This window comes from Oryctolagus cuniculus, chromosome X (assembly GCF_051225735.1).
Source record: "Oryctolagus cuniculus isolate XC-2025 breed Fujian yellow rabbit chromosome X, ASM5122573v1, whole genome shotgun sequence".
Lineage (NCBI taxonomy): Eukaryota > Metazoa > Chordata > Mammalia > Lagomorpha > Leporidae > Oryctolagus > Oryctolagus cuniculus.
The window spans coordinates 16252805-16324675 of record NC_142888.1 but is presented as its reverse complement, the minus strand read 5'-3'; the positions used below and the strand labels follow the sequence as shown (position 1 = coordinate 16324675).

General features: G+C 42.6%; 3 protein-coding genes, 1 long non-coding RNA gene and 1 pseudogene across 4 annotated transcripts; 1 reads left to right on the top strand and 4 right to left on the bottom strand.

Annotated features, from left to right (window-relative positions):
- Positions 1-11735: 11735 nt before the first annotated feature.
- On the bottom strand, positions 11736-11970 carry LOC127484949 (cytochrome c oxidase subunit 7B, mitochondrial pseudogene; annotated as a pseudogene).
- A 9973-nt stretch (positions 11971-21943) lies between these two features.
- LOC100353811 (melanoma-associated antigen B4) lies at positions 21944-30044 on the bottom strand. The gene is made up of 2 exons (XM_051827655.3): positions 29813-30044; positions 21944-23411 (listed from the first exon to the last, which is right to left on the bottom strand). Exon 2 carries the CDS (start codon positions 23348-23350, stop codon positions 22316-22318), a length of 1035 nt encoding a protein of 344 aa, XP_051683615.3. The 5' UTR covers positions 23351-23411; positions 29813-30044; the 3' UTR covers positions 21944-22315.
- A 6871-nt stretch (positions 30045-36915) lies between these two features.
- MAGEB3 (MAGE family member B3) lies at positions 36916-48937 on the bottom strand. Its single transcript, XM_017349638.4, has 3 exons — positions 48815-48937; positions 40513-40596; positions 36916-38469 (listed from the first exon to the last, which is right to left on the bottom strand). The coding sequence occupies exon 3, from the start codon at positions 38406-38408 to the stop codon at positions 37437-37439; it is 972 nt and encodes a 323-aa protein (XP_017205127.3). The 5' UTR covers positions 38409-38469; positions 40513-40596; positions 48815-48937; the 3' UTR covers positions 36916-37436.
- A 63-nt stretch (positions 48938-49000) lies between these two features.
- LOC149119562 (uncharacterized) lies at positions 49001-66762 on the top strand. The gene is made up of 3 exons (XR_016228322.1): positions 49001-49159; positions 54793-54863; positions 66573-66762. It is a non-coding gene; the product is annotated as an uncharacterized LOC149119562 (long non-coding RNA).
- On the bottom strand, positions 50950-54241 carry LOC100353306 (melanoma-associated antigen B2). Its single transcript, XM_017350025.4, has 3 exons — positions 53974-54241; positions 52921-52994; positions 50950-52448 (listed from the first exon to the last, which is right to left on the bottom strand). The coding sequence occupies exon 3, from the start codon at positions 52385-52387 to the stop codon at positions 51353-51355; it is 1035 nt and encodes a 344-aa protein (XP_017205514.1). The 5' UTR covers positions 52388-52448; positions 52921-52994; positions 53974-54241; the 3' UTR covers positions 50950-51352.
- Positions 66763-71871: the final 5109 nt, after the last annotated feature.

Genomic DNA, 71871 nt, shown 5'->3' with positions numbered 1-71871 from the left:
TCTATTTGACATCCATCTTTCCTTCATGACCTTGTGCCCTGTGACTCCAGGATCAGTGCCAAACACAGAAGAAACTGTGGAACTAAGCGTGACAGTTTTCTAAGTTCAAATCCCCATACTAAGTCATTTACCTCATTACCAGTGATTCTATTTCTTTGATTGCACTGTGGCTGACCCACCTCCCCTGTTCATGTTCTTAACTGGCCTGAGGAAAAGTGCAGGTGATATTAGACCCTGTAACTAGCGTCAGCACCGAACTTGGGAGCCTTGATATGAGGAACCCAAGGTGGGGACTCAAGAGGAAATGAGACTGAACAGGGATGAAAGCCTTGGATTTAAATCTGTCTTTTGAAGTAGTGGAGAGCTGTTTCCATCAGCACTTTTGTTGTAATGGCGACTTTCTTAATCCAGGTAGTCACTTTGGCTTTAATTTCTCATTTCATCATCGTGAACTGCTTCTTATTATAACTTCTTGACTATTGCTGCTAAATTGACACTAAAATGTGTGTAACTTAGCTGTTTCTTCATATTCACAGAAGTACTAGGACATTAGTATAACCACCCTTTCAGCTGGACTGATTAACTACATTGTCTTACACTGTGAACAAGGAAATCAAATTGGAGTACTACCACTGCCTTGTTAGTTAAAATGTCAAATTTTAGGTCTAATAATTCTATCATTCATTAAACAAAGATTTGCTGAGCACTCTGGATTAGGTAGTGTTTGTTGTTGTTGAATCCAGTAGTGAACATGGAAAACAGAGTCCCTGGCCATATGGAGGGAGATCTTAAACAAATGATTACACAGGTTGTTATTAAAATAAATATAAAACAACTGGAGAAGAAAGTGCTCCAGTGGAAAAGCATAGGGTATACTGAGTATCTATAATAGAGGAAATAAATTAGTGTCTATAAAAGGGGAAATAAATAAAGAGATGAAGAGAATGTAAGAAAAGTTTCCCCAAAGCCATGGCATTTCAGTTGAGGATTGAAGGCTGGAGCAGAATCAGGAAAAAGAAGGAAAAGAGCATCCCAGAGAGAGGCGAGAGTAAGTGTGGAGGCTTTGTGGAAGGGACTTGGATGGAAGAAAATATCTGGAGCACGGGTTGGAAAACCATTCCCCACTGGCCAAATTCCAATCTTTGTCTACTTCTGTAAATAAAGTTTATTGGAACACAAGCTCACTCTTCATTTCCTTATTCTCTATTGCTGTTTTTATGCTACAAAGTCAGAGTTCAATACTCTCAAAAGAAACCATATGGCCCACAAAGCTTAGAATATTTACTGTCTAACCTTTGGACTATCAGAGTACAGGATTTGTGTGACTCAGTCTACTTCTCCACATTCATGAATATATATATAAATATATATATAAATGTATGTATATGTATATACATTTATACATTTGTATATACATGTATATATTTATATATAATTGATGTATATTTATATATAATTATAAATATATATATATTTATACATTTGTATACATGTAATATGTATATATATAAATATGTATATATATTTCAACACTGGGGGAAAAGAGAGTCTCTGAAAGTTTTTGCATTTGGTCTAGCAGTAAATTTGGGATGCCTGTTGCCTCATATTGGAGTGCCTGGGTTCTGGTCTCAGCTCTGGCTCCTCTTTCCAGCTTCCTGCGAATGTACACACTAGAGGGAGGGTAGCAGTGACAGCTCAAGTAATTGGGTTGCTGACGCTCACATGAGAGACCTGGATTGACTACCAGGCTCCGGGTTATGGCCCTGGTAAAGTTTCAGCCATCATGGGCATTTGGGGAATAAATAGATGAGATTTTCTCTCCTCTCTCTCTCTTTCTCTCACTCACTCTTGCTCTCTCTCTTTCTAACTTGCTCTTGCTCTCTCTCTCTCCCTCCCTCTTTCCCTCACAAACAAACAAACAAATAATTGTAAAAATGAGGCTTTCTTAAGGTTTGGGGAAGAGAGGGTTTGAGGGACACATAGAAGCAAACAAAGGAATATCTGGGGCTTGACCTTCCAAACCTTCAGATTCAGCCTGGAGCAGAGTTGTGCAAAAACATCACAGACTATGAGTACAAATGTTATTGTTGGATGACACTGAGTTTTGGAGTAGTTTATTATGCAGTGTTTTTGCGGTGAAATATGATTGAGACATAGGTAGATACGCTAGATCTCAGTGCAAAACTGAATATCTGAGGGTGAAATAGGGGTTAATGTTGATTCCCAGGTTTCTGTAATGAGTAACTGAGAATATGGTGATGATGTACTCCTTGAGGGAGGGGAAAAAAGGAAGAGTAGGTTGGTGAGGAGAATATTTAAGTTTAGATTTGGGAGAGGTTTCATTTGAAGTTCCTGACAGATATCTTAGTGGATGTATATCCTAGGATTGCATTTGGACCTCACAGTAGAGGAGGAAATTAGGCAAGGCCTTTTTGCAACCAAGGTCTCTGTATCGAAGGATCTTTACTTACAAGATGCTGAGTTAAGAGACATCAACACTTAGGTAGGGGTTGAAAGCATAGAAGAGAATGAGGTCCTCGAGGGGAGTTTATATGATGGAAACAGAGGAGAGCCAAACACAGAATCTTTGAGGACATATGCTTCAGGATTGGACCCCAGAATGGAAGACCACTGGAAAATGAAAATAAGGAGCCAGAAATACTCAGCCAGGAAAACTGATGATGAATTGAATTTCATAAGCATCTTGAGAGACAATTTCAAGCACAAAAGGATAGCCAGCTATTTCAGAATCTCTGAAGTAGGATAAGGCTAACAAATATTTTCTGTCAAAAAGACTAACTAGCTTGTGAGTGTTTCTAAAATATGTAGGATTAACTTAAATCCACTCAAAATTCCAATAGAATTTCATTGTGATTTTGGTGAAGTAATCCTGAAAAACATCTGAAAGAATAAATACTACAAAGAGCTAAGAAATTGTGAAAAAGAAGAGCAGTGAGTGGGAACTTTACCTAAAACATTATTGTTTCACTAACTTATCACATTTTGAAATATATTTTAAATACATAATCAATAAAATATATTGTATTTTTAACAGACATATCAGTGAAACATTCTCATAGGCATAAAAATTTTGATTAAGGTAGAGAAATATTTGTTCTCATAATATTATATATACAATGCATAATTCAATGTATGGATGAATCATTTATATTAGAAGATATTTAATATATGATAATAAATTTACAAAGTATTTCATATATTTCAAAATTTTTATTTATGTATTCATTTTATTTATTTGAGAAGCAGAGATAGAGAGGCAGAGAAAGACAAAGACAAAGGGAGACAGAGAGGATCTTCCATCTACTGGTTAACCCTCAAATGTCTGCAATAGCCAGGGCTAGACTAGGCAAAAGCCAAGAGCCTGGAGTTTCACCCAGGTCTCCCACTTGGGTGTCAGGGATCCAATTCTTTGATCCATTACTGCTGCCTCCTGGGGTGCCCATTAGCAGGAAGGTGGAATCAGAAGCAGAGTTTCTGAAATGCATGTACTTCTATATGGAATCCTGGTGTCTCAACGAGCATTGTAACCACCAGGCCAAAGATTTGTGTCCCAGAGTATTATTATTTTTTAAAATATTTCTTTCTTTATTTGAAAAGCAGAGTTACAGAGAAAGAGGGAAAGACATAGAGAGGTCTTCCATCAGCCTATTCACTCCACAACAGCTGGGGGTGGGCTGGGCCAGGACAAAGCCAGGAGCCTGGAACTCCATCCTGCTCTCCTACATGGAGGCAGGGGCCCAGGGACTTCCAAGGCACATTAGCACGGAGCTAGATTTGAAATGAAGCTGCAAGGACTCGAACTGGTGCCCATATGGGATGCTGGGGTCACAGGGGGGTAGTTTAACCTGCTGAGCCACAGCACTGGCCACCAAAATATTATTTTAAAATGTTGAAAAACGATTATTTATTTATTTATTTATTGGAGAGAGAGAGAGATTGGCAAGTATGATATTGATAAGGCAAACTGACAGGCTGGAAACTCAGATGCCTTTTGATGTTACAGTTTCAAATGCCAAATCCTGGGGCCGGCTCTGTGGCGCAGCGGGTTAACATCTTGGCCTGAAGCACCGGCATCCCATGTAGGTGCCGGTTCTAGTCCCGGCTGCTCCACTTCCAATACAGCTCTCTGCTATGGCCTGGGAATGCAGTGGAAGACGGCCCAAGTCCTTGGGCCCCTGCACCTGAGTGGGAGACCGGAGGAGGCTCCTGGCTCCTGGCTTCGGATTGGCACAGCTCCGTCCGTTGTGGCCATCTGGGGAGTGAACCAGCGGATGGAAGGCCTCTCTCTCTGTCTGTACCTCTCTCTGTAACTCTGTCAAAAAAGAAAAAAAAAATGTCAAATCTTCAGGTTAGGGCAAGGCAGGCAAATAGGAATCAGGAAACCCAAACAGAGTTTGTATGTTGAGGTTTTGAAGCTGAATTTCTTCTTGGAGAAGCCTCTTTGTTCTTTAGGACCCTCAACTGATTGGATGAAGCCCACTCACATAATGGCTGATAATCTGCTCTACTTAAAAATCTAATGACTAGGGCCAGAGTTGTGGCTTAGCAGGTAAAGTCACTGCCTATGATAACAGCATCCCATATGGGCACCAGTTCAAGTCCCAGCTGCTCCACTTCTGATCCAGCTCCCTGCTAATGTGCCTGGGAAAGCAGCAGAGGATGGCTAAGTGCTTGGGACCCTGCACCCACTTGTGAGACCCAGAAGAAGCTCCTGGCTCCTGGCTTCAGCCTGGCCCAGCCCCGGCAGTTGTGGCCATTTGGGGAGTAAACCAGAGGATGGAAGACTCTCCCTCCCTCCCTATCTTTTTGTAACTCTGTCTTTCAAATAAATAAAATAAATTTTTAAAGAAATAATAATTTAAATGTTATTTTTATTTAAAACTTTTTCTTACATTTAACAGACACATAAAAATTGTACATATTTATGGAGTGTCATCACATCTAAGAAAGACAACATCTGATCAGTGTTTGACCAAACAACTTGGCACTAGAGCCTGGTCATACTGATATAACAGGTGGAAAATGACAAACAATATTCTAGACTTGCAAATATGATGCGGCAGATAACTGGACAAGGAACAAAAGAAGAGGAGAAAGTAGGTTTTGGAAAAAACTGTGAGTTTCTGCTTTATAATGCTGAATTTGAGATCGTGAACAATCATAGGTGGAATTATGTTTTAGCCTTAGTGAGTAGATCAAGGGTTGGGATAATAGATCTGGAAGTTAGTAGTGCATCATTACTTGTTAGAAATGTAGGAGTAGGTAAAGTTATCTGAGGTTAGTGGCAGAGAGAAAAGATTAGTGGAATGGAGTTGGTAATCTGAGAAACATCAGTGTGGATGGGATGAGATCAAGAAGGAGAAATCCATTGAAGAGATGGAGAAAAAAAGAGTCTGAGAAGTAATAGAACCAGTACAGGTAATGTCATGAAAATTATGGCAGAGACAGTGTTAGGTCACCAAATTCAGATTCACATTCCTCCTTCTTATCCAATGCAAAACTACACTTCTCAGATCTGCTTTTAACCAGGGCCATATGACTAATTCCAGCTGATGAAATGGAAAAGGAAGTGATAGGTTTAGCTTAGCCAGAGAAAAGCCCCTTAAGGACTGTCTGGCTCTCTCACCTGCCTAAAAAAGCAGTAAGTCCCAGATGGTGAAGCATCTATCACCTGCATTCTTGAGTCACAATGTGGAACAAACTCTTATTGCTCCTCTTTCCTCCACACTCAGTGAATATTTAGTGTCATAGAGGAATAAACCTATGTTACAGCAAAATGCTGAAACTTAAGAATTAATTTTTCATTCTAGCATAATGCAGTCTATTCTTGACCAATACAGAAGCTAAGGCAGTGGCATGTTTAGTAATGAAGGAGTAGTCAACACAGTATGATATGTATCACAGTTCCAGAAAACAGACTTTTCAATAGAATTCTCAGATGTGGACTTATTGAACCAACATATTGGTCCAAATGTTTTAAAGGGCCTTCAGTTATAACAGTCTGATAAAGAATCTGCATGATCTTTTGGCTTTAGTTCTGATTGTGCTGATGAACCCAATAAAATGAAAACTTGACTTGAACATCGACATCACAACATATATACACATTAAATTGTATTATGCTCATAGTTTGGTTTGAAATCTTGAGGTAAAGAAACAAAGACTGATTAAATTATCTTGACATAGTTTTCCATTTATGTTTTATGAGAAAAGGCTGATTTTAATGTTTTCCTCTTAGTACAAGCAGATTCCAAATTTATTAATAACATTTATTGTATACATTTGGTTATGAGGATAATTATTTAGAACCCTGAGTGCCATTTCCCAATTGGGAAGAAATGACAAAAGATGATCAGTTTCTCAGGCCTGTCCACACAAATACTTAATTCACAATGTGGCTGAACTAGAAAACATATTTTATCACAGTACACACTGAGATTTATGTTATTGATTATAACCAATGAGAAGCAAACTAAATATAATTTTACATAGAGCACAATAGTAGAGTCCAGCAGGAAAATGTGCCAGATATACATGTATATACTATATTTGAAAAAGTTTAATACTAAATCATAAAAACGACTAGCAGTAGTTTCCATAATTTAGCATTACACTGGCCCAAAGGCATACATATACTCATAAATACTAAATATTTGTATAAATAAAAGTGAAATATCTTCTAAGAGTAGTAATTATAATAAGAAAAATTCCAGCTTAGAAAAATTAAACTAAAAATCACTTAAATTATAAAATATACATGAAAATGCTTTGATTATGCAGTGTTTACAACATATCCTAGCCCTTCTTCCATGTCACTCTCAAAAGAGATTATCAGAACCTTGTCAGATTTATAAAATATGTATTAAGAGGTATCCTTGGATACCAAAATATCCTAAAATCTTATTTAGTTCAAAATGTGGCACAGGCTGTTTCTCAGTTCTTCATGGGTTAGCTAGTTACCAATGACAGAAAATAAAATGTCTCTCTACTGATGCATTTTATTTGTACTACATAAATAGGGAATGAAGAATAAAGGTTAATAAATTGTTGTGATATCTATGGTTGAACTTATTAAACTTTAAAACATTTTACTGGTTTAATTAATGCTCATGGGAACCTTCCAATAGTGTTTTAGGGACTATCCCCTGCTGAAGTTTACTAGTTTTATACTTAGCTTTATAAAGCTGGGAGCCTAGATCTCCATTCAGATCTCCCACATAGGTGGCAAGGGCCCAAGCACTTGAGCTGTCTTCCGTTGCTTTCCCAGGTGCATTAGTAAAGAGCTGAATGGTATAAGTGGAGCGGCCAGGACCCAACTGTCGCCCATATGGGATGCTGGCGTCTTAGGCAGCTTAACCCACTGTAGCACAACACTGGCCCAAGAAAAAAAATTTTTATAATAAAATCACAGTTAACAGGTACATAGTGCTTATGAATTCACAGACACTGTTTTGAATGCCTTATATTTAGATCTCAAAATAATTTGTAGTTAAGGCACTACTATGATCCCAATTTTACAAATGAGAAATAGAAAGGTTTAGCCAGTAACAGCTAGTAAATGGTAGAGCCTGGACTAATATCAGATATCTGGTTCCAGAATTTAAAGCTTTTAAGTATTGTATATTGCCTTTCTTGATAGTGTGAGACAAGCATGCTCTGTGAACTATTACAGATTTATCCTCTGATAGGTTTGCTTTTTGTTGTAGGTTATTTTGAGTGTGTGAGTTAATTCTTTACATGTTTTTTATGAAAATAATTTTATTTGAAAACTATTTTGATTAACATGCAGTATTTGTACATTGTTATGGGGGCACAGTGCAATATTTCAACATATATACACAGCATAAACCAATCAAGTCAGGCAATTAAATGTTTTTCCATTTCCTAATTTTTCTTTGTGTTCTGAGACTGTGAGTCCCTCTCTTCTAGTTCCTTATGTGGTAATACATTATTGTGAACTATAATCACCTAACTGTGTTATGAAACACCAGAGTTTGCTACTTATATCTGACTATGTTTTGCTACCTGCTATTGTTGAGTGTCATTTAAATATTCTTTGTAAACTATAACATTTTATCCATGTAATGGCTTCCTGAACATCTGTAATTGGAATTTCCCAAACATTAAATGTTTGTCTTTCTTAACCTTTAAAGGTATCCATAAAAACAACATGTACTCCCTGTGGAAAACAAAGAGCATAAAAATAAAATATGAATTTCTTATAACCACTACTAATCCTTAATGTACTTATCAGTTAACTTCTTTTGCCTAACAATCACAAAACTCAGCATCTTAATATAACAGCCATTTAATCTCATGATTTACTGGTTGACAAGATGGCTCCACTTCACATTAGTGGCTCACTGAGCCTTTTTCTAACAGGGATGACAGATGTGCAGAGAACATGCCCTAACATACAAGCGTATTCAAACCTCTTCTTGAAACATACTTGGCCAAAGCAAGTTATGCAGTGAACCCAAAGGCAATCAAGGAGGAAGTACAGTCTGCCCATCATGAGGCCATGACAAGAATAGAAATGTAGGAAGTGGTGAAACACTGGGGCCAATAATTGGATCTGCCACGGTGTGTTTCATTCATTTAAAAACAGCATCTATCAATTTGTTGATTTATGTGTTGGAGTAATGCGCCTGTTCACGAGTACATCTGAAATCCAAATTTCCCTGGCTGTCACCACCATATCATCTGAAAGTGGAGATACAGCTACACTTAAATCCAGACAGGAGCAACAGTTATCTTGCCTTCCAAAGCTGGAACCATAGCATTCTCAATATGTCTCCTAATTGTCCCTGTTACCAAAGGAGTGATTTACATAGTTCCATAGACTTGCCTGTCAGCAGCAGTCATGTCTGCTGTGATTATTATCTTGTCCTTAACTTGGGTTCATGCTTGACCAGATGAATACACTCATATACAAAGCACACTGTGTGTCTTTTATTATTACCTCAAGCTGAATTTCTGTAAGTGGAATTGTTGGAAAAAAGTTGAGGATGTTTTTAAGAACCCTTTATACAGATACATAATGACAGTTTCAGTCTATTCTTTCACTAGTATTAGATACTGTCATTTTAAAAATTATTTTTACTTTACATGAAATGAAATTCACTTAATTTGTTTCTAAGTGAAGTTGAGCTTTTAAAAATATTTTTGCCTTTTAAAAATATATTCATTTTTAATTTTTTTAATACAATCATATATAGGAAATTTCCCATGTCCTAAACATTTATAATTTGTGGGATTATTTAAATATTTAAATCACGTAGAATTAGGAGCAGAGAGGTTCTCAGCAATCATCAAATTCTCTTCTGTGCTGATAAGGCAGATCTAGAACAAAGAAGTCACTTCTCTACTGATTTACTATTTATTAGTGGTGAAATGTTATGATAATTACAAGGGTACTTCAAAAAACTAATTCAAAAATGAAATTAAAAGATGTTAATTTACTGCAAAAATATTTTGAAATTCATGTATGATTTTTTCATAATATGCATTTTCCATGAACTTTCTGAAGATTCCTCACGTAAGTAATACTGACAACATTACTGTTTCTTCATTCTTTGAGAAATATTGTCCTAAAATTTGCTGAACAAACAAGATTTAAACCAAAACTATTCAAAATAAATCAAATGTGAGCTACATGTATAATTTAAAACTTACTTTTAAAAAAAGATCGATTGGGGCTGGTGCTGTGGTGCAGTGGGCTAAGCCTCTGCCTGCAGCACCGGCATCCCAGATGGGCACCTGTTTGAATCCCAGCTGCTCCACTTCCAATCCAGCTTTCTGCTATGGCCAAAGAAGGCAGTAGAAGATGGTCCAAGTGCTTTTCCCCTGCACCCACATGGGAGACCCAGAAGAAGCTCCTGGCTCCTGGCTTCACATAAGTTCAGCTCTGGCTGTTGCAGCCATTTGGGGAGTGAACCAGTGGATGGAAGCCTTCTCTCTCTCTGCCTCTGCCTCTCTGTAACTCTGTCTTTAAAAAAAACTTAGGCAGAAATATTTAAAAATTGATTAATTATTTAAATTAATTTGAAAGGTAGAGTGACAGTCACACACACACACACACACATACACACACACACACACATCACCCAGGGTTCACTCCCAAAATGATCACAGTAACTGGTACTGGTTCAGGCTGAAGCCAGGAGCCCAGAAGTCCATCCAGGTGTGCCACATCGGTGGCAGGAGTCCAAGTAGTTGAGCCGTGTTTCCATGTTTATTTTCCCAGGTGTATGAACGGGAAGCAGAGCACCCAAGACTGGAACTGGCACTCTGATATAGGATGCCAGTGTCACAAATGGCACCTTAACCTGATGTGCCAATTACACCAGCCCCCTAATCTTAAACTTTCTGAGAGCCACAGTGAAAAAGAAGACACAAATAAAAAATTTAATAATGTATCTTACTTATGAGATCCTTTCTATATCTTTTGCATTCTTTTTTGTATCAAGTCTTTGAAGTATGAAGTGTATTTTTCACTTCCAGCACATCTCAGTTTGGAATAGTCACATTTCAAGTGTTTAATAACCACATGTGGAGTGGGCATTGTGGCACAGTGAACAAGCCACTGCTTAAGACACTCACATCCCATATTGGAGTGCCAATTTGAGTCTCAATTGCTCTATCCGGGTCCCTGCTAATGCTCCTGGGAAAGCAGAGCAAGATGGCCCAAGTGTTTGGACTCTTGCACTTGCGTGGGAGACCCAGAAGACACTTCTGGCTCCTGGCTTCAGATTGGCCCAGCTCTGGCTATTGTGGCCATTTGGGGAATAAACCAGCAGATTGAAGATCTCTTTTTCTCTTTCTACCAATGTCTCTCCCTTGTTGTCACTCTGCCTTTCAAACAAATAAATAAAATTAAATATTTTAAAAAAATAATCACATGCGACTTGTGGTCATAGACTGTATAGCAAAATCTAAAGGAAACTCTATAGGAAAAAACCAGACTAGGCATCAAGTAAGGTTTGCATTTTTATAAAATGAATATGTATGGAGTCACAAGGAAGGCATATCATGAGTAAGTTTCCAGAATGAACAATCTTCATGGTGAAATTAATTTGAGTAGAAAACTGCTTGACATCAATTTCTTTTTATATTACATTATAAGATGTGTCATTTGCTTACATATTTAAAAAATTGTTTAAAAAGAGCACCAGAAATTCCTAGCACAGATTATTCAAATTCCATTCCTCCCTCACATTTGAATAATATGGTAATCTTACAAGAATCTTTAGTAAGTAAGCAAGGACAAAAAATAACCAACTTTAAAAAGGAATGATATCCTAACTCCATAGGACAAAAACAATTTGCTGGTAGGTAGGACATTAATAAATGAGAGGAACAAAGATAAAGATGGCTGTGATGACACATTTCTCTTCAAAAACAATGTAAGCTGAAGATGGTGGTGTTAATGCCTCTAAAATATGGATAGAAAGAAAAAAAAAACCCTGGTACAGTTGCATTCTACATAGAGTGAATATTTCTTTCAGAAACAAGGTGACATGAAAGAGTGCTTCAAAAATACAAAACCTGAGTATTCATCACCAAGAAATGTCCCCTACAAGAAATTTTTGAAGCTTTCAAATGTACTTTCATTTCTTCAATAATGCCATATTTTAATGGGTACACGATACTTTTACATGGCATTAATTATGAGCTGATTTTTAAATAACCCAGCATGATACTAACTGGGATGATTAGTGGTTTCTCCATTCCTCTGGGGGTGACTATGCCAACAGGGAGCAGGTTCCACTCTATTCCAGCTTACACTGTCTATGTCCATCTGGTAATGCAGACAGTGGCTCCTGTAGCTAATACAGCATTACCATATTTGTCATGAAAATCAGGTGTATATTCCTAGTGGCTCTGTTTTGCCATTGTTTGCTAAATGCTATAAATTTAGAGACAATTTAGTGTATTTTTGGCCATAAGTAATATTGTGAAGTTGAAGATAGAACTGTGGTAAATTCAGCTGCTAGTTCGGTACAAATGCACCCCAGGTACCCTTGAAAAACAGCCCTTAAGGACAAAATGGCTTTCATTTGGGATCCTTAATGAGATTTTATGAAATTGCTACAAAAATGTTAAAAAATTCTTCTAAGAAGAAAAATGATATGAGATGGAAACCTGGATCTACACACATACAAAATGAAGAGCACTGGACATGGCAACTAGATGGTAACTAATTTTTAAAGGCTATATTATTTAAGTGTCTTTTAAAATAAACTTGACTTTTAAAAGTAAAAACAATAGCATTCTACGGTGGTATTAACAACACATGCTGAAGTATAATGCATGACTGTAGCCCAAAGCATGGGAGGAGAGAAATGGAAGAATACTCATTTTTGTGTCTGATTATTCTGGTTTCAATGCATAGGAGAAACTTTTTTCTCATAGAACCCAAAGCTTTTTCTCTCAGTAATCAAAACTTGGTGATCGGTGAGCCTACACATATGAGGCATTTAAAAAAAAAAAAACTTATCACTTAAAGTATTAACACAGTATGACTAGGGATGGTGCGAATTCCAGGCACAAATTATCCTTTATTCCTTGAAGAAAAAACTCATTTAAGAATCTCTTCAGTTTGTGAGGGCAGTCAAGCTACCCACTTTCAGTCGATTTAATTAAGATTGAACAATGTGAGTGTCAGTTAAGGGGATTGTGTGCTGCGTTGGGGAGCAGAGATGACAGCTTAAATTAAGGCAAGCCAATCCGCACCCCACTCTCTTGTTGAGGAATGACATACATGGCTGTGAACTGAGAAGGTCTTTAAAAGAAGAAAACATGGGTAAGAAGACAGAGGAAGCCCATCACATTCTTAGATGTTATAAAGCTTCCAGGTAAAAGGAGCGGGGGTGGGGGGTCAGTGTTGTGGCATGGAGGGTTAGGCTGCCTTCTGCAGCACCTGCATCCACTAAGGGCACTGATACCAGTCCCGGCTGCTCCACTTCCTATCCAGGTCCCTGCTAATGCACTTGGGAAAGCAGCAGAGGATGGCCCAAGTGCTTGGACTCCTGTACCAACATGGGAGACCCAGAAGATGCTCCTGGCTCCAGATTGGCCCAGCCCTGGCCATTGTAGCCATTTGGGGAGTGAACCAGCAGATGGAAGACTCCCTCTCTCTCTCTCTCTCTCTCTCTCTGACTCTGTGTTTCAAATAAAAATAAAACACATCTTAAAAAGAGGGAGCAATAAATGTCTCCTTCCCATAGAAGTCTGAAACAGAAATAGAAAGGGAACAGAGAGAGGAAGTAGAGTCAGCAGGAAGGAAAAACCAGTGCCAAAAATACTGATGAGGGTGACAGGTTGAAGAGAACGTGGTCAAGAGTGTGCTAAAAATAGAGAACAGATGAGTGACTAGGGGCATACTGTATGCCTATGTGTGTCTGGGTGTGAGTAGGTTGGGCACTGAGGCCTTGAAAACAAGATATGGGATGGTAAGGTATATTGAGGGTAAAGGGTGGTACCGCATTTCCACAGTGCTGGAAAAAAAAAAGCAGCAAAATTGGAATACAGATATATGCCTGAGTAGCTATATATCTGTGTATTTTCAAGACAGGAAATACCATCCGCTATGGTTTGGGCATAGTTTGAATATCTCCCAAACCTTGGTGTGTTCAAATTTAATACCCATTGTTGGCTATTAAGATGGTAAAAACTGGGGCCAGCGCTGTGGCACAGTGGGTTAACGCCTTGGTGTGAAGTGCCGGCATCCCATATGGGCGCTGGTTCGAGACCTGGCTGCTCCACTTCTGATCCAGCTCTCTGCTATGGCCTGAGAAAGCAGTAGAAGATGGCCCAAGCCCTTGGGCCCCTGCGCCCGCATGGGTGACCTGGAAGAAGCTCCTGGCTCCTGGCTTCGGATCTGCACAGCTCCGGCCGTTGCGGCCAATTTGGGGGTGACCTCTCTCTCTCTCTGCCTCTCCTCTTTCTGTGTAACTTTGACTTTCAAATAAATAAATATATTTTTTAAAAAAGATGGTAAAAACTTAATCCAACTATGATGTTTAGAGATGGGTTCTCTGAGTAGTAATTAGATTCAGATAAGATCATTAGTGTGGAGCACCCATGAATGAATCCTGGTTGCTTTATAAGAAAAGGAGGGGGTGGGGAGAGAGAGAACAAGAACATAAAGAAACACACATTCTCCCTGTCTCTTGCCATGTGAGTCTGCATTGCATTGAGACTCTGCCATCAAAAAGTTCACCACCACTTGAGATTTCTAGACCTTGTACCTCCAGAAACCCAAGTCAAAATATACCTTTATTCTTTATAAAGTTAGCCTATCTCAGGATTTTTTTATTGTAGAAATGAGAAATGAGGGCCAGTGCTGTGGTGTAGCAGACAAACTGCTTCCTATGATGTCGGCATCCCATATCGGTGCCAGTTCAAGTCCTGGCTGCTTCATTTCCCATACAGCTCCTTGATAATGCACCTAGGAAGGCAGTAGAATATGGGCCAAGTCCTTGGGCACCTGCCACCCATGTGGGAGACCTGGAGGAATGTTCTGGCTCCTGGCTTCAGGCTGGCCCAGCCCTGGTCACTGCAGCCATTTGGGGAGTAAACCAGCAGATGGAATCTCTCTCTCTCTGTCTGTCTTTTCCTCTCTCTCTGAAATCCTGCCTTTAAAATAAGTAAATAAGTCTTTAAAAAAGGAAATGAAAAATGGATTAATACATGATCCTAATGACACTTGATTTTACCCGTGGCTTCACATGCCCTCACATATCCTCTCTTGATGCAGCCAAACCTAAGCTCCAATCTGGTGTTTTTCCTGATAGCAAAATACACATTTATTTTTTTAAAGATTTATTTATTTATTTTTGAAAGGCAGAGTTACAAAGAGGCAGAGGCGTGGGGTGGGGTGGGGGTGGGGGGCTTCCATCCACTGGTTCATTCCCCAGATGGCCACAATGGCCTGAGCTGGGCCAATCCGAAGCCAGGAGCCAGGAGCTTCTTCCAGGTCTCTCACGTGGGTGCAGGAGCACAAGGATTTGGGCCATCTTCTACTGCTTTTCTGGGTCATAGCAGAGAGCAGTATTGGAAGTGGAGCAGCCAGGACTCAAACCGGTGCCCATATGGGATGCCGGCACTGCAGGGCAGCGGCTTTACCTGCTACGCCACAGCCCGGCCCCCAAAATCCACATTTTCTACTTCCCTTTGACCATCACCTGGGACAGCTGGCAGAATTTCACCACCTACATGGCCCACTTGACTTCATGCAACACCCTACTCATCTCTTCCCCTGGCTCAAATCCTACCAACTTGTCCTCCTCCTTTCTTCTCAATCTCAGCTAAGAGGAACAGCTTCTACCTGGTGAGCTAACCTTCAGAATTCAGAACCATGACAGACTCTCCCCGACCTTTTCTCATCATCCCTAACTTCCCTCCACGCAAATCTGTCTCTTTCTCACCGTCTGCAAACTCACAGTCCAAAGCAGTGCCTTGTCAATTTTTTTCTTTTGTTTACTGGGAGCTTTCCTATAAGAATATGTTCAGTAAATGTTTAAGAATTAGTCAATCAAAGTACTAAACTATGGAGCCTGTTCCTGGTGGGGTCTTCTGCCTCTGTCTGTGGAGGAATCGCAAAGTGCTATAAATGCTCACCTAACTTGAGAATTCTCATGGGAAAATATTACTGATAGTGTGGTCGCAAAAGTCTCCTTCCTGGGCCCTAGCTCCTCCACCTTGGATGTGGAGATGCTCATAACAGGATGATGTATGATGCTTCCTGTACTGTACACCACACAGCTCCATCACCCCCATCCATTTGACCAGGTGGCCTGCCATCTCCCTCAGTTCACCACGTACCCTGCAAATGTCTGCAGCTTGGGCCAGTGCTCTACCTCAAGCAGTATCTGGTGGTAATATAGGCCCGCAAATACAACCAGAGGGCACCCACTCTCTGGTGTGCTAAGAACTCATAGACTAGAGAGACAGTTAGAGCTGAAGACAGTATCTCAATTGTTTGAAAAGATGTGCCCACACCCAGGCTTTTTAAAAAAATTATTTATTTATTTATTTATTTGAGAGACATAAAGGTCTTCCATACGCTGGTTCACCTCCCAGATGGCCACAATGGCCAGGGCTGGGCCAGACCGAAGCCAGGAGCCAGGAGTTTCTTCTGGGTCTCCCATGTGGGTGCAGGGGCCCAAGCACTTCACCATCCTTTACTGCTTTCCCCAGGCCGTTAGCAAGGAGCTGGATAGGAAGTGGAGCAGCTGGGACATAAACCAGCACCCACATGGGATTGCCGTGATGTAGGCCATGGCTTTTACCCGCTACACTGCAAGCTAGCTCCTTTAATACCCAGGTTTTTATATGTAGAGTTCTTGAAGTAATCAGCATCAGCATATCCCCTCTCCAGTTTCCCCCTCCTTGCAGCTGTACACTTCCTTTCACAGCTCAGGGCTACCCTGGCCCACCTCAACTATTACCACATCATTAGTGAGTGTCTATCATCAGTTAGTAACATATCCACTGGCATAGCCCCATTTCAGAGGAGAGGTCCACTGTCCACAAGGGAAGAAGTAACTCTTTCAAACAGGTATCAAGATAGCTCTCAGCTGGTACCCTGGCAAGGGTGTATTGAACTCTCAGGTAACCCAGACACACAGCACTCTAACAGTCCATCAGTAATGTCAATGAGTGACACAGGAGAGTTAGCTAAACTCAGCCTGACGGTAGATTGGAGGGGGATATAAGAGTGGGTGAGGTGTCTAGCATGCCTTTGGTCCTTTCATCTAGTCGTCTGCTCCTCCTATCACCTTATAACTTCATTCTGGTAACAACCTTTCAGAGATTTACCAAACCTATTCACGTAAGTTGTCCAGGATCTCCACTACATTCCTTGCCCTCTCTCTGTTTCCTTCTCTGCCTGACGCTGCAGTGTAGACCCAGAACCCTGATTGTTAGTTTCTCTGGACTCTGTGGACTTGGTTTAGTACATGGTGTCTCTCATGGACTCTGGAAATTGCTCTCCCCCCAACCAGCCAGATGCTCCTCAATAACCAAGGTTATCTTGTCTGAAACCATTTCCTTTTATCTGACCAAATCCTCGCCTCCCAAAGGAAAGAGGAATGTTTTGTCAACCTTTTGGAATTTTAATCAATGCCTAGAGAAATTACGGAATGCAAGACTTCACTGCAAAAATTTGCTTAATTTGGGTGAGAGTTTAAGTTAATTTCTGTCACCAACTTGAGAATCTTTGACTCTCCCATAGTAGAAATTGACATGCTGCCAAACCTTAACACAGACAAGGTTTATTGGGGGCTTATGGTCAAGCACCAGGGGGCAGCACAATAGGAAGAGGTTCCACTGACTGGCTTTCTGAAGGAAGCTGAACAAGTTTTTATCAGGTTGAGGAGTATATGTACTTCAGTTTGCGCATTTATCCAACAATTCACATTCAAAGATGTTAGTCAGTGCTATTAATCATAACAACAAAAGGGAAACAAGGAAGATATTGCTTAATAATGATACATGCATACTTTAGAAACACAGAGGTGTCTTCCATCCACTGGTTCACTCCCCAGATGGCTGCAACAGCTGGAGTTGAGCCAATCTGAAGCCAGAAGCCAGGAGCTTCTTCTGGGTCTCCCACACGAGTGCAGGGGCCCAAGCACTTGGGCCATCTTCTACTGCTTTCCCAGGCCATAGCAGAGAGATGGATTGGAAGTGGAGCAGCCGGGACTCGAACCAGCCCCGATATGGGATGCCAGCACTGCAGGCGATGGCTTTACCCACTACGCCACAGTGCCGGCCCCAGCTGGCACCTCCACTTCTAATCAGGCTTCCTGCTAATGTCTCTGGGAATGCAGTAAATGATGGTCTAAGTACTTGGATCCCTGCCACCAAATTGTAGACCTAGATGGAGTTCCAAGCTCCTGGCTTTGTCCTGGCCCAGCTCTAGTTGTTGTAGGCATTTTGGGAATAAGACAGATGGTGGAAAATTCTCTCTCTCTCTGTGTGTGTGTGTGTGTGTGTGTGCGTGTGTGTCCCCATTTATCTTTGTCCCTCCACTTTTCAAATAAATCTTTTTTTTTTTAAATGACACACACAGATCATTATGGTTACCTTTGCAAAAGGCTTTATTTTGGAGGAATGTTGTAAAGGGAGAGACTGTAATTTATTTTTGTTACAAATTTTTACACTATTAGCTTTGCCACTAAAACAGGCAAATAGGCCTAGAAATAGTAGTTGTATATTACTTAAAGTAAATACTAAATGATTCAATGGAAAAATCCTGAAATCTAAATGATTTAACATAACAGAAATTTATTTTTTGTGCATGTAAACACCAATGTAGGTTGGAAGAAGCCGTTTGCTATCAGGTGACCCAGGGACCCAGGTTGCTTCCATTATATGGCTCCTCACTTCACCATGGGTTCTCCTTGTTTGTTGCTGAATGGAAGGAAAAGCATGGACATGTGCAACTGGCTCTCCAGTACTTTGGCCTGGAGATTGAAAGGATGCATAGCATATTTCAGAGGCAAGGGTTAATCACATGACCCTCCCTAAATGCAAGTAGACTGGCAGTGTAGTCTCCCCAGAAGTCTAGGAAGGATAGCAAGACACCATGTGCATAAGTATTTACAACCTGTTCCAGAAACATAGAAGGGTCACTACCTGATTTAACATGTCTGAGCACCTGGACAGATACAATTAAGCATGCGGAAAAAATAGCATTTTCCCTTGGGGCAAGTACACATAAGAGTAAATGGAAAGCTGGAAAATTATTTTTTTTTTCTTCTTATTCAAAGTCAGCATGTCTGCCAAGGAATCATTTTCCACTTCTGAGAAGGACTCTAATAAAGATTATAAGGGATTTAGCCTCAGTAGACTTTGCCTACACGGTGATTTCCTTGGTCTTTCCTCATCTACCACTTAGGAGAGAAACTGATTTTTTAAAGATTTTATTTATTTATTTAAAGGTCAGAGTTACACAGAGAGAGGAGAGGCAGAGAGAGAGAGAGAGAGAGAGAGAGAGAGAGGTCTTCCATCCGCTGATTCACCCCCAATTGGCTGCCATGGCCAGAGCTGCACCAATCCGAAGCCAGGAGCCAGGAGCTTCTTTTGGGTCTCCCACATGGGTGCAGGGACCCAAGCACTTGGGACATCTTCTACTGCCTTCCCAGGCCATAGCAGAGAGCTGGATAGGAAAAGGAGAAGCTGGGACTAGAACTGGCACCCATATGGGATGCCAGCACTTCAGGCCAGGGTTTTAACCCATTGCGCCACAGCTCCGGCCCCAAGAAACTGATTTTTAACCACGTAGGTAAACAGACTCATTGGCAGATGTGTTTTGTGGCCACTCCCAAATAAATGACTCCATCAAAATTAACCCCATTAAAAACTTAAAATATCAGGATGGTTTCCAAAACCTCCCCTCTAGCCTTGGGGTGTTATAAACTGAGAAGCAGCAGACTCAGTGCTGAATCAAACTCCCCTCTCTAGTAGGTCTGAGAATGCTTTGAAAGTGGGGTGGAGGCACCCAGAGGGATAAAAGGTCTCCAGGCTTCACTTCTGACACAAACAATTAGTGGAAGAGGCTTTTGCGGCCAGAGATGAGGGATGGCAATCCGGGAAGCTGGGATCCTCTATGGCGGGGTGAAAGCAGGTAAGTCTGGGCTGTTGGCTCTTCTGGGCATGGTACAGATTCCAGACCAGGGCACAGTGGTGAAGACCGAGGGGGAAGGGTGCTGAAAAGCAAGAAATTGCTGGGACTGGGACTGGGACTGGAGAAGTGTGTGCAGCATCAGCTCTGCTGGAACCCTAGGGCTAGGGACAGGAGCACTTCAGACACACAAGGCCCTCAGAAAGTTCCAGCTTGTGCTCGATTCTCTAGTGTGTCTTCCTTCTTTAGGCCTGTTTTAAATACTTGAGTATGGAATCTTTCTTTTCAATCCCTCAGAGATATCGTGGAGTGGAGAGAAGAGGAGAATTAAGAGAGAGAAGGTTGGCCTCAGGTTAGGGAGGAGTAGAACAGTGAAATTCAGTCCAAGGGTCTAGTCTCAGCTCTGTCACTTGCCAACCATGCAAACTTTGTGAATATAGTGAGTTCTTCATCTGCCAGGTGAGTTTGATAAGTTCCCTTTTGTAGGATTGTTGGAACATATGTGATATACGTAAAGCACCTGGCAAAGTAGCTGGCAGATATTGGATCTTTATTGCATGGTGGTTAAAGGTGTGAGTATATTCACACCAGAAGAGACTACTCTCATCTCCGGGAAGTTTCGGTTTATCCAGGAGATGTTAGAGAACATATAGTACTCTAGGACAAAGAAAGCCAAATCAGCCAAAATGTTGCTAACCCTAAGTAAATTTCCCCCGACTAGAAAATGTTATTTAATATGAGGATAACGATTTCACCAGAATTCCACTCTTATGGGTTTACATTAAGAACCAACAATTCCTTTGCCTCCTCCCCGCAAAACCCTATTTTCATTTATTTCACCACCAATTAAATCTAAACTTACCTTGGAGTTCAGCCAAATTGCATGCAAGATAAACCAGTTAACAGAATAGGCTCTGGCTCCCCCAGCTCAGCACAAAGAATGCCAGCCCCGTGGCTTCTTGGTATCTCACCTCAAAGGAGTATCACTCTTATTTGTCAGAAACTCCCTGCATACAACATGTATAAAACATCGGATTTGTGCAGTGTCCTGCTAGTACTGTGCTGCTTCCATTCCTATCCCTCTCTCTCTGTTTTTAAATTTTTATTTATGAGATCTGTGTTGTGGGTCAGTGGATTAAAGCCACAGCCTGCAGTGCTGGCATCCCACTGATGCTGAGTCCAGGTTGCTCCATTTCCAATATAGCCCCCTGCTAATGCGCTTGGGAAAACAGTGAAAAATGGCCCAAGTCTTTGGGCCTCTGCACCCACATGGGAGAACTGGAAGAAGCTCCTGGCTTCTGCCTGGCCCAGCCCTGGTCACTGAAGTCATTTGGGGAGTGAACCAGTGGATGGAAGATCTCTGTGTCCCTCCTTCTCTGTGTAACTCTGCATTTTAAATTAATCTTTAAAATTTTTTACTTATATAAAAAGGAGATTGTGTGTGCAGGAGAGATTCCTCCATCCCTGGTTCACTCAATAAATACCCTCATAGCTACAGTTGGGCCAGGCTGAAGCCAGGAGCCAGTAACTCAGTTTGGGTCTCCCACGTGGGTGGCAGATACCCAAGCACTTGAGCCATCACCAGCTGCCACACAGAATCTTCAATGGCAGGAAGCTACAATCAGTAGCAGAGCCAGGACTCAGACTCAGGCACTCTGATATGGACTGCAGGTTTCCCACACAGCATCTTAACCACTGTGCCAAACACCCACCCCAAGATTCCCTCTATTTTACCAGCAATTCCAATGTAACGGTTGCAGAAACTTTCCCATTCCAAGTTTAGTCTCTCAACTATTCAGCTCAGCATCTGAAGGCTGGCACCTGCTTGCGATTATCACAGCCTCATCCAGCCCACCATGCAGCAAATATAAAGTGACCTCCCACAGAGGAACCAGCTATGTTCCAAACCACAAAGTGCTTTGGCTCAGGGAATTTACACTTGACTGCTCACATCTGAACCTCTTCTCTGCCACTTGTTTTTTTATTTGTACATGTTGGCACACATCACACCATCTTCATTATGCAATAACTGATTTTAGTCTCTAAAAGTCTACAGGCAGGGGAAAGTTGTTTTGTTATCATATATCATCACTGTGAACACAGAACCTTCCAAAGAGCAGATATTCAATTAATGATGGAAGGAAGTCACTAAGGAAGGAATGTAATTTACTACCGTTTACTTTTATCTGCATTCTCGAGTTGGTTAATAGCAACCAGGTAAATATCTTTGGATTTAGCAAGAAGAAAGATAAAAGCTAATAAGACAAACTAAGAGTTGACTGTGTTTTGCTTTGCTTTATTTTAACACCTCAACTACATTTTGTAAGGTTCTTTCATACATTTCCAAGAAAACCCCCATTCCAAAGCCATGTTTTCTTTCTCTCAAATTGAAAAAAGACTGAAGGATTTTGAAAATGTATTACAGAATACCAAAATCATTACTATGAAGACTCATACAGCAAAAATTTTGTTACATGTCACTCATAAATGCACATTCTGAAACTACATAAGGATTATATTAAAAGAACATTTGAAAGGTACTAATGTATAACAGGAACACAAAAATCTTATTATGATATCTCTAGCCCCATTTCAGCCTCCCAATACTTAAGAAGGTGGGCAGCCTTCCCCCCAAACAAAGTGAAGAATCTACCTCAGACCTCACAGGTGGCGGCCAGAGGAGCTGGGGGTAGCCCTAGAACTTCCACTGGCTGTGGCCATATTGCCAGACCTGGCTGCAGCTCTAGCTTGGCCTCTCACTTCATCTCTCAAAGCCTCCTCATAATGGAGTGGGAAGGCAGTAGGGACGGTATCATTGACCTTGGCCAAAAACTCCAGAACTTTCATCTTGCTGGTTTCAATATAAGCTCTAGGGCCCCACAGAAATTGGTAGCAAGGGGGATCACTGTTGGGCACCTGCTGGTACTCCAGGTATTCTTCCTGCACCAGATTTTGGGTGATGAGCTTTCGGGGCTCTCCAAAGATCAAGTGCTTCCTCCCATCATACACCCCCAAAATATTCAGGAATTCCCAGATCTTCTCCTCTGGGGCGCAGTTGTTATTTAAGAAAATCACAGCCAGGAGGGGCATCAGAAGCCCGTTCCTGGGGAAGCCCCAGCAAGTGCTCTGGCTCCCATCATCGTTGAGCTCTAACTTACTGACAATGGCATAGGAATTATTGCTGGGGTTGACTTCCTTCAGATCAAGGCCAAAGACCAACTCCAGGCGCTCAGAGGCTTTCCTAAGGATCTCCGGGAAGTGCTCCTGGTACCTTCTGTTGACCACCTTGAGCATTTCTGCCTTCATAATGGGCTCCTTCTTTCTATACTTCTCCAGGAGGAACTGCATCAAAATGCCTGCCTTCCTATTTATGGGATCTTTACCTGAGCCCTCACTGGAGGCTGAGGCCCGGAGAGGATTTTCTCTTTCCTCACCTTGGCTCTTGGCACCTTTATCAGATCTTTTGAAGGAAACACCTGCCCCAGCAACAGTGGCGGGTGGGGCCCTCTGAGACTCCTGGGGGAAGCCAGAAGCAGGGGAACTTGGCGGAGTACCCCCCACAACAGAAGAGGACGAGGAAGATGACTCTGCTTCCTCTGCTGCGGTGGCCTGAGCGCCCTTGGGCTCCTGGGTTCCACTTCGGGCCTGGCGGCGTCTCTCACGGGCACGGAGCTTGCTCTTCTGGCCCCGAGGCATGATGGCTGTGGTCAGGGACAGCAGGCAGACGTATGAGCAGGAAAGCAGGTGATGCAGACACCTGGGGGAGGGAGGACCAGAGTCTGTAGGGACTTTCAGCAGGGAGAGACCGCTTTGGCATTTAGCAAACCGCCTCTGCAGGCTTTCTTGACAGCATGGCTCTAGGACCATTGGCCTCTTGTTCTGGGTCAGCCTGGCCCCTGAAAACCCAGTGGGGGAAGTTTTAGTATGTTTTGGGCTACAGCCTGCCAGTAGTGGCTGGGGCTGACAGTACGACTGGGTCCTTTCAGTTCATACACAGGCTTATCCTGTCTATTGTTTCCAGTGCTGCTGTGAAGCTGACAGCTCAAAACTCCCTGGAACCCATGGGAAGGAAATGAAGCTTGCCTCTGCTAACTACTTCTGCAGGTGGGACCCTCTCTGTCCTGTGCTCCTTGGCCTTCAAGCCTCTGCAAAGTCCTCATATTGTCTTTACACTTAAGACTCTGCCCCTCACACTTCTGCTGACAGTTGCTACATCTTCAGGCCAAGGTTCACACTTCCCTTAGACCTGATACAAAGAAATGAGAGAGAATCGTAGCTTCACATCTCTGCTTTGGGCCTTCAGGGGCTGAGTGGAGGTATATGACTAGTCTCTTTGTTATTCTATCTGGGTAGGGACCTGGAGGTTTGGGGGAGCAGTACCTTCAGTCTTCACTCATGGTCTGTACTCTGACCTCTAGGAGGGCCTAAGGCCTCCCCAACCCCACTTCTAGATTTGAGAACATCTCATAGTAAGGCCCGCACTCCACCTGATGGATAAAGTAATAACAGCTGTAACTGGCCACATCGCCCATATACTCCAGAGACTGAAAGTGTGGCTGGCAGGTTGAGGCCCTATGTGTGACCCCACTCAAGGTCTTTTAGTTTGACTCCTGGGAGGGCTTAAATTTTTCCCCTTGCTGACTCATCAGACTAAGACCCTCAGTTCGTGGTTATTACTGAAGAGGGACATTTCTAGTTCACTTCTATGCCTGGGGCCTCCCATGGCTGACACACAGCAACTCTCTGGGACTCATGATGAAATGGGGTGAGAATTCCCCCAATTCCCCAGGATTCTTTCTGTGAGTCCTAGCACAACCCAGAAATCCTCCCTCTACTGACTTGAGGGCTGTTGTATCAGAATAAGATTCTCACTTTCCTCAAGCTGATAGCCCAAAGATGAAGAAAGCCTGAGTCACATCCAGTCACCTCTGCCCTTTATAGGATGCCACTGTTCTGCACTTGTTGGTCTCTTCAGTGCTTTACTAAGGCAAGGTCTCAGCTTCTTCCTCAGTCTACCTTAGTCTTCTAGTCTCAAACTGTGGGGAGCAACTGGGAGCAACTCGGACTAGACTAAGTTACTGGAATTAAGACTTATTCTATGCATCTGCTCTCCCACAATATGGCGCTGGGAGAGGAGGAAACAGCTTCTACACAGCTGCCTCCAGTTCAACCAACAAGCTGCAGGACCTGCTCCTGATTGGAGGAGAGCAGCGTACTCGGCGTGAGGGTAGCAGAGTTGGGATTGGTGGAAGAGGACTATAAAGGAGGAGAGAGACAACATGCACCAGGAACATCTGAGGGAACACCTGAGCAGCCCCCGAGAGAGCCGGCCGGTGGTGTGCCGCTCCCCTGCGGAAGTGGGGAAGGTGGCAGGGGGAACCGCCCTTCCACGGAGGTGGAAGGGTCGGTAGCCAACCCGGGAAGAACCAGCAGCAAACCCGGGGAGGGCCGAGCAGACTAAAGAACAGCGCAGGGTCCTGTGTCGTTCCTCCACGAAGACGGGGAGCGACATAATGGTGCCGTGACTCGGATATGAAGCCTAGGCAGGGTTTAGTGTCGTTCCTCCATGAAGAGGGGGAGCGACATAATGGTGCCGTGACTCGGATAGGAAACCTAGGAGGGAAGAAACGGGAAGAAGAGGGAAAATACCGGAGAGAGAGACTAGCAAAGAGCCTAGGGAAAAGCTGGACGGAAAAGGTGCCGGAAGAAGCTATCAAAAGCCTAGGCATAGACTCGGATACGGACTACGGGGGGAAGCTGGAAGAAATCTCTAAGGTTGAAAGCGAAAGTGAAACCTAGAAGAAACTTAGACTTGGATACGGACTGTGGGGAGAGGCCAGGAGAAATGAGAGGGGAATATTGTTGGAAGAAAAGTTAGGAAACATACCGGGTAGAGAAAAATGTTAGGGAAATTGAAGCCGCGGGGGCAGGCTGAGGCAGAGACGTAAGCCAGCTTGGGATTCTTCAAGTCAGCCCGGGGAGCAAAAGGCGAAAAGCTAAAACTAGAGGCGGACGCGTAAGCCAGGTTGGAATCCGTCAGATTAGCCTGGGGAGCAAAAGACGGGAAGCCAAACCGAAAGGCGCAGACGTGAGCTAGGTTGAATTCGCCAGGTTAGCCCCGGGGAACTTAGACTGAATACCGGTGGTGGAAACCTGAGCTAGGCTGTGTGATTCGCGGAAGCTGCCGCGCGCAGAGAGAGTGTGCGGGGCATGAACAGGGAGAGCGCACGGGGCGCGAATAGAAGCTGGTAAGCCGCGCAGAGCCAGGAAGCCGCCGCAGGGCGGGCGCTGGGAAGCCGCGGAGATAAGAGAAACAGAAGTTTAGAAGTAAAATGAGAGAAATAGGAATGCTGGCAGATAGAAGTAAAATAGGAGAAATAGGAATGCCCGGAGATAGAGAAATAGAGAAAAATAAGGCCTCCCCACAACACGGCAATGAGAGAGCTTGGATTCGGTCTGCCTGATTAGTAAGACGATAAGCACCTGCGGGCGGCTAGCAGCTTATGCGCTGCAGGTCACCGAAGACAGGCACGAATTAACATCAATAAGTCTCCCCACAAGACGGCAATGAGAGGGCTTGGATTCAGTTTGCCTGATTGCTAGGGCTTGTAAGCACCTGCAGGCAGTTCTAGCAGAGCAGAGCATGCGCTGCAGGGCACCGAACACAGGCATGCATCAGCACCTAAAAACCTCCTCACAACATGGCGGAGAGAGGACCTGGATTCGGTTTGCCTGATTGGTAGGGCTTGTAAGCACCTGTGGGCAACTCTAGCAAGCAGAGCAGAGTGTGCGCCACGGGGCACCGAAGACAGGCACGTATCAACGCCAAAAATAAAAAGAAAGGGGGATCTGTGGGGAGCAACTGGGAGCAACTCGGACTAGACTAAGTTACTGGAATTAAGACTTATTCTATGCATCTGCTCTCCCACAATATGGCGCTGGGAGAGGAGGAAACAGCTTCTACACAGCTGCCTCCAGTTCAACCAACAAGCTGCAGGACCTGCTCCTGATTGGAGGAGAGCAGCGTACTCGGCATGTGGGTAGCAGAGTTGGGATTGGTGGAAGAGGACTATAAAGGAGGAGAGAGACAACATGCACCAGGAACATCTGAGGGAACACCTGAGCAGCCCCCGAGAGAGCCGGCCAGTGGTGTGCCACTCCCCTGCGGAAGTGGGGAAGGTGGCAGGGGGAACCGCCCTTCCACGGAGGTGGAAGGGTCGGTAGCCAACCCGGGAAGAACCAGCAGCAAACCCAGGGAGGGCCGAGCAGACTAAAGAACAGCGCAGGGTCCTGTGTCATTCCTCCACGAAGACGGGGAGCGACATAATGGTGCCGTGACTCGGATATGAAGCCTAGGCAGGGTTTAGTGTCGTTCCTCCATGAAGAGGGGGAGCGACACAAACCAAGGCCCTCACATCTTTGAGACCCCAGGGCTGGGCATGAGAGGGTGACACAACTGGCTACCTCTGCCTGGAGTTTCCCAGGGCTAAAAGGAAATAGGACTTGGTGGACACCAATGGGTATATGTTCATTTCAATTTTCCCTCAGTGTCCTCCCTGTCTTGATCTAGATAATGCCTGTTCACTCACACTAAGGTCCCTAACTCCCTACAAGTCCTTAAGAAGAAGTGAAATTTTCTCATCTAGCCACAGGTGCCTGTGATCTCCCAAGGTTGACAATCAGGAAGGGATTCTGTGTTACCCTCACAGTTATAGCATGGGTGGTTTCCTAAGTTCTCAGGGTCCTCTCCTTGACTCCTAGAACCACCTGGGAATCCTCCTGAGGTTGCCCCCTTGATGACGTTCCTCAGCTGTCTTAGACTCTGTAGGAATAAATGAATGAGACTAGTAAGAATACCATGCCCAGACCTTCCAGGTCGCAGGGTAGGATAAGATGTGTCACTACTTTCTGTGAGGAGCCCCTTCATACTCAATATCACTACCTTGACTCCTGTTGGTAACTGGGCCTCCACCATATGCTGAATGTGGGCTCTCCCATTAAACCAAAGTCCTTGTGTCCCTGAGAAAACCTTGGAGGAAGTGAGGGGGCACACCTTAGCCTGAGAACTCTAACCTTGGCATCTCAGGGCTGAACACACAGAAGAAAGACCTTGTGTGTTTCCCTTGTTCTGGAACAAATCCTCACATAGGATTTGTACTCTGACATCTGTCATGGCTAGGAGGGACTTTTCTCTCTGCTGGACTTAGGGCAGATATCCCTTAAACCAAGGCCCTCATCTGCCGAAGACCATGAAGGCAGAAGTCAGGGGGCACCTGAGCCTGCTAGCACTGATGTGGGTCTCCCAGGGGTGGTATCAGGTGCAGCTCTCTTTATTGTGTAGTGAGTAACCTCCATTTCCTCATTCAGACTCTTTATTTATCTTGACTCTGGACCCTTTTGGGGACTCTATCCTCTGTTTCCCAGAGATCGACAAATGTCCTCATACTCCTTGAACCCAAGTTAACAGTAAGCTGCATCTGGGGTGGACTCCTAAACTACACTGTTCTGGAGTCCGTAATTCCTCCACTTCCTTGGAGGTTTTAGGACCCCTTCCTCTGCTGACCTGAGCCCACAAATCTCAGGCTAAAGCCCTCTTCTTCCTGAGTAACTACAGGTTAAGTCAGAGTGCTTGAAATCTGGCTACTCTGTCTGGGGTCTCCCAGATCTGAAAGAGTAGCACTGCCCCATGTGGCTGCCTATTTAGAGGAAAGGTCTGTTCATTAACCTTTACTCCTTTTAGGGTAAAGACTCCTCCCTCTGTTAATAGGGTTTTTTTCCTTGAAATGATGGTCCTCCCCTCCTGAGACCCTCCAAGTGGAAATGCCAGACTCCTCAGTCAGAACTCCCAGAGATGACCACAGGGGTGGGACTTTGTGATGCCTCTTCTGTTATGGGTATGGGATAGTCCCATCGACACACATTCAGGGACATGTCCTTGACTCCAGAGAAGTCCTCAGAATTCACTCTCTGAGGACCTTATGCCAGTCCTCTCACATGAAGGCCATAAGCTTCCAAGCAAAAGCCAGGCCATGGCTGTCCAGCATCTCTGAAGGCTGGCAGCAGGGTCTAGGCGATAAGGGACCCCAGTCTTTTGTAGCTGGTGCTCACTTTGACATCTAGTGGAGCCTGAGACCCCTCTCTCTACTGACCCCAGCCCATCAGACTATAAAGCACCCCCCTCCTGAGGCCCTCCAAGAGGAAATGACAGGCTCGTCAATCCTAGCTTTGGCCTGAGAACTCCCAAGGATGACTACAGTGGAGGGACTTTGTGAGCCTTCCCTCCTTTATAAGGATTTACTTATTTATTTGAAAGGCAGATTTACAGACAGAGGAGTCAGAGAGAAAGTGAGAATGTGTGTGTGTGTGTGCACCTGCGAGAGATCCAACTTCCATATTTTGGTTCATTCCCCAAATGGCCGCAGGGACCAGGGCTGAGCCAGGCCAAAGCAAGAAGCTTGAAGCTTCATCCAGCTCTCCCCCATGTGGGTGGCAGGGGTCCAAGTCCTTGGGCCATCTTCTGCAGCTTTTCCAGGCACATTATAAGGGCACTGGAGCAGAAGTGGAGCAGCGAGCAGCCGAGACTTGAACCAGAGATCCTATGGGACGCCGGCTTTAGGCGTCACAAACAGCGTTACTCACTGCGTCACACGCCTGCCGCAGAAGCGGCCCCCCACCCCGCTTTGTTATGGTTGTGGGAAAAATCCCATAAGCGCATATTCAGGTTCCTCACTGGGACTCCAGATCTGCCTCAGAATTCACTCTCAACCCCCAGATGCCAGACCTCTCACACGCCAGTCCTTCACTTCCGTCTTCCAAGCTGAAGTGACGGTGAGCCACGCCCAGTTATGGCTGCCAGGGGTCTCTTAAGGCTGGCAGCAGGGGGCGAGGCGATAGGGTGCCCGAGTCTTCTGGAGTCAGTGGTTCCTAGGGGCTCACTTTTGTATCTAGTGGGTCCTGAGACCCTTCTCTCTACTGACTCAAGCCTGCCAGGCGAGACATGAAGCCTTCCCCTCCTGGGACTCTCCAAGCGGAAACGACAAGCCCCTCAGTCATAGCTTTGGCCTAAGAACTCCCAGGGATGACCCGCGGAGGGACTTTATGAGACCCGCTTTGTTATGGGTGTGGGATAGTTCCTTCAGCACCCATCAGGGTCCTCACCGTGGCTCCGGGCGAGTCCTCAGTATTCACTCTCCACCAGTCTGATACCAAGCCTCACCCACGACAGTCCTCGTCTTCTGCCTTCCAAGCGGAAGTGAGGCTAACCCACATCCGTCTTCGGCTGCCTGGGACTTCCGGACTGGTCGCTAGGGTCGGGTACTAGGGAACTCCAGTCTTCCGAAATTGGTGGTCCCTAGGTATTCACCTTGACGTCTTGTGGAGCCTGTGACTCCGCCTTCTACCGATCTGAGTCTGCCAGGCTCCACACAAGGCCCTCTTCTGAGCAGTGAAATCCGGGGCCTGAGCCTTGCAGCCTGAGAGCAGGGGCGGGGCTCTAGGAGCCTCCCTGTTGTCCGCAAGAGGGTCTCTTGGCAGCCCTCAGGATCCTCCCCTTGCCTCTGGTTCAACCCAACTCTCTCTCCATAACTGGGGTCAGAACACATCAGACCCCGGTACTCCCCTTCCCTGAGACCTTCCAGGCAGAAATGAAGGGTCCCTTAGCCTGGTGACTGTCTGGTGCCTCAAAACGAAGGATAGGTTCTATGCGATCCCGTCTGACTTTGGAGGTCCCTTATAAAACACAGGAGTCCTCACACTGATTCTTGTCACGACCTATGTCTCCTCGCTGTGCAAAACTGAGGTAGCCCCCATCTGACTGAGGCCTTCACCTCCCTGTGACTCTTCCAACAGAAATCCGACACTTCTCTCTAGCGTATTCTTGGGCTCACAGCAAAAAGGACTATGTGGGGCCTCCTGTTTGGTGTGGGTGTTACCCTTTATTCTACATTCGTGCTATCATGTTGACAAGTAAGCAGCCCTGTAATTCCACCCTCTTTATCTGAACCTGCTCCTCTCACATCAAGGTCTTGCCTTCCTGAGAATTCCAAGGTAGAGATCAGGGGAATCATCATGTGATCATAATCTGTTTGGGACTAGAAGTGATTGATAGACAAGGATAGGACATTATATGCCCCCTCCCTAATTCATGGGCCTCATATTTATGTCTATCAGAGCCTGGGAAGCCTTTCTGCACTGACCCTGCACTCCAACATGGGATGCAGGCATTCCAAGTGGTGGTTTAACCCACTGTACAACACTCACCCCCAAATATTACTTAATAGGGAAAATTAGAGTTTGTTAGTTACACTTGGAACTGATTTGCTGTTCCATTTCCTGAAGTGTTGTATGCAACTTGCTGGATTAAAAAAAGAATTTGATAGGGTAAATGGTATCTTCTCTGGTCAAAATACTCATAGCAATAACAGACATTGTTTATGAGTCTCAGTGCACTCCATGTACTGTGCCAGATGTGTTGCACACATTAACCACATTCCACGAATACTAAGAGTGTATCAAACCCGCTTGACATGTGCAGAGCCTGAGGCCCACAGAGTTTGGTAATGTTTCCAAGTTCACATAATTAGAAAGTAACAGGGCTGGGACAAGACTTCTGATGTGAATCACTCAAGACCCCATGATTTTCCACTCTTCCAAGACCAAGGCTGACTGTGAGCTGCTTTATTCATTTTATTTTACTTCCCTCAAATAAGTATTCTGTGACATGTCTTCTGGATTGGAATACATAATCAGAGCAACAAGAATACCAAAGTAATTGAGAGGACAGAGATAATAGTGACAATATAATCATGTACATGTGAAAATCCGGTAGCCTCAAAAGACCGGAATCACAAAAATCATCTGACTACACCCTTTTCTGTAGAAAATCTTTTAGGACTATCCTTTGGTTGGCAAAGAGAAGGAATAGATCAGTGTGTTTTTCCTTCTGACAGCACAACATCTATCCTGGGCTCCTGGCCTTGTGATATAGTTTCCCAACATCACATCACTTGTCAGACAGGGAGACCTTCTTTGTAAGGTTTGCAGAGTAAATGGTTAAGTTTTTTTCAGAGATGTAAAGTTTTCCCAGAAGCCTTTAATCTAGGATGAGGACCCTTATGAATAAAAACTGTGGAGACAACCATTCTAAAACACAGGGCTCATCCAGAGCTTTAAGAATAATAACATCACCCAAGGCAGAGTACCAGTCTAGGGTAGACATTTGGTGCAGCACATAAGTTGCCATTCAGAATGCCCACATACCATATTAGGGTTCCTGGTTCAAGTCCTGGCTCTGCTTCTGGTCCAGCTTCCTGCTAATGTACACTCTAGGAAGCAACAGGCGATTGCTCAAGTACTTGGGCTCCCTGCCACCCATGTAGGAGACCTGTTTTGAGTTCCAGTCTTCTGGTTTCAGTCTGCCCTAGCCCTGGTTTGGAGAGTGATCAATGCATGGAAGATCAATCTCTCTATATCTGTCTCTCTGCACCTCTCAAATAATACTGGCTTTTCTTTTTAAAAGATTTATTTATTTCTTTGAAAGATAGAGTTGCAGAGAGGCAGAGGCAGAGAAAGAGGTCTTCCATCCGCTGATTCACTCCCCAAATGGCCACAATGACTGGGGCTGGGCCAATCCGAAGCCAGGAGCCTGGAGCTTCTTCCTGGTCTCCTACACGAGTGCAGGGGCCCAAGGACTTGGGCCATCTTCTACTGCTTTCCCAGGCCATAGCAGGGAGCTCAATCAGAAGTGGAGGAGCCAGGACTCGAACCAGCGCCCATATGGGATGCCGGCACTGCAGGTGGCAGTGTTACCCGCTATGCCACAGTGCCGGCCCTTTTCATTTATTTTTTATATTTTAATAAAAAGAGTACTGGCCCAGTGGCTTCTCAGTTTACAAACCCAAAAGAGTATCACTCTTATTTTCCAGAAACTCTAGAGACACTGCGCATTAAATACCTAATTGGTCCACTGTGCTTACTTGCACTGGGACAAGAGCACAGGACACTTTACATCTCTGCCCTAGTTGGAAATCCCCTCTAGTTTGGCCACAATTCCAAAGTAAGTGTTAGGGGAAATTTTTCATTCTGAGCTTGATTTCTTAACTCTGAGACCCACCATCTCAATGTGTGGCCCCTGCTCAGCCCTCACCTTGACTCACTAGCCACAATGCAGCTAACTTAAAACTACATAGCATTTAAGGATTTAGTTGCCCACAGTTGCAAATGACTTTGCCTCAGGAAGTTTATACTAGATTCCCCATCTGGAACATCCCTTCTTTCTTCTCTCCTCTATGACCTTGATTGCAGATAACCATAACTCCCACAGTTGCTCTTAGACTCTAAAATTCTATTGGCAGAGATTGGATCTACTTAAGTTCTCCAGTACTAGTCAGAAGTCTTCCAAAGAACAGCTGCTCAATTAATATTTGGGCAATTAAAGTACATATAAAATCAAATTTGTTATTTCTCCCATATTCCTGGAAAAGCTAAGCCTGTCCAGGTAACATATATACATCAATTTTCAATTTTACAGAGGATTTTTAGGACAATGACAGGATTATGTGATTCTGTAATGGTATATACATGTTATTACATGTTAATCAAAACCCACAGAATGTAAAAACCTAAGAAAATCCTAATGTAGACAATGAACTTTGAGTGATAGTGAAGTGTCAGTGTAGTTTCATTCATTGCAGCAAACAGCACTCTGGCGGTGGGTGTAGACACAAGGAAACCTGTGGGTCTGTGGAGACAGAACATATATGGGAACTCTGTACTTTCTGCTTAATTTTGTTGTGTACTTAAAACTGCAGTAAGAAAAAAAGATTAAAAACAAGTGATGGATAAGTGTCAGCTTCAAATCTTACGCCGGGAATTTAAAGGCTGAGTCAAAGTGGCTGAACTCTGTTTTCTCCTTTTTTCAGATTGGTGATTCCCCCTTAGTTCTCACTTGGTTTTCTTGATTTGACTTCTAATAGAGCCTAGGACTCCCCCCTCCTTTTTTTTTAACCTAAACACCTGTCCTCGTAAAAGATCTGCCCTAAGATCAAATAGGAGGAAGTGAGGCTAATTTTATCTGGTCACAACTAACCAGTCTCCCAAGAGTGTAAGCTGGGACAGACAGCCTTATGGATTGTCACACTAAGTGTCCTCACTCAGGATCCTATATCTGACCTACAGGCAGGACTAATATATTTCCTTCTACTATGCTAGGACCACAATCCCCATCCCTGCCCACACACACGCACAAAGATCCTCAGCTCTCTGTTACTCCTGAGAAGGGTATGAGGGTACCTGCACCTCACATTTATGCCTGAATATCTCAGGACTGATAAAACGGAGGAATCTGTATGGCTCCCACTTACAAGTAGTTGATGGTTCTTGTGTACCTCAGGGTCCTCACCTTTCTCGGCACACCTTGGAAATCCTCCCTCTTATGAACTTGAGACAGCCAGCCTCAGACCAATGTCTTCACCCTCCAGAGATCTCCAAAGTAGAAATCAGTTAGCCACATTGTGTCAATGCTGTTTGGGACTCTGTAGGCTGCCATGACAGCAGGGTTGGGAGTCCATGAGCCACACTGCTCTCAGAGGGATGCTTCCCTCATTCCTCCTTCAATGCCCTAAGGTTGATATGTGTCAGAAACTGAGAATCTTCTCTGTACTGAACTGAGGTTCATCTCAGGCTAACAAGTCTTTCTGGCATGTTGCTCGCTTTAGTCCTCTTATATAGAGGTCTTCACCTTAGCTCTTGCCCTTTGATTAAAAATTTTCTAGAAAATGTCACATCCCTAAAAAATTTTGACCAGTTTCCCCATGAGAAACTTTGCAGAGAATGGGTTTCTTACCCAGCAGTTACAGAAGATGAGGAAGATATAATGCAAGGCAGGGGTCCAAGGACAGATGTACTGTCACATGAAAAACATGCTGATCCATTTATTCTTTTTACCAAATTCAACCTCTTAAGTATTTAGGTTTGAAGCACTTTTAAGTTTTTCAAAGGAAGGGATTGTCCCCAAAGACAAAATGTGAGCTCATGATCATTTGAGGTTATCTGATTTTGCATGTGTCACTGATCATATTGTCATCAAATATTATGATCTTTTCCCTTTAACTTACCTCTCAATCATTTTCGTATTTCTACTGATCTGGTTATGCAACCCAATCCCGTGGATTGTACCTGAAGTCCTTCTTTATTATCACCTGAGACACATTTCGGAATAGTGAAATGAATGGTGAATCCAGGGATACAAAGTCAGCCTCTGGTTGGTAGGCACAGAATGGCATGGGCTTTATACTAATTCAGACCAGAGGTCTGTCCCAGCCTTATCACTTACCAGTCGTGTGAAATGGAGCACATTACCAAACACTGAGTTTCAGGATTTCTACTTGTGAAGGGGATTTAAAAACCCTTTCATGCAGGAAAGGTGGAATATATATCAGAATATATATATATATATATATATATATATTCCACCTGGTTTCAGCATGGGCTCTGGGACCCCAAAGGAATTCATAGCGTGCAGGATAGCTGTTGGGCACCTGGCGGTACTGGAGGTATTTAAGCTTCACGAAATCTTGGGTGATGAGCTTCCTGGGCTCCCCAAATATGAAGTGTCTCTTCCCAGCATAGACCTTCATCTTATTCAGGAATTCCCATATCTTCTCCTCAGTGGCACAGTTGCCCTTTGTGAAGATCACACCCAAGAGATTCATCAGCAGACCAGTTTTGGGAAAACCCCTGCCACGATTCACTATCCCATTGTTGGGAAGATTCATTTTGCTGACGAGAACATAGGATCGTTTGGTAGAATCAACTTCCTTTAGGTCAACACCAAAAACCACTTCTATGTTGAAAGCATATATATGGTGGCCGGCGCCGCGGCTCACTAGGCTAATCCTCCGCCTAGCGGCGCCGGCACACCGGGTTCTAGTCCCAGTTGGGGTGCCGGATTCTGTCCCGGTTGCCCCTCTTCCAGGCCAGCTCTCTGTTGTGGCCAGGGAGCGCAGTGGAGGATGGCCCAGGTGCTTGGGCCCTGCACCCCATGGGAGACCAGGAAAAGCACCTGGCTCCTGGCTCCTGCCATCGGATCAGCGCGGTGCGCCAGCCGCAGCGCGCTGGCCGTGGCGGCCATTGGAGGGTGAACCAACGGCAAAGGAAGACCTTTCTCTCTGTCTCTCTCTCTCACTGTCCACTCTGCCTGTTAAAAAATAAAAAAAATAAAAAAATAAAAAAAGAAAGCATATATATGGCATGTTTAAAACAACCCAGTCTATATTATGATTAATTTATCTACAACGTTACAATCTGGGATTTATTTTTCAAGCTGGAAGCTAGCACAAAGAAAACTGTCAAAATGTTACTTTAGCAAGGAAAGTCAATTCCATAATATTTTCCCATTGCTTGGTAAATCATGCAATGTCAGTGTGATATGTACTCTCTCAGTTGCTGTAACCCAAATTTCTAAAACGTCTTTCAAGGGCCCAAAATTTCTCTCTTCACCTTCCATCTAAACCATTTTCATTTTCATTCACCTAACCATAACCCCAAATCCACCCTGCCTGCATTGTGTTAAATTATACCCAATATAAGCTAATCAAATTATCTTTTGATAGAAAAGCTTCTGGATCCCTCAACCCAGGTCAAAGAATGAAAACGCAGTGGCTTCTGAGCATCACACCTTCCTTGAGGGTGTCATCTTGTTTTTCAAGAACTCCCTGAAGATGATATGCCTAGAATACCCAGTGTGTGCACTGTGTCTACTTGCACTGGGAAAACACAAGATACTTTCTACCCCTGGCCCAGCTGGAAATTCTCCCTGGTTTTCCTACAACCCCAAAGCAAATGTTAGGAATAATTTCGCATGCCAAACTTGGTCTCTCCACTCTGAGATGCACCATCTGAGGGCCTGGGCCCGGACTCACCACTCCCACAGTCAGCCCACCATGTAGCCTCCCTTACATTACCTCCCACAGAGGGACTTGCATCTCTCTAAGGCCTAAGAATGCCTTGAACAAGTGATTTACATTTGACTGCTGTCATCTGAAACCACCTCCCACCCTTCCTAACCCTTCTTTTCATTTGTCCTTTTGGTCTTAAGAGTAGATACCATCATTTTCCTTATGTGATAGCTACCTCTCAGCCTTATAATTTTATGGTCTGTTGCTAGGTCTTTTTTTTCTCAGGCCTCCTGTGAAGATCTCCAAGAGCAGACGCACAGTTGGTTTGGGGTATTCGAATAAATAAACCTGTGAGCATGGGTTTTAATTTACTGTGATTTAATTCTATACTATCGAATAAGCCAGGTACATTTATTTATCTTTTAATTTTATAAAACAGAGTAAAGGAGTTTAGGAAACAAAATACTGAGTATCTGATGCTTTTTCTTTCTCAATTCCATTTTACTGCTGATTTTTCACATTTTCAAGGAAATGCTTGTTTCAATTCTGTTAAATTGCAGCAGATCACTAAAAAGATGAAATTTTCTTAAAACTCTTATTTTTAAACTTGATAAATGAGCATGACTTATACAATGCATAAACTTAGATTATAATATTGAATAAAAGAAACCTCTGAAAAATACCAAGAAAATATAAAAAACCTCCAAATTACCCAAATAGAACAGGAACACACAAGTATTAGACACTGTGTTCCCTCAGGTTACATCGAGACCTCTACTGTTTGGAACAGTGACTGCTCTCTTTAACTACAAAGTGAAGAATTTGCCTCAACTTCATTAGGTGTGGGAGGAGCTGAACACAGCCCCGGTACATTCCATTTGCTATCACTAAATATCTCTGGCTTCAGCTCTCTCTTCCTCATCTCTCAATGCCTCTTCATACAAGGCTGGGAAGGCACTGGGTGCTGTGTTCTGGATCTTGGCCAAAAACTCCAGGACTCTCATCTTGCTGGTTTCAGCATGGGCTCGCGGACCCCAAAGGAATTCATAGCGTGCAGGATAGCTGTTGGGCACCTGGCGGTACTCGAGGTATTTAAGCTTCACGAAATCTTGGGTGATGAGCTTCCTGGGCTCCCCAAATATGAAGTGTCTCTTCCCAGCATAGACCTTCATCTTATTCAGAAATTCCCATATCTTCTCCTCAGTGGCACAGTTGCCCTTTGTGAAGATCACACCCAAGAGATTCATCAGCAGACCAGTTTTGGGAAAACCCCTGCCACGATTCACTATCCCATTGTTGGGAAGATTCATTTTGCTGACGAGAACATAGGATCGCTTGGTAGAATCAACTTCCTTTAGGTCAACACCAAAAACCACTTCTATGTTGAAAGCAGCTCTTCTGAGGATCTCAAGGAAGTGTTTTTTGTAGTTTTTAGGGATAATCTTCAGCATATCTGCTTTCATAATAGGCTTTTTACTTTTGGACATGTACATTAGGAATTGTACCAATGTACCTGCCATCTTGGTTAGAGGGCCTCTGGGAGACTCCACAGTGGAGAGTGGGGCCTGGGAAGAACTTTGCTTTCTCTTGGTTTTGCAGTTGGCTCTTCTGGATGATCTTGTGCAAGGAGCATCTACAGACGCTGTGGTGGGTAGGGCTCTCTGACGCCTCTTGAGAGCACCACGTGACACAGCAGCAGACTTTCTCTGAGTAGTACCTCTAAACTGAGGAGAAGATGAGGAAGGGTGTAGCTGCTTCTTGGCTGCAGGAGCCTCAGCACTCTGGAGGCCCTGAGTCTCACCTTTGGCCTGGCGGCATCTCTCATGAGCTTGAAGCTTATTTTTCTGCCCCCGAGGCATGATGGCTGTAGTCAGAGACAGCAGGCTGGAAAGTGGGCAGGAAAGCAGGAGGTACAGGCACCTGGAGGCGACAGGATGAGAGGGTGAGGCCACTTTCAGCAGGGAGAGGCCACCTTGGATTTAAGAAGGCGTCTGCAGGTTTCTGTGAAAGTACTGCTCTAGTTCTGATAAGCCTGTCCTCTAAGAACCCTGTGGAAACATTAAAGTGTGCCTTAGGCTACAACCTGTCAGTCTGGCTAGTGTGTCCTAGGGCTGAGAGCAAAAGAGGCAGATCTACACATTGTAGAATCCCTTCTGCCTTGGGGTAGGGGAGTCCTCCCAGTTCACATTCAGGGCCACTGTATCTACTCCTGGGGCCCCTCTCCTGTGCTGCACTAAATTTCACATCTCCAATCAACATCCTTAGCTCTTTGGGGCTTCCTATTAGGAAGTAATGGGGTACCTCAGCCCACTACCACTTCCAGGAGGATATTCAATGCCAAGCGCTCTGTGGAAGCCTTCTCTGTCGTGTGCTTACTGGAGTCCTGAGTTCTCACTCAGGGCCCTCACCAAAGCTATACTTAGGAGCTGGGATATTTGTCACTGTTGACTGATGCCCCTCCCCTCAGACAAAAGTAATATTACCAAGAGGAAAGGAGAGTTCACATACACCTGACTTCCAGGCTTGCACTCTTATGGCTATAAGTAGTAGTTGGGGAGACTCCATTTCCTCTTTTGTGAGGGTGAATATTATCTTCAGTTCTCATTAAGGATCCTCACCCTGACTCCTTTTACGTAAAGACTGTGGTCTTCCTTCTGCAGGATTCAGGCATACAATTAGGCCAACATTCTTGGAACTCTTCAGGAAGAAAGGGGCAAGAAAGGGGCCACCTTGCCCTTACAGTTATTCTGCGTTTCCTTATGAATAAGAAAAGAAGTAGAATTTATGGGACCTCACTTATTAGAGTTGGTATTCTCCTTAGTCCTCACTCAAGTCTCCAAACTCAACTCTAGTAGCACTTGGGATACCTCCCCCCAATAACCTGAGTCTTAGAGCCTCAGAACAGGGCTCCATTCACGGAAGTCAGGGTCCCCTCCCCTTGCCTGGAATCTCACAGAAAGGAGTACAGTACTTCTTTGTGTTGCTACCTCTAGTGGGGGAAGAGTACCTCATCAGCACTCAGAGCCTTCATTTGGAGTCCAGTGAGGACCTATGTTACCTCCACTTGCTGAACTGGATCTACTCTATTAGACCAATGCCCTCTCCTTCCTGAGACTTTCAGGCAGAATTAAGCCTGACAGCCTCCTGGGGCCTCTCGGGGGCTCCGTGCAGGTGTGGAGCTTAGCAGAAACCCTTTGGTTATAAGAGAGGAATGTCCTCTGCAGTACCCACTCAAAGTCCTCATCTTGACTCCAGATGGTACTGGAACTCACCCTTGGCCAACAGGACACTCTACCTCTCATTCACCCTATGATCCTCATCTTCCAAGCAGAAGTGATGATGAGTCACATCTCATCATGGCTGCCTGGGCCTCTGAGGGCTGACAGCAGAGGTGGACTACAGGGTCAGTGGTCCCTATGTGCTTACCCCGACATCTAGCAGAGCCTGAAGCTCCTTCCTGTATTGACCTGAGGTCACCAGCCTCCACACAAAACTCTCCCATCCTCAAATCCCTAGAGAGGAAATATAGGTCCCAGTCTCATGGCTGACAGCAGGGGTGGGGCTCAAAGAGCTTCCCTTTTTAGAGGAGAGGACCTCTTGACAGCACTCACCTTGCTGCCTATTCAAGCCAAGACAACTCTCTCTCCACAACAGGGCCAAGGCACATTACTCCCCTCCCTGAGACCTTCCAGTCAGAAGTGAGGAGGGGTCCTCAGGCTGGTGACCGCGTCTGGTGCCTCAAAACAGGTGATGGTTTCTGTGGAGGCTGTGATTCCTCCCTATGGTGGCCCAAGTCCACTAGTCTCCAAATGAGTCACTGCCCTCAGTCCCTAGAGCAGAAGTCTAGGTATATTACAAACGATGAACATTTCCTGAGGCCTCACAGTCCTAGAACAGGAGTGGGGATCTTGTTGGCCCTCTGTTTGGGGGACAGGTCCTCTTATTATCACTAGTGGTCCTTACCTTGACTTCAGTTCAGATCAAGACTCCTCACTCGGAAGACCTGAGGCTGCCGTAAGACAATGTCCCACTTTTCCTTAGGTACTCCTGGTGGAAATGAGGATATCTTAGAATTAAGCTCTGCCTGGAGCCTCTCAGGGTTAAGAACACAGACAAGGCTCTGTAAAGTCAATTTATTTGTGAGTTTAGTGATCTCTTCTTTCCTCACTCAAGAACCTCACCATACTTCTGGATAGTCCTTGAACTCCATTGCCCCTGACATAACTCTGCTCAGGTCAAGGTCCTCTCTGTCCTGATACTTCCCAGGTGGAAGTTAGGGTGAGCCTAGATGAGGAATACTGGACTCTGCAAGGGCTGACAGCTGAGTCAGGTTTCTGTGGGCCATCACTCCCCTGGTTCCCTATTCCTCATTCAAGGTCTTCATCTTGATAATTACCAGACCTTGGGATCCTCCCTCTACTGAACTGAGGTCTACCTTCCTTAGGCCAAGTTTCTCACTTCTCTGAGAACTATGAAGGGAGGATGCCCAGTCTGCCTGTCCTGCTTGGGGCATTCTAAGTTTGAGAGTGTGTTTGGTCAGGTTTCTAAGTTACTCCATTTTGTTTCTTCAATACTAATTCATTAGGGAGTTCTCATTTTTGCTACTGTCTCTTGGATTAAAGGCTTCCTGGGAAGTGCCCTACTGCAAATGATGCAGGTCCACATCCTAGGTCTGATGTGAGATGAGGAAACTGCAACAGAAGGCAGGGGCCCCGAACACGTGTGGATTGGCACAGAAAAATGATACTGCTCTATCCCTCTTTAAAGTACGATGTTTCTCAAGCATTTTTGCTTATTTTATTTGCTTGAAAGGGAAAGAGAGAGCAAGAATAGGGAAAGAAGAGACAGAGAAAAAGAGAGCAGATGATGTCCTATTCTCTAGTTATCTCCCCAAATGCCTGTGACCACCTGAGCTGAGCCAGGCAGAAGCTTGTAACTCAATCCTAGGTTTCCCATGTGGGTGGTGGGAACCCAACTACTTGAGCCAACTACCTTTTGCTTCCCATTAATGTACATTAGCATGAAGCTGAGATTAGGAACACAGACAGGACTCGAATCCAGGCACTCTGATATGGCACGTGGGTGTTCCAAGCACCATCTTAACCACTGTGCCACAATGCCCATCCTATCCTTTGTAATAGCCAATGTTAATCTCTTATGTGACTTCTGTGTTTCATCATAATGGAACAGGTGCATAATACACTTTCCACACTTAGCCCGGATGGAGATTCTCTCTGGTTTTCCTACAATCCCAAAGCAAATGTTAGGAAAAATTTACCATTCCAGGTTTGATCTCTCCTCTCAGAAGTACCATCTGAAGGTCTGACCCTTGTTCACCACTCTCACAATCTCAGCCATCGCACTCTGAAGCCTTGCTTACATTACCTCCCACTGAGGAACTTGCAGTTCCTTAAGGCTCCAAACTGTCTTATCTCAGGGCATTTACACTTGATTGCTTTAATCTGAACTTCCTCCTTTCCCCATCTGTTGTTTAGGTCAGAGAGAATTTAATCACTTAGTTTTATATGATAGCTGCTCCTAGACTCTAAAATCGACAGGGTTTTGATTATTTTGGAAGGAGGAGGAAACCTTCAAAATACTAACATATATCTTTCATTACTAACACAAATCTTTCAAAGTTCTGATACTCATTTAATTACTGAAGAAAAAAAACAAGAGAGTGAGTATGAAAATCTTAGTATGAAAATCCTAAAATATTAGGATTGAAGTTCTACATTCTTGGATAATCTAAGTAAACCAAGTAGATAACCTTTAATTTTACAAGAAGAAGGACTGGAGGAAATTAGAAAACAAAGAATTGATAATTTTAAAAATATGTATTTATTGTAAAGGCAGTTACAAAGAAAGACAGAAAGACACACACACACACACACACACACACACAGAGAGAGAGAGAGAGAGAGATTGAGATTTTGCATCCTCTGGTTCACTCCCCAAATGGCCTTAATGGCCATGGCCAGGGCTTGGCCAGACTGAAGCCAGGAGCCTGGAATTCCACGTCAGTCTCCCATGTGTGTAGCAGGGGGCCCAAGTTCGTGGGACAGCTTCTGCTGTTTTCTCAGGTGCATTACCAGGGAGCTAGATCCAAAGTGGAGCAACTGGGATAGGAACCGGTATCCATATGGGACACCAGTGTCACAGGAGGTGACTTAACCCACTGCATCTTAATTCTGGCCTCAATAATTGAAAACTGCTTTAAAAAAATTTAGGGGCTGACATAGTGGAGTAGCAGACAAAGCCACGGCCTCCAACACTGGCATCTCATATGGGTACCAGTTTGTGTCCCAACTGCTCCACTTTCACCATATCTCCCTGATAATGGCCTGGGGAAAGCAAAGGAAGATGGGCCAAGTATTGAGCCTCTGCCACCCACATAGGAGACCCAAATGAAGCTCCTGGTTCCTGGCTTTGGCTTGGCCCAACACTGTCCATTGTGGTCATCTGCAAGTGAAACAACAGATGGAAGATGGATCTTGATTTCTCTCTTTCTAACTCTGACTTTCAAAATAAATAAATCATTATAAAAGTTTTTTAAAAAAAATTTTTGGGGAGGGGGGCACTTTGAATTCTGGCTGCTCCATTTCCAATCCAGCTCTCTGCTAATGTACATGAACAGTTAGTAAAGGATAGCCCAAAAATGTGAGTCCCTGCCACCCACATAGGAGATTCAAACAGAGTTCCTGACTCCTGGCTTTGGCCTGGCCCATCCCTGGCAGTTGCTGCCATTTGCTAGCAGATAGATGATTACTCTCTGTCTCTCCCTCTCTCCTGTTGGTTTTCCTTTTAATAAACAAATCTTAAAAAATAAAATGGGACTATAAATATGTAAAATTTTCATGTATCAGTTAAAAATAAAATAAAATAGAACAGAACTTAAAGGAAAGAAAAGCCTGCTTGAAGAAAGAGAAACAGAGAATGAAACAGTGGTTACCAGAGGGAGGAATGGGCGAGAATGCAGAGATGTAGGTCAAAGTTTGCTAAATTGTAGTTATGTAGGCTGAATAAGTCTATAAATCTAATGTACAGCAAGAGGACTGTAGTTCATAACACTGTATGGCATACTAGACATTTTCTAACAGGAATTTTAGATGTTTTATGATAAAAACGATAACTATATGATATATTAAACTGCTTACCTATAGTAATCATTTCACTATATATATAATAACACATGCCATATACCTTAAATTTCTATAAAACATTTATATTTATATATGGAAAACATAAATGTGCAATTCAAGCTATTCATAAATGCAGATACTGAAATGAAATAACCTATTAAAAGAAATGTACAGTAAAAGTACTAATTAAAAAAACAAATCTTCAAGTTCAGCACAAACAAAAAGAAGACATATAATGTGCTCCTCCCAGCTTGATCTGGGCCTCACTCCTTAAAATGCTTTTAAAAAATTTAACAGACATATTAGAAGGGAAGAATATATCAAATAAAAAATACAGTGGAAAGCTTTAGTAACAGACTCAGTGAGGCAGAAGAAAGAATAACTGAGCCAGGAAACAAGTCTTTAATAGAAGAAGAAGAAAAAACTAGAAACTAGAAAGCAAAAATAATGTCAGAATCTCTGAAGTATCATCAAATGACCAAATATATGAGTCTTAGGAGTTCCTGAAAGTATGGAAAAAAGAATGACTTAGAAAACTTATTCAGTGAAATAACAGCAGAAAAATTTCCCCAATCTGGATAAAGATATGGACATCCAAATACAGACATGATAAGAAAATATCTTCACCATGACACATTACAGTCAAACTTCCAAAAGTAAAAAGTCAAGATCCTAAAATGTACAAGAGAGAAATGCCAGACTGTCTTTAAAGGGTCTCCAATTAGACTGACAGCAAATTTCTCAAGAGAAACCTTAAATGGCTGGGGGGAGAAAAGAGAGATATAGTCCAAATCCCAAAAGAAAACTATCAATTCAGAATACATTACTCAGTGAAGCTCTCATTTACAAATGAAGATGAAATAAAGACCTTCCAAGACAGGCAAAAACTGAACGAATTTGTCACCACTTGACCTGCCTTACAAATTATACTTAAGGAGATACAACACAGAAACAGAGAAAGATAATCAGCATTATTAAAGAATATGAAGGCAGAAAACCTCCTAGTAAAAGCACAAAGGAGATTAAAAACAAACAACAGGAATATTTCTGGAAAAAAGGCAGGACCAAGTCATTAATTATTGAATGTAAATGGACTAAATTCTCCAATTAAAAGATACAGACTGGATGAATGGATTAAAAAACAAAACCTATCTATATGCTACCTACAAGAAACACACTTCACCAAAAAAGATACACAGATTGGAAGTGAAAGGATGGAAAAAGATAATCCATGTAACTGAAAATTAGAAATAAGCAGAAGTAGCTATTTTCATATAGAAAAAATACCTTTTAAGAAAAAACTGTTAAGAGACAAAGTTATTATGTAATGATTAAAAGATCAATGCAACAGGGAAAATGTGGCTATAATAAGTGTATATATACCTAATGTTAGGATATCTGGCTATTTAAAACAAATGTCAATGGATCTAAAGAGAGGCATACAATTAAATACAATAATACTTGGGGACTTCAACACCCCACTTTCATCAATGAACAGATCAACCAGACAAAATCCAACAAAGAAAAACAGAGCTAATCTACACTATTGACCGAATGGATCTATTGCTATCTACAGAACACTTCATTCCACAGCTACAGAATATACATTCCTTTCAACAGTGCACAGAAAATTCTCTAAGATAGATCATATATTAGGACATAAAACAAGTTCAACAAATTAAAAAATTGAAATTATCCCAAATATCCTTTCTGACCACAGTGGAATAAAGCTGGAAATTAACAACTTTAGAAACTTTGAAAATATGCAAACGCATGGAGACTGAACAACATGCTCCTGAATGAACAGTGATTCATACAATAAATCAGAGAGCTATCAAAACATTCCTTGAAATGAATGAAAATGTCAATACGACATGTCAAAACTTGTAGAATATGGCAAAAACAGTCTTAAGAGGAAAATTTATAGCAATCGGTACCTACATCAAAAAATTGGAAAGGTAACAAACAGATGATCTAACAATGAATCTCAAGGACTCAGAAAAATAAGAACAAATCAAACCCAAAATTAGTAAGAGGGAAGAAGCAATAAAAATTTGAGAGGGGCCAATACTACCTAGTCAAATCCAGCAACACATCAAAGTGATCATCCACCTGGACCAACAGAGATTTATTGCAGGGATACAGGGATGTTTCAACACATGCACATCAATAAATGTGATACATCACATTAACCAAATGAAGATTAAAAACCTGTGATTATCTCAAGAGATCAAGAGAAAGCATTTGATAAATACAACATCATTTTTAATAAAAATCTTTTTAAAAACTGGGTATAGAAGGAACACACCTCAACACAATCAAGGCAATATATGACAAGCCCAAAGCCAGCATCATACAGAATAGGGAAAAGCTGAAAGCACTGCCACTAAGATCTGGAACAGACAAGGATGCTCACTCTGACGACTTCTATTCAATATAGTTCTAGAAGTTTTAGCCAGAGCCATTAGGCAAGAAAAAGAAATCAAATGGATACAAATTGGAAGGGAGGAAGTCAAATTATCCCCATTTGCAGATGAGATGAGCCTATATATAGGTGGACTAAAAGCTTCCACTAAGAGACTATCAGAATACATAAGAGAATCTGGCAAAACTGCAGGATACAAAATCAACAAATATATCAATAGTATTCATATACACTAATAATGCTACAGCTGAGAAAGAAATTGTAAGATCAGCCCCATTCACACTAGCTACATAAAAAACCTCGGGATAAATTTCAGCAGGGGTGTGAAAGATATCTACAATGAAAATTAAAAAACATTAAGAATAGAAGATGACACACAAAAATGGTACAATTTTTCATATTCATGGAAAGAATATAATCAAAATGTCCATACTATACAAACTAATTTACAGATTCAGATTCAATATGATCCCAGTAAAAACACATTCTTCTCAGATCTAGAAAACAAATCCTTTTTTTAAAGATTTATTTTATTTATTTGAAAGAGAGTTACAGAGAGAGGTAGAGAAAGAGAGAGAGGTTTTCCATCTGCTGGTTCACTCCCCAGATGGCTGCAATGGCCGGAGCTGTGCCAATCTGAAGCCAGGATCCAGGAGCTTCTTCTGGGTCTCCCACGTGGGTGCAGGGGCCCAAAGACTTGGGCCATCTTCCACTGCTTTCTCAGGCCATATCAGAGAGCTGGATTGGAAGAGGAGCAGCCAGGACTAGAACCAGTGCCCATATTGGATGCCGGTGCTTCAGGCCAGGGCTTTAACCCACTGCACCACAGTGCAGCCCCGAAAAAAATCTTAAAACTCATATGAAAACACATGAGGTCCAAAATATCCAAAACAATCTTGAACAATAAAAACAAAGCTGGAGGGACCACAATACCAGATTTCAAGACATACTACAGGACTGCTACAATAAGAACAGACTGGGAACTTGCACAAAAACAGACATGTGGACCAATGGAAGAGAATAGAAACTGTAGAAATTAATTCATGTATCTATAACCACCTAATCTTTGACAAATGAGCTAAAATCACTCCCTGGAGAAAGAACAGACTCTTCAACAAATGGTGTTGAGAAATTTGGATTTCCACATGTAACAGGATGAAACAAGACCCCTTACCTTATACCTTATATAAAAATTAACTCACAATGGATCAAGGATCTAAACTTAGGACCTGAAACCATCTACTATTTATAGGAAAACATATAATAAATACTGCAAGAAATTGGACTAGGCAAAAAACTTCCTGGATAAGACTCTAGAAGTTCAGGCAATAAAATACAGACAAATGGGATTACATCAGGCTAAGCAGCTTCTGCACTACAAAGCAAACATTCAACAAAGTGAAGAGGTAACCAACAGAACAGGTGAAAACTTTTTCTAACTATGCATCTGATAAGCAATTAATATCCAGAATGTATAAGGAGCTCAACAAACTCAATGACAACAATGCAAACAACCCAGTTAAGAAATGGGTAAAGGACACGAACAGTCATTTTTCAAAGAATGAAATACAAATGGCCCACAGATACATGAAAAAATGCTTAGGATCACTAACCATCAGGGAAATGCAAATAAAACCCAAAATGTGTTTCACCTCACCCCTGCAGAATTACTATCATCCAAAAATCAAAAAATAACAATGCTAGCAAAGATGTATGGAAAAAAGTTACCCTTATACTCTGTTGGTAGGGATGTAAACTGGTATAACTATTATGTAGACAGTATAGCAATTACTCAGAAATTTATACATAGATCTACCATATGACCCAGCCATCCCACTCCTGGAAATATACTGAATGGAAATGAAATCAGCATATGAAAGAATTACCTATACCCCAATGTTAATAGTAGCTCAATTCACAATAGCTAACATATGGACTCAACCTAGATGTCCACCCACTGATGACCAGATAAAGAAAATGCATACACAAGAAAAATATACACATGATGGGTAGTATTCAGCCAAAAAATTTGAAAGCCTGTCTTTGGTCACAAAATGGATGCAACTGGAGACCATTATGTTTAGTGAAATATGGCAGACCCCCAAAATAATATTCCATATTTTCTCTGATTTGTGCTAGTAATATATAAATTCCAAAAATAATTTAATATATATGAGTGAAATTGACAACTTGTTATTTGATTATTTTTATAGCCCTTGTATATACTCTTTCTTAACAGTGGTCTTTCTAATTTTAACTTGTTGAGCCCTTTATTTAGTGCAGTGTTATGCCTGTGACTATAAATTAAAAATGTTATTTCTAAAATTAAAATAGGAAGGAAGGAAGGGAGAGTAAGGGAAATAGCATAACACAGAACTGTATCTATGAACTACATGAAATCCATTCTCTGTATTAATAAAAACAGTTTATTAGAAATAATATAAATAAGATGAACCAGTCTTAAAAATTTCCTTTGGAGTGCTACATCCCTACTAACTCTTGACCAGTTTCCCTTCTGCTAACCTTTCAGAAAAGGGGTCCCTATACTATGAGCGCTATGACCTAGGGAAGCTAAAGTACATGTGGGGAGCCCAGCATAGGCGGAGAATACCAGACTTCTTAAAAAGTACCGATGTGCTTTTTCCTTTGCCACAGCCAGATTTAGAACCTCACATAACTTCTATGCCGGTTTACTCACTTATAAAGAAGCGCCAAAAACGTCTCCTCAGCCCGTCACGCCGCTCGGCTCGTCCCGGTTTGTCGCCTCCGCTCCGCTCCACACGGCACGGCACGGCACAGCACGCCACGCCACGCCACGCCACGCCACGCCACGCCACGCCACGCCACGCCATGCCACGCCACGCCACGCCACGTCGTTACGTTACGTCGCCCCACACGTCACGTCACGTTTCGCGGCCCCTTAAGTCCGCCACGTTATGCCTGCCGCGCATGTCCCATCACATCTTTGCGGCTAATGTCACGTCACGTTCTGCCTCCTCTTGGCTTCTCTGTCCGATGTATCACGTCACGCACACACACAAAAGTAAGTAAATAAATGCAAGTGGCGAGTCAGATGAATTTTTTTAAAAAACATTTATTTCAGAGGCAGAGGCAGAGAGAGATCGAGAAATAGAGATCTTCCATCTGCTGGTTCACTCCTCAGACGGCTGACGCTGGGCCAGGCTGGAGCCAGGAGCCAGGAGCTTCATCTGGGTCTCCAACCTGGGCGCAGGGGCCCAATTTTTTTTTTTTTTTTATCGCTTGTGACACATTTTCGAGTACCGAAAAAGAAACCGAAATAAGAGACTCAGGGTGTACCTCAGGTTAGGAGTAGTAGAAAAGTGTGGGCTAGGGGCTGGCGCTGTGGTTCAGCTGGTAAACGTCCTGGCCTGAAACACCGGCATCCCATGTGGGCACTGGTTCTAGTCCCGGCTGCTCCACTTCCGATCCAGCTCTCTGCTGTGGCCTGGGAAAGTAGTGGAAGATGGCTCAAGTGCTTGAGCCCCTGCACCCATGTGGCAGACTGGGAAGAAGCTCCTGGCTCCTGGTTTCGGATTGGCGCAGCTCTGGCCTTTCCGGCCATTTGGGGAGTGAAGCAACGGACGGAAGACCTTTCTATCTCTCTCTCTCTCTCTCACTGACTGTAACTCTACCTCTCAAATAAATAAATAAATCTTAAAAAAAAAAGTGTGGGCTTTAGATCAGTGTTCTACTCCCATCCCCGTCACTTTCTGGTTCTGTGAAGTTGGGCACATTACCAAATTCTGTGAGGTGAGTTTGAGTAGGTCTGCCTTATAGGACTGGTATAATATATGTAATGCCTACAAAGCATCTGCAGCTGTACTTGTGCTTCTCACGAGACTAGGGAGTGGCAGTTGTTACTACGATTTTCACCTGCAACATTACCATCCTTCCAGCTGGGATTTATTTTCATCCAGATGTGAGAGAACATGTGGCAGTCTTGGACCAAAAAGCCATAGCAACAACAACCCTTGGTGGAGGGAGGTATAGTTTCATTAGATGTACTAAGTGATAATGAGGAGAAAAATTCTGATGCTCTACCGCACAGTAAAGTAACCATAATGTCAGTGTGCTATATGCTTCTCTACAAAAATGAAAACTAGGAGGCCAGCATTGTGGTGTAGCAGGTTAAGCTGCGCTTGAGTTGCTGGCACCCCATGTAAGAGTGCTGGTTTTAGTTCTGGCTGCTCTAATTGCATCCCAGCTTCTTGCTATTTTACCTGGGAAGGCAATGGAGGATGGCCCAAGTACCTTGGCCCCTGCCACCCATGTGGGAGACTAGGATGGAGTTTCCTGGTTTCTATCTTCAGCCTGACCCAACCCCAACCATTGCAACCATTTGGGGAGTAAACCAGCAGATGGAATATGTTTCTCCCTCTGTCATTCTGCCTTTCAAATAAGTAAATAAATAATTAATTCTTTAAAAACAAAGAAAAAAGCTAGGAGATAGGATTTTGAGTGTCTCTGCTACAAAGAAGTGATAAATGTTTGAGGTCAGTGTGATTGATTTAAACATTACACTACCTGATATACACACATATCAAAATACATGTTGCCCCATAAGCATGTCCAGTATTTATGTAGCTTAAAGACATTGTCCAATTATCTTTAAAATACCTATTCAGCCAAAATTCTGCTCAGCAGTGAAAAAAGTAGTATTTCCCTCCGTCTCCTTTTAACTTCTTTATGAAGTAGAGTCTCTCACCCTCTACCATAATGACTGATAAAATAAGAACCATGGACAAGAAGTTTCATTCACAACCATTTAATTTTTCACACATTCTTGAATGTAATAATATAATCCAGGTAGAATTTTTTTTTTAATTTTATGAGAAGACTAAATGAAATAAAGCCAATCAGGAACTGATCACGTTTTACTTTTTTCCCCACTATCTTCAAATCTCAAATATTTTCCTATGAATTTTTTCACATTTCCTGATCTCTAATGCCATGTTATCTTTTTCTGGACCACCAAAGTGGTTTACAGCTTTACAATTTGTGTTTCACAAAAACAAAACTAAACCTGATGAACAGCAGTAAATGTGTGATCTATATCATATGTAAACTTAAATTCTGACTCTAAATAAACCTTCTTAAAGGAACAGCAGTTGAAAAACATGCACACAAGATTAGTCAAAAAATTATTCATGCATAACAAAAGTAACAGTTAACAGTCCTTTATAATCACAAAGTGAAGAATCTGCCTCGGACTGCACTATGGGTGAGAGCTGCTGTCAGCCTTGGCCCTGGGACCCTGACCAGCCTTGGTAATAGCAGACGTGGCTGCAGCTCTGGCTCGGGCTTTCTCTTTCTCATCGTTCACAGCCTCTTCATAAAGGCTTGGGAAGGCTGTGGGGTCAGTATTATTGACCCTGGCTAGAAACTGCAAGACTTTCATCTTGCTAGTTTCAGCATGGGCTCTGGGACCCCAAAGGAATTGGTAGCGAGGAGGATCACTGTTGGGCACCTGCTGGTACTCCAGGTATTCTTCCTGCACCAGATCTTTGGTGATGAGCTTTCGGGGCTCTCCAAAGATTAAGTGCTTCTTCCCATCATACACCCCTAAAACATTCAGGAATTCCCAAATCTCCTCCTCAGAGGCACAGTTTTCATTTAAGAATATCACCCCCAGGAGTGGCATCAGAAGCCCATTCCTGGGGAAGCCCCAGACACTACTTTGGCTCCCATCTTTGGAGACCTCTAGTTTAGGGACAAGGGTATAGAGTTGACCTTTGGGTTTGTCTTCCTGCAACTCAAGGCCAAATACCAGCTCTAGGCGCTCAGAGGCTTTCTTAAGGATCTCAGGGAAGTGCTGCCTGAACTGTCTGCTGATAATCTTTAGCAACTCTACCCTCTTAATGGGCTCTTTCAGTTTATACTTGTATAGCATGAACTGCATCAACAATCCTGCCTTTCTACTTAAAGGATCTCTGCTTGCACTCTCATGGGAGGCTGAGGCCTGGAGAGGATTTTCACTTTCCTCACCTTGTCTCTTGGCACCTTTACCAGATCTTTTGCGGGAAACATGGCCCCTACGAGTGGTGGTGGTGGGTGGGGCCCTCTGAAGTCCCTGGGGTAAACCAGAGGCAGAGGAACTGGGGGAAGCAACCCCCACATCAGCAGAGGAAGTAGAGGGTAACTCTGCATCCTCTGCTGCGGTGGCCTGAGCGCCCTTGGGCTCCTGGGTTCCACTTCGGGCCTGGCGGCGTCTCTCACGGGCACGGAGCTTGCTCTTCTGGCCCCGAGGCATGATGGCTGTGGTCAGGGACAGCAGGCAGACGTATGAGCAGGAAAGCAGGTGATGTAGACACCTGGGGGAGGGAGGATGAGATTCTGTGAGGACTCTTAAGCAGAGAGAGAGAACTTTGGCTTCAACCAAAACCCTCTTTCAGGTTGTCTGTGAGGGTGCTGCTCTAGGGATCCACAGAACTCCTGTTCAGCCTGTCCCCAAGATTCCACAGAGGAATATTAGAATTGCAAGAACGAGTCTCGGCTGTGTCCTGTCAGTCTCGCTTAGGTGTACTGGGGATGGCAGGAGGTACTCGCAGGCTTCCTGTCTCCTTTTGGTTGGGGATTTTGAGTTCACCATCAGGGTCATCATCTTAACTCTCAGCAGGTCTAATGCCACCCCCCTCTGCTACTCTTGCAGTTGCTGCTGTAGAGCTCTGTGAGAGCCGTGAGAAGGAACTGAAAGCATGTCTCAGTCTACTTCCCTGACAGGGTACACCCAGTTCTAAGAGTTCAATGGAGTCCTTTCCATCTTGGGCTCATTGGGGTCCTCACCTTCAGTTGTCACCAATTCCTTTCTCCTAAGTGGTCACCACGCTTTCTGGTGAAGGGTTGCAACTCCTTTCAATCTGAAATAAAGAAGTACTCAACTTGAGGGGATACTCGGGCTGAAAGTCCTTTCCTAAGCTTTCTAGGGATAAAAATTCCCTGGAAAGAAGCAGCACAATTTATCATGCCAGCATGCCCAGGTCTTCTAGGTTTGACAACAGGGATACTTCCCTTTTCTTTCCCAGGGTTTTGGTGGGGGGATAAGGGAGTGGTGTTTACCACTCAGAGTCAAAGCCTTGACTCCTGCAAGGGACTGAGCCAGCCTGCTGAATTGGGCCTACTCTACTAGACCAAGGTCTTCATATCCCTGAGACCATCTCTGGCAGAAATGAGAGGGCAGCTCAGTTTTGTTCTGAGCCTCCTATTGCTCACAGCAGATGTGGGCCTCGGGCGTAGCCCTCAATTCCTTTAGTGCCTGGAGTGGAAGCCAGCCTGCTCCAGAGTTGGTTTACTTTGCCCAGTAAAGGGGCACTATTCAGTATGCCCCCCTCCACCCTTTTAGGTAGAAGTCACAATAGTTTTCAGGGGCTTTACATTTAATTTACTTACGGCCTAGGTTTCTGACATTCATAGAATCAGCGCTACCTGCTAAGACCAAGGTCCCCCTACCCCACCCACCAGACTTGCTGGGCCAAACTCAGGCTAGCTGACTTCCAGGGCTTTCCTGGATTTCTGAGGGCCAGTCTCCGAGATTCGTAGATTCGGCGCTACACCATTACCACCAAGAACCCAGCTGCCCCCTCCCCCCACCAGACTTTCTGGGCCGATTTCAGACGGGCAGATATCCAAGGTCTTTCAGGGTCTCTCAAGGCTGGTCCCCGAAATTCATCGAATCAGCACTACACCAGTTAAGACCAAGGTCCCCCCTCCCCCACCCACCAAACTTTCCAGGCAAAACTCAGGCTGAAAAACCTTTAGAGGCTTCCAGGGCCTCTCAGGGCTGCACCACAGCTTAGGAAAGGCAGAATGGTCTCCTAAGCTCCTATTGAGGTGCCTCACCTTGTTTCCAAACCAGTCAAAATTCACTCTCTGCAGAACCCACGCGGAGCCTCTCCACCGGCGTTCTAAGCTTTCCGCGCGGAAGCGAGGCTAAGCCGCATCTGGCTATGGCTGCCTGAGACTTCCGGACTGATGGGCGGAGAGGCACTAGGGGACTCCAGTCTTCCGGTTATCGGTGGTCCCTGGGTGCTCAGCTTGACATCTAGCGGAGCGTGTGACTCTTCCCTCTACTGGCCAGAGTCCGACATGCTGCACATAAAGCCTTGCCCATACTGAGTCCAGAGATGAAATCTCGGGCTTAAGCCTCACAGCCCGGTAGCAGGGGCGTGGTCTGTGAGCCTTCTGCTTCGCAGAGAGGACCTCACGACCGCACCCAGGGTCCTCCTCTTGCCTCTGGTTCAAGCCAAAAACAACTTTGTTTCCACAATTGGGGCCACCCTCTTCAGACAAAGGTATTTCACTTCCTGGGATCACATAAGTACAATGAAGAGACTCCTTAGTGGTAGGTTTTTTGAAGCCCTCCAGGGCTGAAAATGGCATGGAACTCAATTTGGCAACCTTTGCTGGTGAGGTGGTGGATACCCCTCATTAGCACTTAGGGCCCTTACCTTGAGTCCTGTTAAGGCCTGGATTTTGTCTCTGCAAATATTGAGCCCTGCCCACTATTTCAAGGCCTTCATTTCTGTGAGACACTCCAGACAAATTGACAAAGTTCTTTCACCTCACAGTTCTGCCCAGACTATCCCAGGTCAGATAGCACTGAGGAAATATATGGAGCTTCTCTGTTCAGTGATGGCTGGTTCTCTCATTCTTCTTCAGGGTCCTCATCTTGACACCCGATCATTCTTGGATACTCCACTATTTGCTGACCTGAAGTTGCTCACATCAAGGTGCTGAACTTTTGGGGATCCCTGAATTTGAAGTCACAATGAACTGCATTCAGCCAGGTCTATTCTGGACCTTGAGGTTCCAACAGTCAGAATGGGACTTTGTGGGAACCCCATAGTTGTGGCTGGGGCCTTCCATCATCCTCGTTTTAGTTTCTCACCTCTATATCTATCAGAGACTGGGATACCGCCCTCTACTGGCCTAAGGTTGTCTTTCTTAGACCAAGAGCCTGAAGATGAACTGAGGAGATGCACAGCCTAACAGCTCTGCCTGGAGCTCTCTAGTTCTGACAGCAAAGGGAAACTGGCTTATGCATGACCTTCTATATTCTTGAATAGTGGTGCCCCAAATTGTCTGACTTCGTGGTCTTCTTGGCTCCTCTTTAACTAAAGGCTTCCAGGGAAGTGGCACCTCTCTGTAAATGCAATCAATTTTTCTTCTGCAAACTTTCCAGAGAAGGGGGTGCCTGTACCAGAAGTGGTATAAGATGGGAAAGCTGAAGTACAAAGCAGCAGACCCAGAACAGTTGGTGGGCTGTTAGAGAAAAAAAAATATGCTGACCTTTTCCTTCTTGCCAGTCTTAGAGTCTCATGCCAGCTGTGTTCTGATAGATATATTTTCTACAGGGAAGGGACTGTCTAGGATTATTTTGGAAGCCCCTGATATTTTGAGATTTCTTGGCATTGCATGTGTAGATGATCCTATTGTCACCAAGCATTATCATTTTTTTTAATTCATGCCTCGCATTTATTTTGCCATTCATATTATTCTGGGATTGTATTGTGACCCAGTATGTATGAGCACAGACTCCCCATTTTTATTGTCTGAAATAACATTTTCAAGAAGAAAGAAATAATTGAATTAGGAGACAGAGTCAAACTCAGATTGGAAAGATTAGGACAGTGTGGGCTTTAGATTAATCTAGACTAAGAATCCGGTTCTAGGATTGTGGCACAGCTGGATGCCCTCATGGAGCTTTCTTTGTTCTAGAATGCTGCATATGGTATGATTCCTGCTGGATTAAACGAAAAATAAATCCCACTTGGATGGATAATATCATTGGGGTTCAAATTAATTGTAGTAATAATCACCATGCTGAAATCTCAATAGTGACCAGGCACTGTGCCAGGCACTTTGCACACTTTAGCCATATTCTACCAGCCCTACAAAACAGAGATTATGAAACCCACCTCACAAACACAGAGCCTAAAGCTCACAGAATTCTTAACATGCTTGAGTTTCCATAGCTGGTAATACCTGCTACTGAGGGACTTAAAGTTTCTCAAGACACCAACATCCTTGCTCTCAGATCATTTTTATTTAATATTTTAATTGGGAACCCCCCTTTCTTATCCCTTGCCATTTTTAACCCTGTCCTGTAGGTCTGAGAAATAATTTCACTATATTTTACATGAGCTGCTCTCAACCAGTGATGTTTAAGGACAGTGGTTTAGTCATTTTTTCCCTTAACATCCCCAGTATGAACATGGAACCTTTCAAATAGCATATGGTTGATTAATATGGGGGAATATAATAGTAAACAAGAGGTCTAAATTATTACAGTTTAATTGATCCTACATTTTTGAATAAATAAAATCCAGCTCTATGTTTTCAAACTTTACATAAAAAAGGAATAAGGCAAATCAAGGATTGACCACCTGCTTTTGCTTTAGATTTTCTCTGTCTCGTGATCCTAGTGATTTGAATATGAGGTTCTTTCACACTTCCAAGAAAATACTTATTCCAATTCTGTGTTGTCTTGTATGGGTCACAGGTAAAAGAGATTAAGGATTTCATATTGGTTTTACAGCATGCCAAAACTATTATTTAAATTTCATTTAGTGTTTGTTCAAGAGAGAGAGAGAGAGAGAGAGAGAGAGAGAGAGAACTGTAATCCACTGGTTCACTCCCCCAAATGTCTGCAATAGCCAGGGCTGGACCAGGCAGAAACTAGGAGTCTGAAACTGCATCTGGTTATCCAATGTGGAGCCATCACCTACTGCCTCCCAAGGTGCACCTTAGCAGGAAGCTAGACTCAAGAGTGTTACCAGGACCCAAACTCAGGTGTTCTGATACAGGATGCAGACATCCCAAGTGGCATCTTAATCATTACACCAAACACTCTCTCCCCAAAACTCTTATTCTTAAATCTGGTAAGCAGCAATAAACATGTAACACATTTCATTCAAAAGCTTTGATTCTGAAGTTCAGTATTCCATGAGAAGGAATAACATTTGAAAAGTACTGATTCTTAGCTAAATAAGTCTGTAAGTTATCCATATAGAACAGGAACACAAAGAGAATATTGTATTGCATACTCTCTGTCCTTACCCTGACATTCTACTGCCCAGCAAATTGCTCACTTCAAACACAAAGTGAAAAATATTCCTCGGACCTCATTAACAGTAGGAGTAGTGTCTGGCTTTGGCCTGGAACTCAGATGGCCTTTGCAATAGTGCCAAGTAGTCCCTGGCTGCAACTCTGGCTCAGGTGCTGTCTTCCTCATCCCTCAAAGTTCTTCATAAGGAGATGGGAAGGCAATGTGAATGGTATTAGGGATCTTGCCCAAAACTCCAGGACTTTCACTTGCAGCTTTCATTGTGAGCTCTGGGAATTTATAGGGAGGAAGATCACTGTTGGACACCTGCTGGTACTCTAGGTACTTTTCCTGCACCAGATCTCTGGAGATAACTTTATGGGATCCCAAAAGGTGAAATATTTCTCCCCAGAATGCATATCCATTAAATTCAGCTCTTCCAAGACTGTTTTCTCAGTCATGTAATGGCCTTTCATAACAGATCCATACAGTTATCAGGAAGCTGTCCTTGGCCATGTCCTTTTCATAACTCAACCCCTCATCATAGGGAAGGTTCAGTTTTCTGAGAAGGATATAAGCATGCTCTGTGTCTTTTGCCTCAGCTCCGAAGATTGCTGCATATGCTCAGAGACACTCCTAAGGATCTCAGAAAGTGCTCCTTATACTCTTTCATGACATTCTTCAGGATATCTGTTTTTGTGGTGGTTCTTTCATTTACTTGGGCACTGGTAAATTCACCACCCAAACCACTCTGTAGTCTGGAAGGAATCTGGGCAAATCTCAGTGTCTATCAAAGCCTGCATGGTTCTCTGACTTCCCTCTTCTTGAGCTCTGAGTTCCCGTCTGATATGCTTGAAGAAGTACCTCTGGGCACTTCTGTTTGGGATCAGTGGGTCTGAAGGCGTTGCTCATTGGTACAGTGCTGTCTCTGACACAGAGGCAGGATGTGTTACATTGGTGTTAGTAGGCAGAAGTGTGTATAGGAGGCATAAGCCAAAGGGAATCACAGCCTAAGGAAGAAGAGGATATGAGTGACTTTAGCTGGCTAACTCAATTTTGCTGGCTGAAAAAGATCACTTCCACTATACTTTTTCAAGGGATTAGTGGTCCATGGCTTCACAGATCTCCTGTCTTGTCCCATAAGTTCTTGAAGGAGAGAGAGATATGGCTCTTCATGGTGTAGCCAGCCAACCATGCTGGAGACTTCCTAGGGCTCACAGTAGGGCAGGCAGATTTGGTTTACATGGCACCCCCTCTGTATAGGGTGGTTGATCCCCTCAGTTCTCATTCGGGGTATTGTGTGACTCCAGATAGGTCTTGAAACACTTCCTTTACTGACCTGAGGTCATGTCCCCCAGATCAACACCATCGCTTCTCTGAGACACTTAGGAAGAAGTGAGAGATATCCCATGTGGCCACCCCTCTCTGGGTTCCCCCCAGGGTTGATATAGTAGGGGTTGTGACTACATAGGGAACCCTCTGTTTGGAGTTGGCTAATCCCCTCACACTTCAACACTTCACTCTGAGTCCTTACCTCTATTACTGGCAGTCTGGAGTTCCTACCTCTGCCAAACTGGGGTCTTTAGAGGAAGGACCTCACCTCTTCTAGTGCCCTGAGGAGAAAATTACACAGGGCAAAAAAACACAGGGACTGTTTTATATATATATATATATATATATATATATATATATATATATATATATGATGCCTGGCAAACCTATCTCAGAAGAAGGTGAGGGGCTTCAGCTTGAATCTCTGCCTGGGTCTCCCAGATCTCACAGTGGGTACAGAGATGGCTTAAGCAGGGTTGAATACATTTTAGCTTTTTTTTTTTAAATTTTGTTTTCACTAGGTCCTAAGACTTCAACATGGAATAATTTTTGGATGTCCCTGGAAGATCCTCAGCTCCTGTTTTTCTGAATGTTTTCAATGAAAGTGTAGTGGCTCTTGGAGGGGACAGCAGTATAAGCCAGGGACATTTTCAAAACAAAATGTCTGTTTTAATGCCTATAAAGATATCTAAAGTTCAAGGACATCTCCTTTAAGCATCTTGATATATCAACTTGTCAGATGCTTTCCCAAAAATTCAATTTAGAGTCTGTGGGCCTCAACCACATCCAAAACTTGGCTTGAGATGCCTGATCAGTGAGAGACACAGCCTAAGGGTGATGTTAAATATGTGTTAACCTAGAATTCCCAAAGAATTATTTTGTAGTAGAGCAACAGAATGGAAAGTCGATACATATTTTCTCAGTGCCAAGGCCTCCAAGGGGAAAAAACAGACTAGATCTAGCCAAACTGTAGGGGACTGATAAAAACAAATGTATGAGTATAGGGCAAGTATTCAGCTCCAGTGAAGAATGAGAATGTTTGGAAGCCACAGGGGAAATACTGTCTTATGAACTGGCTTTATATAGTGGGAGTGGCAATGGAATGTGATAATGTGGAAGCTACACAAGTGCTGTAGTTTATCCAAATGGTACAGGATACTGTGTCTTTCAAAAGACCTTATTTTGGGCTCCTCTGGATGTTGGGACTGATTGTGATTGACTGTGATTAATATTCTTTCTGCCTTTATTATAATGATTACTTCAGTAGCAGAGGATACACATAACATCTATCTGGGAAGGGCCAAGGCAGGGAATGGGAACAGGGCCTCAGGGCAATGAACTAGAAGTGCCTGTAGAAGCCTAGAGGGATGCAATGGAAAATAAGTCCATTTTCTTCTGTACCGTTCAAGTAAATTAAAAACTAAAGCAGTTTCCTGGGTAAAGCTGTCACACAAACTGAGCCATTGTCTTATGGTTTGGACTTAAAGTGCACAAATAATTAAAAGTGTGCAGATAATTAGAAGTGTGTTGGTCTGGTTAAACCACTTTCTTACATGCTGTATTTCAAAGCATTATGAAATACAAGTGCAGTGAGGTTATGGCTCAAGATAATCGATATCTATAAAACAGCTTATAAGTAACATATTTAGAGCTATATTTATTGTCCCTCCTAGGTAATTTTTGTATTCGTTAGTGTCTTCATTTCACAGTGGAACAAAACTCATGAATATCATTTATATATTGTTTTAGTTACGTTCTAGCTAATTAACAAAGATGTTAAACATAACGATTTCTGAAACTTGTGCTTTGTGCATATATTTTAGCAGTGCTTCTTCAATGAGCTTTTAGAATTTTAACATTTCTCTCTATAGTATTTGGATATGTGTATGTTTAAAAATGTTATAAAATTATTTATCATAGATTGGAAACAGAGTTGTCCAATTTTGCTAAAAGTTTTTTCAGTTGAAAAGATGCAGGGTAGCCATTTACGGGGGGGGGGGGTGGTAACTTCAGGTTTTATAAGTATATGCAACCACATCCTGTTGTTTCATTATAGAACAAGAAACCAGGGCTGACGCTGTGGTGTAGAGGGTAAAGCCACTGCCTGCAATTCCAGAACCCTATATGTGTGCCAGTTCATGTCCCAGTTGCTTCTCTTCTAATCCAATTCCCTGGGAAAAGCAGCGGAGGATGACCCATGTGCTTATGCCCCTGCCACCCACATGGGAGACCTGGAATAAGCTCCTGGTTCCTGGTGTTGGCCTGGCCCAGCCCTGTTGTGACCATCTGGGGAATAAGTAGTGGGTAGAAGATTCTCAATCTCTCTCTCTCTCCCTCCGTCCCTCCCTCCTTCTCTCCCTCTCTCTCTCTCTGTTTCTGTAACTCTGACTTTCAAACAATAAATGTTAAAAAAAAAAAAAAAAACAAGAAAACCAGAACAAAATGAAAACATCTCAATGTTTAAGGGGATTTATGTTTTCTAAAATACTAGTTTTGTTTTAGGAATTTATTTTTATATTTCTTCTTACTGGCTTTTCAAGTTTATAATAAAAGGTTTTTCAAAAATATTACTACTCATTGTTTAAAATGATCATTAAAGAGAGATGGGAAAATAAGAATAACATAAATAAAAGCAACAAAAATAGCAGTATAATCACCACTCAGAGACATCTGCTATTATCAAACTATTTTTGTTTGTTTTTTTGGTGTTGGGCAATTTTGGAAGACTTAAAAAAAAGCTCAGCTTGGTATATGCAGACCACCTAGTAACAATGGCAGAATCCTACCATTTAGTTCTTTTCAGTTTGCAGATGGGTAAAGAAACTCAGCCTCAAGAAAAGAATACAGCTCTTTAAATTATTCCTCCCTAGTTTTCTTCATCGAATGCCTATACACTGCTTTGATTATTGCAAGCTTTGCATAAGCTATTTACAATGATGTTTCTTTTAAGAAAGAACCCTAGGGAGAAAATAGCAAAAAAAAAAAAAAAAATTCAAGAGCAAGAATAAACGAAACAGAAATCCACCATTAGAGAGAGTACAGACTTTGTCAGTGATTGACAGAAAATCCAATGTGGAATCTAGTTTTTATCAAACTTTAACATCCATTAAATACACAGTGGCCAGGTGACCTGCATAGATTACATATTTATTTAATGTGTTGCACTTGATGTTACATTTCTTTTTTAGAAAAAATTATTTATTTTGAAAGTCGGAGTTGCAGTGGGAGAGGGGGAGAGAGAGAGAGAGAGAAAGAAAGGGAGAGAGGGAGAGAGAGAGAAAGATCTTCCATCCCGATTCATTCCCTAGATGGCCACGACTGCCAGAGCTGGGTCAAGCCAAAGCCAGGAGTTTCTTTCAGGTCTCCCACATGGATGCAGGGGCCCAAGCACTTGCACCATCCCCTTTCACTACTTTCCCAGGCCATTAGCAGGGAGCTGGATTGGAAGTGGAGCCCATATGGATTGGACCGGTGCCCATATGGTATGCAGGTGTTGTAGGCAGTGGCTTTACCTGCTAGGCCACAATGCTGGCCCCTGTTACATTTCTGACATATGGAAGTCTAGGTCTATTGTGAAAGGAGATATGGGGCTGTAGGTTCTAGATTGTATAAATATTTATATGAGTCCAAATTGGTATATTTAAGGCTTCCCTGGCTTTAAGTTACTGTCTGAAGTTAACATTGTGTCAGCTATCTAGAAAACAAACTGTAGTCCACAATCCTTCTTTTTTTCTTTATGAATTTATTTTTTTATTTGGAAAGCAGAGTTATATATACATAGTGAGTGGGAGAGACAGGGAGAGAGAGAGAGATTTCCCATCTGCTGGTTCATACCCCAAATGACCACTACTACCGGGGCTGGGCCAGACCAAAGCTAGGATCCTAAAACTCTATACAGGTCTCCCACGTGAATGGCAGAAGCCCAAGTACTTGGGCCATCTGCTGCTGCTTTCCCAGGTGCATTAGCATAGAACTGGATCAGAAGTGGAGCAGCTGGGACACTAACCAGCACTCATATGGGATGCTGGCGTTGAGGGCTGGGGCCTAACCTGCTGTGCCATAATGTCAGCTCCACAGTCTTTCTTTTAATGGAGAAAATCACTAGATGTCTAAAAATCCAGAGCAGTATCAAATGATCAACAAAAGATGCAAGCCATTGAAACATAAATTTATAAGTTGTTAAAATGAAAGAAGTTCTATCTTACAGTACAGTAGAAAAATTTGTAATTTTAGAGCCATACTCCAGAGAGAGTGACACAAATGATGTAGGGAAAATGTCTATTTGTTTCTGTGTGTATTCAAGGGAGTAGAATGTGACATGGAAACACTGCAAATGGGCAAAATAGTAGAGAGCTGGGAAGATGGTAGGTTCTTTCAAGTCCCTCAGCATTGGCTATGGGAGACCAATGGATAACAGACTGTGTGACCTTAAAAAACAGTGGTTTCTGCCCCACTCTGGCAATAACCATTACCCTGAGAGTTTATTAAGAATACAGATTTTGGGTCCAGCACTGTGGCATAGTGGGTAAAGCTGCTGCCCGCAGTGCCGGCATCCCCTGTGGGTGCTGGTTTGAGTCCTGGCTGCTCCACTCCCAATCTAGCTCTCTGCTATGGCCTGGGAAAGCAGTGGAAGATGGGGCCCCTGCACCCACATGTGAGACCTGGCTCCTGGCTTTGGATCAATGCAGCTCCAGCTGTTGCGACCATTTGGGGAATGGACCAGTGGATGGAAGACCTTTCTCTCTGTCTTTGCCTCTGCCTCTGTAACTCTGCCTTATAAATAAATAAATAAATAAAGAGAGAGAGAGAGAGAGAGTACAGATTTTCAGCTCTTTTCCAATAGGGGTCCTGTGATCTAGATTTTAAAAAGAAGCCTCAAATGATTCTGATTAGAAGCCAAATTTGAAGCCATTCTATCGTCCATACTGATATTTTGTTAGCACTTCATTAAAAAGCATCAAAGTCTTAGAAACTATGGTTTTCCCAGATGATAAAACTATATTGTACACTTAAATTCAAACATACTAATCAGAAGGTCATAGAAAATCCTAGTACTTCTATAAAAATGGTGGCCATTTTTCTTTTCTTTTTTTTAGATTTATTTATTTATTTGAAAGGCAGAATTTGAGAGAGAGAGAGAGAGAGAGAGAGAGATTGATCGATCTTCCATCTGCTAATTCACTCCCCAAATGGCTGCAACAGCTGGAATGGGGCTGATCTGAAGAAGCCAGGAGCTTCTTCAGGGTCTCTCACTTGCGTATAGGAGCCCAAGCACTTGGGTCGTATTTTGGTGCTTTTCCAGGCACATTATGAGGGAACTGGATTAGAAATGAAGCAGCCGGGATCTGAACTGGCACCCATATGGGATGCCAGCGCTGAAAGTGGCAGCTTTACCCACTACACCATATCACTGGCTCCTTGGTGATAATTTTCAATTGCTGAGCTATTCTTCAGTAATGAGCCTCAAACTGGCCAGTTGTGTCAGGATGAATGAAATAAGACTAGCTCAAAATGTTAGGCACTATTAGTATTTATAATTTTTGGTAGGGAAGAATAAAAATTGGTTTCAGGTCACATATGATATTCTTTTCCACTCATTTTTAAGGCTTCTCTGTATAATTTATTAATTTCTTTCCAGTTCTGTACTACAGGTTATATATATAGGTTACACTTAAGCTGTTGCTTAATTATTCAATACACCTTTTTCTTGTTTCTCAAATGAATTTGCAAGAGAAACCTAGACTTTTAGTTCCTTAATATCCAGAGCATTTGATTAAATGTTGTAAATGCAGAAGACCCTCAATAATGACTTATTCAATAGATTTTTTAAAATCATTGAATTTTCACAATTGAGGGAAGTATATATACTGTACACTATTTAATTCAGTAGTGATTAGCCATATTTGGCTATTTAAATAAATCAAAATCAAATAAAAATTGAAATTCTCTTCTTTAGAATTCAGTTGTACTACACACATTTCAAGTGTTTATTAGTCATATATAGGTTATATATAGGTTACATTTAAGCTATATTAATTATTCAATACACCTTTTTCTTGTTTCTCAAATGAATTTCTCAGATGAATTTCTCAAATGAAAAAGTGGTACCTCCTTCCATCCCTCCATTCTTCCCTGCCTCCCTTCCATCGTTCCATCAGTTATTCACTATTTTAATATGTATATATTGGGTTCCTTCTAATGAGCCAGAGCACTTACATTATAGCTATACTGGTGTATAAAGTGTAATTAATTATCCCTGCCCTCAAAGAGTTGATGGTCTAGCTAATAAACTATTTAGTATGTACAGTGACTAAACAGCACATTTTTAATAGAAAAATACTTAGGTATTTAATACTTGTAATATATAGGGAATTTGCATATGTTAACCACACTAACCTTTTCAATAAACTGCAATGTAAATCTCCATATTACCGATGAGAATATTAAGTTATCAAAGTTTTAATATAACTAGTACCAAGGCCATATTGATATACAATTGGTAAACATTTGGACTGTCATCCTCTAGAAAGGTTCTTGTTTATCCAAAATATGGAGCACATGTGGTTAAGTTTTTGGGTATGTTTGGTTTTTGTTCTTCTTTATTCAAACTTTCATCTCAACCATTATCACTAACACCATGTGTTAGTAAAAACATGACATACTATAAAAGTATCCAACTCCTATCACTAAGAAGTTTATAAGCTACTGTGGAAATAAAAACACAGATAATAACACAAAATGATGAATGTTTGTTTGCAAATAATTATAAGAACAAAAGGAAGGGGCCTGCACTGTGGCATAATAGGCTAAGCCTCTGCCTGCAGTGCCTGCATCCCATATAGGTGCTGGTTCATGTCCTGGCTGCTCCTCTTTTAGTCCAGCTCTCTGTTTATGGCCTGGGAAAGCAGTGGAAGATGAACCACATGCTTGGGCCCCTGCCACTCATGTGGGAGACTCAGAAGAAGCTCCTGGCTCCTGGCTTTGGATTGGCCCAGATTCGGCCATTGCTGCCATTTGGGGAGTGAACCAGTTGATGAAAGACCTTTCTCTCTGTCTTTCCCTCTGCCTCTCAAATAAATAAAATCTTAGGGAAAAAAAAAAAAGCAACAAATGGGAGCATACAGTTATCTCAAATGGCCTAGGGGTGATTAGGGAAAGTTTCAATGAGAAAGTGGCACTTACTTTGGGAAACTGCAAGAAAGTCTTTCCTAGAACTTGCCACAAGTAAAAAGTCACTCTTCTTTGATGGTTATAATGACAGGTGAATTGGCTGTCAAATCCTTGATCTTGGTTTGCAGCCCTGGAGACTAATTGAGACATATGCTTCTCTCAAACTGTCCAGTATAGAAACTAGTTTCTATTTATTTATTTGTTTTTAATTAATAGACTTTATTTCTTAGAAGTATTTTACATTTACAGAAGATTTAAAGTACAGAGAGTTTTCATATCCTGTATCCTTGATAGTTTCCACCATTACTAACATCTTGCGTTGATGTGCTGCATTTATTACAACTGATGAACTAATGTTGATAAATATTATTAAGTAAAAGTTATAGTTTACCTAAGGAAACTCTGTTAGTTGCATGAATGTGCGATGGCATGTATTTATGATTACAGTATCAACAGGGCACTTTCAGTGCTCAACAATCCTGTACTTTATTTATCCCTCCCTTCAATTCCTAGTTTATTGAGAATTGTTTTGTTTTTAAAGTCATGAATGAGTGTTGAAATTTGTCAAATTTTTTATGCCTCTACTGATATGTTTGTAGGATTTTTGTCTTTAGCTTGAGATATAATAGATTGCATTGATTGGTTATCAAATATTGAACTGACCTTACGTACCTGGAATAAATCCCATTTGGTCATAGTGTATAGTTCTTTCTTCTATTTTTAAAATTTGATTTGCTAATATTTTCCTGAGGATTTTTGCACCTATATACAAACATTGGAAATATTAGCCAGGGGCCGGCGCTGTGGCACAGTGGGTTAAAGCCCTGGCCTGAAGCACCGGCATCCCATATAGGTGCCTGTTCTAGTCCCGGCTGCTTCTCTTCCAATCCAGCTCTCTGCTATGGCCTTGGAAAGCAGTAGAAGATGGCCGAAGTCCTTGGGCCCCTACACCCGTGTGGGAGACCTGGAGGAAGCTCCTGGCTTCGGATCGGCACAGCTCCGGCCATTGCAGACGACTGGGGATTGAACCAGTGGATGGAAGACCTCTCTCTCTGTCTCTACCTCTCTCTGTAACTCTGTCTTTCAAATAAATAAAATAAATCTTTAAAAAAAAGAAAATATTAGCCAGTAATTTTCTTCTCTTGTGATTTCTGCCTGATTTTGTTTTAGGATAGTGTTATCCTCAGAGAATGAGTTAGAAGGTATTTACCCTGCTTCTACTTTCTGGAATATTTTGGAGAGAAATCAGATCCTTTTTTCATTGATATTCAGTGAAATTCACTGGTGAAACCATCTGTGAACTTAAGCTTTGTATTTGAAAGGTCATTAATCATTAATTTACTCTCTAAAAGGTAAAGGCCTATTCAGATTATTTACTTCTCCTTGTCTTAATTTTGGCAGATGTGTTCTTCAAAGAATTGATCAATTTAGATAACTCTAAATTATCAAATTTGTGAGCATAGAGTGGTTCAAAATTTCCTTTTGTTAGCCTTTTAATATCTATAGAAACAGTAATGACAGCTCTTCTGTCATTTCTGATATTAGTACTTTGTGTTTTCTCTATTCTCCTTGGCTAACATGACTAGAAGTTTATCAATTTTATTGATATTTTCAAAATGGCAACTTCTGGTTTTATTGATTTTCTCTATTGTTTTCCTATTTTAATTTCAATTACTTCTGCCAGGATTTTTATTATTTCTTTTCTTCTGCTTATTTTGGACTTAATTTGCCTTCTTTTTATATTTTCCTAAGGTAGAAGTTTACATTATTAATTTTAGATCATTTTTCTTTTATAATATATGCATTCAATGATATAAATTATCTTCTAGATATTGCTTTTCTGCATCTCACTAGCATAAGTTTTGTTTTAATTGCCATTTAATTCAAAATATTTTCTGAATTTCTGATGAGACCTGTTTGGCTCATGAATTACTTAAAAGTGTGTTATTTAATTTTCAAATATTTTGGGATTTCCAAACTTCCTTTATGTTACTGATTTCTAGTTTAATTCAGTTGTGGTCCAAAGGCTTACTTAATGATGTCAATTTTTTGAAACCTGTTATTTTGTGGTCCATAATGTGGTCTATATTATTGAGTGTTCCATATCAGTTGGGGGAATGCGTATTTTCTTCTTGGATCAATTATTTTATGGATGTCAGTTAGATCGTCTGACTGATTGAGTGAGTTCAACAATATCCTTACTGATTTTCTGTCCATTGGAACTCTCAATTACTGATAGAGGGGTGTATTTCAATGCTCTCTTCTTAGGTGTATGCACATTAAGGATTGTTATGTGCTATCGGAAAGTTGACACATTTATCATTATGTAATGCACCTCTTTATCTTTAAAAAGCTTTCTTCCATGGAAGGCTTGTTTGCCTAAATTTAATGTAGCTACTTCTGGGGCAGGCAACATGGTTTAGCCAGTAAAGCTGCCACTTGTGACACCTGCCTCCCATATGGGTATGGATTTATATCCCAGTTCCTTCACTTCAGATCCAGCTTGCTGCTAATGGCCTTCAAAACACAGTGGAAGATGGACCAAGTGTTTGGGCCCCTGCCACCTGTATGGGAGACCTGGATGAAGCTCCTGGCTCCTGGAAGTGGAGCAGCTGGGACTCAAACAGGTGCCCATATAGGATGCTGGTGCTGCAGGCCGGGGCTTTAACCTACTGTGCCAGAGCACTGGCCCACTGCATCTTTATATTTAAAGTGACTTTCTGATAGAAAACATCTAGTTGGATTTTGTTTATTTCATCCATTCTTCTAATCTCTTTGTTTTGTAACTTTCTTATTTATTTATTTTTATTTGTAAGACAGAATGACAGAGAGACAGAGATCTTCCATTCACTGGTTTACTCCTTGAATGCCCATGATAGCCAAGGCTATGCCAGGGCAAATCCAGGAGCCAGAAATTCAATCTGGGTTTCTCACATGGGTAGCAGGGGTCCAAGTACTTGAGCCATCATCTGCTGCCTCCTACGATGTGCATTATCAGGAAGCTGGAATTAGAATCAGAGCTGGGACTCAAACTCTTTTGATAATTTTTGCAAGACACCTGTTGTTGACAGATTGCCTCAATTTTTGTTTGAGAGTGCATTTTTTTCTTTACATTTTAAGAAATTTTATAGAATTCTAGGTCATTTTTTTCTTTACATAATTTAAATATTTCACTGTTCTTACTGCCATGGTCTCTGAAAAAAACTATGATTTAATTCTTTTTTTTTTTTTTTTTGACAGGCAGCGTGGACAGTGAGAGAGAGAGACAGAGAGAAAGGTCTTCCTTTGCCATTGGTTCACCCTCCAATGGCCGCCGAGGCCGGCGCACGGCGCTGATCCGATGGCAGGAGCCAGGTACTTATCCTGGTCTCCCATGGGGTACAGGGCCCAAGGACTTGGGCCATCCTCCATTGCACTCCCTGGCCACAGCAGAGAGCTGGCCTGGAAGAGGGGCAACCAGGACAGAATCCGGCACCCCGACCGGGACTAGAACCCAGTGTGCTGGCGCCGCAAGGCGGAGGATTAGCCTAGTGAGCCGCGGTGCTGGCCTGATTTAATTCTTATGATTGTTCCTATGTAGTTAAGGCATTATTTTCTCTGGCTTCTTTCAAGTTTTTTTCTTTTTATGAAAGTTCTTCTAAAAGTTTGTGGGAAATCCATGTTATGCAAAACTGTGGAATTTAAAAGTTTTTACACCAAAATAAACTTACCTTTTAATTTTACTTGATTTTTTGCAATTTGAGTATGAAATACTTAGATGTAGGCATTTTTGTGTTTATGCTGCATGTTGTAGTCTCAGCTTGTTGGATCTGTGGTTTAATATCTATTTTTTTTAAAGATTTATTTATTTGAAAGTCAAAGTTACACAGAGACAGAAGGAGAGGCAGAGAGAGAGAGGTCTTCCATCTGCTGGCTTACTCCCCAGTTGGCTTCAATGGCCAGAGCTGCGCTGATCCACAGCCAGGAGCCAGGGGATTCTTCTGGTTGGGCCATCTTCCACTGTTTTCCCAGGCCATGGCAGAGAGCTGGATCGGAAGTGGAGCCCATATGGGATGCAGGCACTGCAGGCAGCATCTTTATTAGCTACACCACAGCGCTGGCTCCTGAATATCTATTTTTAATTTGAGAAAATTCTCAGCCATTATTACATCAAATTTTTTTTGTTACTTGCTCTATTTTCTTCTAGTAGTCACATTGCATGTATGCTACTCCTTTTTTAAGTGTTCCACGGTTTTTGGATATTCTATTCTCTTTGTCATTCTTTTTATCTCTTTGAAATTCAGCTTTGGAAGTTTCTAAATGATGTGCCTTCAGTTCACTAATTGTTCAACATAAATTTTATCTATGAGCCCCTCTGTATTAGTTTGCTTTTCATTACTATAACAAAATAACTGAAGCAGCTTAATTTTATGAAGAAAAGGGGTTTATTTTGGCTCATGGTTCCAGAGATATATAGTTCAAGATTGAGCAGGCCACATTTACTTGCCCTCTTTTGCTGATATGCTTGCTAGCTGATTGTTGAAGTGGCACAGAGCATCACATGGTGAAAGGGGACATGTGTGTCTGTCATTATGTGTAGCCTCTCTCTTTTGTTATAAAGCCACTAGGCTTCAATCATGGGAGCTCCACCGTAGTGACCTAATTAAATCTAAGCACTCTCCAAAGGTCCACCTGTAAAAGGCATAGTAGGATTAAGTTTCTACCATCAGTATCATTAATATGAGACTTAGAGGTTTAAACTCCTGTGTGAGTTCAGAGGCCAAATAATGTTCAAACAATAGCACCCTCAAAGATAATCTTCATTTCTGTTACAATGGTTTTGCCTTCTAGCATTAACTTTTGATTTTTTCTTAGAGTTTCCTTCTAAGAAATTTTCCAAGAGTTTCCTTTCCCACATTACCTATCTATTTTCGCGTATTGTCTACTTTTTTCCATTACAACCCTTACCATATTAATTATTATTTTAAATTCCCAATATGATAATTACAAAATCTCTGTCATATCTGAGTCTGGTTCTGATTTTTTTTTCCATTCATGCTGTGCTCTTTGCAAAATTTACTTATTTATTTAAAAGGCAGAGTTACAGAGAGAGGGAGAGACAGAGAGACAGAGATCTTCCATCCAATGGTTACTCTCCAAAGGGCCACATCAGCTAGGACTGAGCCAGGCTGAATCCAGGACTGCAGAACTCCATGTGAGTCTCCCACGTGGGTGGCAGGGGCCCAAGCACTTGGGACATCTTCTGCTTCCTTCCCAAGTGCATTAGCAGGGAGCTGAAGTGGGGCAGCCAGGACACGAACTGGAGCCCATATGGGATGCTGGCGTTGCAGGCAGTGGCTTAATTCATTACACCATGATGTTGGACCCACACACTGTGCATTTTTGTCTTTTAGTATATTTTGAAATTTCTTATTGCAAACCAGACATGATGTTGTGGTTAAAAGGAACTGGGGCAGACAGGCCTTTAGTATGAAGTTTATGTTTATCTGGGCAGGAGTTAGCTGTGATTACTATTTGCTGTAACTGTGATATCAGAGGCTAAATTTTCCTCTAGTGTCCTTATTTTTACTCCATTATTGTATTTGTGATTTCTACCAAATCCTTAAATACAGCCTGAGGCATCCAGTTCTTTTAGCTGTAATCCTGTTATTACACTTGAGTCCTATTGATGTGGTGGTAAGCTGTGGGGGAGGAGAAGCATTCTATGGTTCTATGAGTACAGCTACATCTTGTAGTGCACCTGAATTAAATATTTCCATTTCCCCATATGAAATGCTAGAGAGGGCTGGAGTTGGATATTTCCTTTCCCTCTTGTCTATTAGGCTTTGGTAGAACTTCACTTGGTTAAGCCCTAGGAAAATAGTTTCCCTTGAGGGCAGGAATTGTTAAGCAGAACAGAGAGCTCTGAGGGTGTTTCAAAAATGTCACTATGCCCAGCTGGCATTGTTGCATAACTGGTTAACCTGCCAACTGCAATAACTGCATCCCACATGGACATTGCTTCCAGTCCCAGCTGCTCCACTTCCAATCCAAATCCTTGATAATGGGCCTAGGAAAGACGCAGAAATGGTACACCTGTTTGGAACCCTGTCACCCATGTGGGAGACCTGGATGAAGCTCTTGGCTCCTGGCTTGGGCCTGGCTACTCCTGGCCTTTGGGGAGTGAACCAGCAGATGGAAGATATTCTCTC

Excerpts from the sequence above, each read along its gene's own strand:
- MAGEB3 (XM_017349638.4), bottom strand. The coding sequence starts at position 38,408 with ATGCCTCGGGGGCAGAAAAATAAGCTTCAAGCTCATGAGAGATGCCGC.
- LOC100353811 (XM_051827655.3), bottom strand. The coding sequence starts at position 23,350 with ATGCCTCGGGGCCAGAAGAGCAAGCTCCGTGCCCGTGAGAGACGCCGC.
- LOC100353306 (XM_017350025.4), bottom strand. The coding sequence starts at position 52,387 with ATGCCTCGGGGCCAGAAGAGCAAGCTCCGTGCCCGTGAGAGACGCCGC.